At 36.8% G+C, this 72,089-nt stretch overlaps 3 protein-coding genes across 4 annotated transcripts; all 3 read left to right on the top strand.

Annotated features, from left to right (window-relative positions):
• The first annotated feature begins 30,633 nt into the window (after nucleotides 1-30,633).
• LOC138891481 (uncharacterized) lies at nucleotides 30,634-35,761 on the top strand. Of its 2 annotated transcripts, XM_070174785.1 has the most exons (9): nucleotides 30,634-30,880; nucleotides 31,822-31,944; nucleotides 32,697-32,944; nucleotides 33,065-33,274; nucleotides 33,732-33,824; nucleotides 34,665-34,772; nucleotides 34,853-35,223; nucleotides 35,308-35,341; nucleotides 35,533-35,761. In XM_070174785.1, the coding sequence occupies exons 2-8, from the start codon at nucleotides 31,836-31,838 to the stop codon at nucleotides 35,315-35,317; spliced, it is 1,149 nt and encodes a 382-aa protein (XP_070030886.1). In that variant the 5' UTR covers nucleotides 30,634-30,880; nucleotides 31,822-31,835; the 3' UTR covers nucleotides 35,318-35,341; nucleotides 35,533-35,761. The 2 variants fall into 2 exon arrangements, with proteins under 2 accessions (XP_070030886.1, XP_070030885.1); XM_070174784.1 differs by lacking the exon at nucleotides 35,308-35,341.
• Nucleotides 35,762-44,168: 8,407 nt separating this feature from the next.
• On the top strand, nucleotides 44,169-46,579 carry LOC104116459 (ABC transporter G family member 5). The gene has a single exon (XM_009627318.4). It carries the CDS (start codon nucleotides 44,356-44,358, stop codon nucleotides 46,261-46,263), a length of 1,908 nt encoding a protein of 635 aa, XP_009625613.1. The 5' UTR covers nucleotides 44,169-44,355; the 3' UTR covers nucleotides 46,264-46,579.
• Nucleotides 46,580-66,910: 20,331 nt separating this feature from the next.
• LOC104116460 (uncharacterized protein At1g10890) lies at nucleotides 66,911-71,065 on the top strand. The gene is made up of 4 exons (XM_009627319.4): nucleotides 66,911-67,181; nucleotides 68,501-68,713; nucleotides 69,464-69,683; nucleotides 70,189-71,065. Exons 1-4 carry the CDS (start codon nucleotides 67,054-67,056, stop codon nucleotides 70,426-70,428), a joined length of 801 nt encoding a protein of 266 aa, XP_009625614.1. The 5' UTR covers nucleotides 66,911-67,053; the 3' UTR covers nucleotides 70,429-71,065.
• The last annotated feature ends 1,024 nt before the right edge of the window (nucleotides 71,066-72,089 follow it).

Raw genomic sequence — 72,089 nt, 5'->3', positions numbered from 1 at the left:
TAGAAATTATGTTTAGGCTATATGTTTACTTTGTTGAGACCCACCGAGGTCATTTCTACTGTTGAATTATTTGCTTACATTGCAATTACACTCTCTGTCATATTCATTCATTTGCATATCATATCTCACTCTCTGTTATCAATTGTTGTCACATCATGTTATCATTGTTTGAGCTGAGTGGCATGAGATTTGTGAGCCCGAGAGACTGAGTGAGGCCGAGGGCCTGATTGTGAGTGATGAATATGGGATCGGGTTGCATGCCGCAGCAGGTTTTATTGATTCATGATGGGATCGGGCTGCACGCCGCAGCATGCCATGTTGGCTTATATTAGCGCTTGGGCAGGATTCGCCCCTCAAGAGTCTGACATACCAGCAGTGACCGCATGTACGATGAGTACGAGTGTTGAGTGATTGGGGGGTGCTGAGTGATTGAGAGTGTTGAGTGATTGGGAGGTGTTAAGTGATTGAGCGTGCTGAGTGAGGTTGAATACTCTAAGAGCATGAGCACGTGAGTTTATCACGGTGGTGCATTACATTTGACATGCATACATGGCATGTAGGCATAGAGATGCATTTCCTCATGCTATACAATATTTTGACATTTATGACTTCTCATACACATTGACATGTAGGCATAGAGATGTACTTTCCTCATGCTATCTGATAATGGAGCATCTTATCTGTTGTTGAAAGTTTTTGGGAAAATCACATTTTTTCTGACATACTCACATTTTGGTGACTTCGGTGAAAGAATTGGGTTTTACTATTATACCTGAAAAGTATGTCTATTTTTCGTAACTATGAACGAGCTGAGCATCAAATCTTTTAGTATTACTTGTACTGTTTCATTATATTGTTACGAGTTATTCCAAGCTGTTAGTGTTGGACTCTGACCGTTATCCAAGCTCGTCACTGCTTACAACCTAAGGTTAAGTTTACTTATTGAGTATATGGGGTTGGTTGTACTCATACTACACTTCTACACCTTACGTGCAGGTTTTGGAGTTGATGTTGATGTGTATGCCGGGAGCTGGCATTGAAGATGTACCTACGTTCCGGTTTTAGCTGCCTCTTATTCATGGTATCTTTAGATTTATAAAAATTTGTTTATGTACATTTCAAGAAGATGATGTATTTATTTTATACCAGTTTTGTAAACTCTAAATCTTAGAAGCTTATGATTTATACTATCAATCCTTGGGATTTTTCTATATAAAAGTTCATATATTTCATCATTTATTTTCTCAGTAGATTTCCTTGAGTTGTATTATTGATAAATTAGATTACCTAGCAGGTTGGGTTAGGTGTCATCACGACTAGTTGGATTTTGGGTGGTGATAAGTTGATATCAGAGCTCTAGGTTCATAGGTTCTACGAGTCATGAGCAAATGTCTAGTAGAGTCTTGTGGATCGATATGATGACGTCCATACCTATCTTCGAGAGGCTATAGGGCATTTAGGATAAACTTCTCTTCTTTCTTTCCTTATCGTGCGACATTGATTCAGCTTGAAGCATATCCCCTTGAATTTCTTTCACTCACTCGTATGTTATGTGAGCGTTCGGTATTAGTAGTGCATCGACGGCTTGGGATTCTATGGATAAGGTGAGAGATGCATCTTCAATATTTTGGTGATGGGCCAGTCTAGAGGACTTGAGGCCAGGTTTAGACCGCAGCTTAGGCTCGATAGTTTCAATTGTGTGAGCATGTGCTTTTGGACTTATATGTCCGGTAGTGTCCCTATGAGTGGAATTTATGGCTCGGTGAGTGGTTGGATGGCTATATGAAGAGTATGATGTGACTGTTGGGATTGTTCAGATGGTTTAACGAGAAGAGTGCTTGTGATGTGAAAAAGACTATTGGGTGCTTGATTTCTATCTTGATGTGTTGTACAGTCTCGAGTTATGATCGTGTTGAGGGATCTTTCATGTCGTTTATTTGTGGAGAAAAGTAGATTTATATGTGTAATGACCCGACCGGTCATTTTGCTTTCTAGATCCTCGTTCTCCAAATTAAGACTCCACGTATGTACTTTTACTGTTTTATGACTTGCGGGGATAGTTGGTTTGAGTTTGGAAGGGTTCGGGTTGAAATCGGAACACTTAGCTCTTTGATAGTGGCCTAAGGTGGCCAAGTTTGACTTGAGTCAACATTTTGAGTAAACGACCTCAGAATCAGGATTTGAAGGTTCCAAAAAGTTTGTATGATAATTTTGGACTTGGGCGTGTATTTGGATCGGGTGTCGGGTGATCCGGGAGCGTTTCGGCGATTAATGTGGAAAGTTGGTTCATTGAAGGTTTTTTAGTTCTTTAAATTTGGCTTGGAGTAGACTTTGGTGTTATCGAGGCCCGTTTGGGATTCCGAGCCTGAGAATAGTTCTGTATGGTGATTTATGACTTATACGCAAAATTTGGCGTCATTCCGAATTGATTTGATAGGAACCGGACACACGGAAGTGTTTTTTTAGAAGTTCTTGAGTTTCATGTTGAATTCATGCATTTTGGCATTTGATTTGTGATTCTAAATATTATTTTGGTATTTTGATCGTGTGAGCGAGTTTGTATGATATTTTTAGACTTGTGTGAATATTTGGTGTGGAGCCCCGAGATTTCGGGTGAGTTTCGAACACGGTTCAGAGTGTTTAGAAGAACTTCTGTTTTGTTGGTTTTGGTCTGGTGCTTCAGGTCTCACAAATGCAAGATTTTGTTCGCATTTGCGGACCTCGCATTTGAGGAAGGCTGCGCATTTGCGAGGTTGGGATGGCACTGGTGGGTTCGCATTTGCGAAGGAATTTATTGCATTTGCGATGTCACCTGGGCATAGCATTTTCCGCATTTGCGATTCTTTTTTTCGCTTTTGCGAGGTGCCCAGCTTCACATTTGCGAGCTTTTGTGTCATATTTGGGACTTAGGAAGAGTTGGTCAGGCTTTGCTTTTGCGATACCATTGTCGCATTTGCGACCATCATATTTGCGAACCTGATGTCGCAAATGCGACATCTGTGACTGGTGCAAGGGCTTTTATTACGGGACTTAGCCTCTTTTCCCTCATTTTCCACTTGGTCTTGGGCGATTTTGAGAGCATTTTGTGGGGGAGTTTCATCAACATCAAGAGGTAAGTGATCCCTATCAAATATTAAGTTAAACACACGGATTATGGGTATATTTAACATGAAATTAAGGGGAAAATTGTGATATTTTATTAGAACCTAGTGTTTGGTGAAAATAAGATTTGACCAAAAAATTGATTATGTAATTGGGAATAAATTATATATTTGAGTTCATGAGTTCATGGGTAACAATTATATTCGAAAATTTCCGGAATCAGGGCACGTGGGCCCGGGGTGAATTTTAGGAATCTTTCAAATTGGGTTGGGTAATTACTCTAATAGTTAAATTATGAACTTTTGAGCATATATTATTAGTTTATACGCCTTTTGGTTAGTTTCGGAGTCCTCGACATTGTTTGAGGAGTTTATATGAGGTTGAAGAGCAGGATTGAGAACTTGGAATCGGGGTAAGTCTCTTGCCTAACCTTGTAAAAGGGACTTATCCCCTTAGGTGTACTAATTGTTGTGTGCTACTTGTTGTGGGGAGCTACGTACGCTCGAGGTGACGAGAGTCCGTACGTAGCTATATTCATGATATGTCCGGGTAGACTTAGATTCATAGCATGCCTTTAATTGTGCTATTTATGCCTATCTTGCGTATTACTTTTCTTGAGTTTGATTGAGATCGAGGTCATTTTTAATAAAGATATCGGTTTAGCCTCTACTTTAGTAAAGTGGGGAAATATTTGATAAACTATAGATCCGTGTCTTCTCGTCTCGCACGTGCTTCTGTGTCGGCAGTGAAATAGATTACTCTTATGGGATCAGGACATTGCCTCGGTAGTGAAATAAAGTACTCTTATGGTATCGGGCCGTTCGCCTAGGCAATATGGTAACACTACTCTTATGGGATCGGGTTATTCGCCTCGGTTGGTTGGTAACACTATTCCTATGGGATCGGGTTATTCGCCTCGGCAGTACTAAGTACCACTATTCCTATGGGATTAGGTCGTTCGCCTCGACAACTTCGTGATTAATAATCGGAACTGGATTTGGTTTGGTAATAATTGAGTTAGCTCCTTCACAGTCGGTTATGATATGTTTAGTGATTTGATATAGACTCATGTGTGGATTTACTGTAGTTACTTTTATTTTCTTTGTTGCTACTTGTTGTACACTCACCATGTCTACTTTATATATTATTATTATTATTTAACCTCTAGTAAGTGTCAAGTCGACCCTCGTCACTACTTCTTCGAGGTTAGACTAGATACTTACTGGGTATGCATTATTTTCCGTACTCACGCTACCGCTGAATGTGCAGGTACTGAGACAGGTACTACCGATGGTCATGCGGGCGCGTAGCCGATCATCTACAAAGACTTAGTAGTGAGTTGCTTGCCTTGCTACGATCTGCAGCACCAGATATCCCTCTATCTCGTTTATTATTTCTGTCTATCACTTTCAGATAGTAGTTGTATTAGTTTCGTATATTCTCTAGATTGCTCATATACTTGTGGCGCCGGATTTTGGGATTTTTTAGCATTTATGTACTGTTGTACTTACCATTTCTATCACTACAGTGGATGTACTTATTATGCTGGTATTTTGTTAAGAAAAAAGTATGTAGAGTTGCATGAGATCTTACTTTTTTTTTCTTTTAAAAGGAAAACTTTTACTTTAAATGTTAAAAAGGGGTAAATAAATTGTAGTTTCACTTGTGGGCTTACCTAACGACGGCGTAAGGTGCCATCGCGACCTATTATGGGTTTTGGGTCATGACAACATGTCTTGTGGATGAGTACAGACTTAGGAAAATTAAGTGATTACGTAGTAATGGTGGCTGTGAAACGGTATAGAGAGATGTCAGTTTGACAAAAAGTAGGTGGGTTATCGCCTGCGGGGTAATCTACGGATATGTGATCCTTATGATGATTGTGTGGAGAGTTTCTTTCTACCAGTAGATTATATGTGTTACGATTTGAGTATGGAACGGTTGTGAAAGTTGACTTAACTCTTATGAGGATGAATGCGAGCTTCACAAATAATTTGAGGTATTTTATGATTTGTGTTACATGAGCTTATAAAGGATTTAGTTGGATTTCAGTACGAGATTATGGCAGTAATAGAGTATAGGTGTTGTGCGTTACCGGATGTTTTGTTCTGTGTATTTGAGCCAAGTAGGGGAGTCTACCATCGACAATTTGATTTCATGGTTGTGTGTTGTAATGGTTTCGGTGTGAGGCATACTTGTGAATCAGTTATGACTTGCAAAGGTTGAGATCGAGGATGACTCGAGTGAGGAGATTTTTGGATACTGGATATATTACACTTTATAGGTATATGGAAATCACGGGATGATTTTAGTTTGTTATTCGTCACGGATGTAGTGTGCATGGAGTAGGAATTCACTCGGTTGCTTAGAGGTGTGGATTACTTCTTTGGGTGTTGGTGTGCTAATGGAGCACTTGTCGTTCGTCTCGTTTGGGCGGCGCATTTGAGATTGGATAGGGTGGAGAACCCTCATAGAGGTTCTAATCGGTTCAAGATTCATATGTGGCATTTGAGAATTTTCCGGATTTATATATGGCTAAGATCTGAGATTTGCATTGGATAGTGCCAGGACTTGCAATACTTCTGTATCATTATGGATCCTACATTTCAGTATTAGAAAGGTAAAGGAAACAATTTTAGATTCACATAAAGTCTCTTCATAGTGGGTATATCGAATGCGATACTTTGAGTGTTTAAATGGGAATACGGTAGCTTATGGGCTTTAGGACGACGTGGTTTTATGCTAGGGTCTCGTGTGGTGAATTTTGGTTGAGGATCGTGGTATTATGGCTAGGAGAAGTGTCAACTTGAAGTCAATTCAGAAGTGACTCGGAGGAAATAAGACACCTTGTTAGTAGGTTAGATCAGTATGGTAATGGTATGCTCGGTTCTTTTGGTTTATATGATGAGGTGAGGCTTTACGAGTGTTTTTTGGCAATACTCTTGGATTTGGCTACATGCAAGTTTTGGTTGAGTTAGAAGGATTCAGTTCTGATAGCTTGGTTATGTGCAAATGGATTTTAAAGTATTCTCGATGGTTTCTACCACGGTTTGAGATAGATATTTCCTACCGACGTGAGGAGCATGTTGTGTATTGTAATTTTCTACTTCATGGGATCATGTGAAAGGTTCCTGGCTAATTGAGTATGTAGTTTGCTTGTGATTCAGAGTTGATAATGAGGTTCTCGTGTTTTCATATGATGGCCTAATAGAGGCGGTGCGTGGTGTGAGATTTGGATTTACATGTGCAAGTATACGATTCAGTTTCAAAAGGGAAGGTCATGAGTTTATGCAGCACAGGCAATTTTAGATGGTGAGAAAACAATTTTGGCACTATTTGGTATTACCTGAGAAGAGTGTACATTCAGAAGGCGCACTGAGTTTTGACTTACGGATGCTTCATTGGTATTGCGGTACTCGCCTAGTTGATCGGCTGCTAATATTCAATTTTTTGCTATGTGGCGCGAAAGAATTATAGAAGTATTCCTCGTGGGATGATCGTGCATGAGAAATGTATTATAAATTCGAGTGGTGGAGTTGGGATCAACTATGGTGATTCGTGTGTTCTATGGATTTGGAGACTGGAATTCTCAAAAGGAGATTGTTTCGTGGTTGTGGACTGTGAAGATGTGGCCAAAGTTAGCCAGATGGTAGTATGTGCTATGGTTAGGTCATTGTGGACTTTCGGAGGGTTATTTATCTATTTGTGGATGACCAGGGTTGATTTGGGGGCTCAATGGTAGGCCTAATGAGGATGTGTATTCTACATCGTGTCAGATTGGTTGACTCGGTACTGCTATTGTTGAGTGATGTGCGATTCGGTTAGAATTGATCTTATTTGTATCTGATATGTTCTATGTGTTACTCTTCTACGCTACAATGGGTTGTGATCTGTTAATTACTTGCACATTAGACGCGTTTATATTTAGGTCGTGCGGTGAAATTCCAGCGAGATGGTTATTGGGGTGTTCAATGGCTGATTGTCCCTTGGTTATGGTCTTTCCTATTGGTGGAATATTGTGCTATCCATTTCTCCATGGTTATGATCATGCACTTTGTGTATTTGATATCGAATTGCATGTGGTTATTGATTTAGAGCATTATGTCTTGAGGTATTTCATATGGATCGGTGTTTAGGTGGGGCCACGCATTGCAGTGGGGTTATGTTGGGATATGATCATTGTGATAGATTCGTGTATCTTGGTTCTACTTTGTGTGATGGGTTCGTAGCATTACGTTTGTGGTGGTACTTGTTGAGTTTGCCGAACGGTTCTCTCATTTGAGTTATTTTCCATATTTGGGTACATTTGAATTGTTGCTTGTTGGTGCACAGATTGCACGTTTTTGACATTAGGTAGTATTGGTATTGCATGTCAATAGAATAGTTGTGTTTGATGAGATAAGGTCATTGGACCTAGAATGGATACTATTGGATTTGATTACGGTATGTTTGGAAGAATAATATCGGAAGTCGGCTAAGAATTTGGTTTGGTTCTTGTCGGACGAATGAGAGAGCTTCATGACTTGTTGATCTGATGAGAAGTTGTGAGTTTCTGCGTGTTTCTTTCATCATCGGCAGTGTACGAAAGTTTTGAACAGGTTTTATTTGATATGAGGTTTATTATCGGTATTGAATTTGTTTTGAGCAGCTATTGTGATCGGAAATTATTGCTACTAGTATGCAAGTTATGTGGTATATCATGTGATTACATCTTGGGTTATGGATATAACCTGATACATCTTGTTCAAACTTATACAGTGTGTAGGTGCGAGATTCGGGTCTTGTAAGAAATTTCGGATGTTGGAAATTGGGTTCTAAGGCTTACGGACTAAGGTTAAAGTAATGATCTTCAGTGATATTGTGTTGTCAGGCATACATGGATTAGGGTGACGTGGGATCCCCCCCCCCCCGGGGGTATGTGCATGGTTAGGTTACACGGCTATTTGATGCCTTTGGAATGACTCTAGGTACGTTCGAGGACGAATGTAGTCGGGGAGAATGTAACGACCCGACCAGTCGTTTTGAGCATTTGCATTTTATTCAGCCGTTTGAAGTCTTGAATAGCTTCATATGATGTATTATGACTTGTGTGAATCGTCGGTTTTGGTTTGCAGATTAATCGGAATTGATTTGGGAGAAAGATTCTCAACTAGGAAGCTTTAAGTTGGAAGAGTTGACCAAGTTTGACTTTTGAGCGTTTGATATCGGATCATAGTTTTTATGGTTCCGTTAGGCCCGGATGGCGATTTTGGACTTGGGGGTATGCCTGAATTTGCATTTGGATGTTCCTTGAAGGTTTCGGCACTATTTGGCTAGTGTTGGCAATTTGAAGGTTTGGAATGTTTATAAGTTTGACCGGGAGTTGACTTTGATAATATCGGGTTCGGATTGTGGTTTCGGGAATTGGAATAGCTTCGTTATGTCATTTGGTACTTGTGTACAAAATTTGAGTTCATTCCGAGTTGATTTGATAAGGTTAGGCGCGAGTTTTGGAAGTTGAAAGATTCAAAGTTCATTAAGTTCGATTTGAGGCGCGACTCATGATTTTGATGTTAATATGTGTGATTTGAGGCATCGAGTAGGTCTGTAATATGTTTTGAGACTTGTTGGTATGTTCGGACGGGGTCCCGAGGGACTCGGGTGAGTTTCGGGGTAGTTTCAGATAATTTCTAAGCTATTTTTAGCTGCTGTTTTTTTGCTACAGCAGTGTGCATCGCGACCGCGGACTTTGGGTCATGTTCGCGAAGAGCAAAATGGGAAAAAGGGGCCTGTGAACGCGTTCGCAGAGAGATCTTCGCATTCGCGAAGAAGAAATTATGTTGTCACTAGGCCAACTTTGGAAGTTTATATCTTGCAATCTATAAGAAATTTGGAGATGATCCAAAAACAAATGTTGTAGCCCTTGGTGTATAGTTTTTAGAAAATCAAATTGTTTATCATTTGGAGTTATGTAGAAACATTATGGCTATTATACTAGAGGCTATCTGGAAGAGTTGGGCAAGCTTGCTGGAGTTTGTTCATCGCGATCGCGAGGGAATGGTTGTGATCGCGAAGTGTAAAAATTGAGCTGCAATTTTTTTTGATGCGATCGCGATGTTGGGGACCACGATCGCGAAGAGGGACCCCTGGTAGTGCATTAAAGCATCAAATTTCGGGATTTTAAGTTCATTTTACCGTATTTTGAGATATGGAGCTCGGATTTAGACGATTTGTGAGGCAATTTTCACCACATGGAATGGGGAAAGTATTTTCTACTCGGTATTGATTTTAGTTCATAATTCCATCTTCATTTTTTGCATTTGGTTGATGATTTTAAAAGAGAAATTGGGGATTTTTGTCTAAAATTTCATAAAGTGAAATTTTGAGTTTTGAATATCGATTCAGAGTCGGATTTGAGTAAAATTTATATGGTTGGACTCGTAATTTAATGAGTTGTCAGATTTTATGAGTTTTGCTGGGTTCCGAGATGCGGGACCGGGTTTGACTTTTTGGTTGAATTTGGTCTTTTGGTTAAAGATTCGACCTTTATCGATTGGGTTTGTTTCCTTAGCATTATTTGATGTATTTGAGTTTCTTTGGCTAGTTTTAAGTCGTTCAGAGGTTGATGCGCACAGGAAGGCATTTCTAGAGTATTGTTCGGCTTGCTCGATATTGGATTTGGTTTGTTCGAGGTAAGTAACATATCTAAACTTGGATTTGAGGGTATTTAACTCTGGGAACTATGTTATAAGAGATGTATTAAGGTGACGCATATGCTAGGTGACGAGCGTGTGGGCGTGCACCGAGGAAATCATGATTTTAGTCAACTATTAGACTATGACCGAACTTGTTTTGATTTTATATCCTGTTACCTCTATGTTCTCCATACTTATTTGATTATATATATGAGTTGTGAATCATGTTAAAAATCATGTTTAGGCTATATTCTTACTCTATTGAGACCCACCGAGGTCATTTCTACTGTTGAGTTATTTGTTTACATTACAATCACGCACTCATTCATATTCATCATCTGCATATCATATCTAAGTCTCTGTTATTAATTGTTGTCCCATCATGTTATCATTGTTTGGGATGAGTGGCATGAAATTTGTGAGCCCGAAAGACTAGAGATATTGGTGATTGAGAGAGGCCGAGGGCCTGATTGTGAGTGATGATTATGGGATCGGGCTGCATTTTGCAGCAGACTTTATTGATTCATGATGGGATCGGGCTGCATGCCGCAACATGTCATATTGGCTTATAGTAGCGCTTGGGCAGGATCCGCCCCTGCGGAGTCTGACATACCAGTAGTGAACGCAGGTACCGATGAGTGCGAGTGCCGAGTGATTGGGAGGTGCCGAGTGATTGAGAGTGTTGAGTGATTGGGATGTGCTGAGTGATTGAGCGTGCTGAGTGAGGTTGAATACTCTGAGAGTATGAGCACATGAGTTTATCACTGTGGTGCATTACATTTGATATGCATATCTGGCATGTAGGCATAGAGATGCATTTCCTCATGCTATACGGTATTGTGACATTTATTACTTCTCATATACATTGACATGTAGGCATAGAGATGTACTTTCCTCGTGCTATTTGATAATGGAGCATCTTATCTGTTGTTGAAAGTTTTTGGGAAAAATCACATTTTTCTGACATACTCACATTTTGGTGACTTCGGTGAAAGATTTGGGTTTTACTGCTATACCTATAACGACCCGATCGGTCATTTTACTTGCTAAAACCCTGTTCCCCTAAATAAGACTTTTCGTACTTTCTTTTACTGATTTATGACTTGCGGGGATGGTTGGTTTGGGATTTAGAAGAGCTTGAGTTGAAATCAGAACACTTGATTCCTTAAGGTTGGCTTGAAAGGACAAGTTTGACTTCGGTCAATATTTTGAGTAAACGACATCGGAATCGAGATTTGACGGTTCCAATAGGTTCGTATGGTGATTTAGGACTTGAGCGTATGTTCGGATTTGATTTTGGATGAACCGGGGGCGTTTTGACGCCTAATAGTGAAAGTTGGTTCTTGAAGGTTTTAGAAGTTCTTTAAATTTTGTTTGGAGTGTATTTTAGTGATATCGAGGTCCAAATGAAATTCCGAGATCGGGAATAGCTCCTTAATGTAATTTAAGACCTGCAAGCAAAGTTTGGTGTCAATCCGAGTAGTCTAAGTACGTTTCGGCGCATTTTGAGTGAATAGAAGAACTTGAAGTTCATAAGTTTGATTCAATTGGTTTTGAGGTGTGATTCTTAGTTTTAATGTTGTTTCGGGCATTCCGAGAGTTTGAGCGAGTCCGTTTTATGATTCTAAAAGTGTTGATATGTTCGGGCGGGGCCCCGGGGTCCCCGAATGTCAATCGGACGAGGCTCAGACCAAGTTGAGAGCTTGGGGCAATAGCTGAAGCTCCCAGATCTGTCATAATCGCACCTGCGCTTGGTCAGCCGCAGGTGCGAGCCACTAGCCGCAGAAGCGAGAAATGGAGGGCAGCCCACAATCCGCAGATGCGGAAGATTGGGCGCACCTGCGTGAGCGCAGGTGCGAGAGGCATGGTCGCAGGTGCGGCTACGCTCGCAGAAGCAGCCCTTCTTGTACGCAGATACGGAGCCTGACCAGATGAGGGAAAGGCACACCTGCAAGGCATTTGCCGTAGGTGCGGCCCAAAGCACCGCAGGTACGAAAGTCGCTGGGCAGTGAGGGCTCATTTAATACGGACTTAGGCCATTATTATCACATTTTCTCTCACTCTTGGGCGATTTGAGAGCTTTGAAGGAGGGGATTTAGACCTAGCTTTGTGAGATAAGTAATTTCTACTTAATGTGAGTTAAATACATAGTTTATGGGTAGATTATAACATGTAAATTAGTGAAAATCATGGGTTTAGGTGAAAACCTAGGTTTTTGATAAAAATGAGATTTAACCACGAAATATGTTATGGAATTCAGTAAAAATCATATATTCATGTTCCTAAGGTTATGGATAACAACCTTCTTTAACAAATTTTGGAATCCGAGCATGTGGGCCCGGGGGTGAATTTTAGGAATCTTGCAATTTTGGTTGGGTAATCACTTTAATAGTGGAGATATGAACTTTTGAGAAATAGATTGAACGATTTATATTATGTTTGGCTAGTTCCAAGTCGTTTGGCATCAAATTTGGAGGTTTGAGCGCATTCTTAAATTGGGAAGTAAGCTTTGAGACGAGGTAAATCTCTTTTCTAACCTTGTAAGAGGGAACTTACCCCATAGGTGAACTTAATTAATATGTGTTGTTATTTGTGGGGGCTACGTACACACGAAGTTATGAGAGTCCGTACGTAGCTACTATTCTTGTTTATGTCCGGGTAGTTTTAGGTTTACCACATGCTTGTTGACACCGTTATTTGATCATAATTGTTAATTGTATCAAATGGAACTGAGTTGAGGATTTTTATGGATTTAAAACCTACAAGTAGAATTGTTTTTATTTTGAAAAGAATCAAGGAAGAGCTATGATTTATTGATAAATTTATATTTGACCGCGTCGCATGTATGATTCGAGAGCGGGGTAATAGATGCATCTATGGTTCGCGCTGTTCGACCCTCGGCAGTGCACAGTTTATATTTATGTTGGACTTTGATCAGTGTTGGCTTGCCTAACAATGGTGTTGGGCACCATCACGGCCTAAGATGGAATTGGGTCGTGACAATATGGTACCAGAGCACTAGGTTTAGTAGGTCTCACAAGTTATGGGCAGACCTAGTAGAGTCTTGTGGATCGGTGCGAAAATGTCTGTACGTATCTGCGAGAGGCTATAGGGTGTTAGGAAATTACTCTTCATTCATCTCCTATCGTGTAGTTGGTGGTATACTAAAACCTTTTCTCTCATTCTCTCACATATGGCGAGGACGCGTACGGCGGACATTCCATACCCGGGAGGAGCTGCTCCCCCCGTTGCTAGAGGCCGAGGCATTAGCCGGGGGAGGGCACCGGCCCAAGGTAGGGGACGAGGGAGTCCCAGAGCTGCCTCGATAGCACCACCAGTGGATCCAGTAGAGGATCCCATCATTGAGGAGCAGGGCGAGGTTCCTGCCACAGAGCCAGCCCCGGTAGATTTCATGTCAGCACCGGGTTTTTAGGAGGTCATGGGCCGTATGTTGCGGTTCATGGACACTATGACTCAAGCTGGTTTATTTCCAGCAGACCCAGCCACATATCAGGCGGGAGGGGGAGCGCAGACCCCTACTGCCCAGGCTCCGGGGCATGCATTTGCAGTATATCAGACTCCGAGTACACTACCCGTGGGCGGAGCCCAACCAGTTACAGCGGTTGCATCTGAGCCTAGACCAGTTGCGGACGGTGATCCGCAGAAGCTATTGGACAGATGGACTATGCTACACCCTCCTATCTTCGGGGGCGAGCGGCATGAGGATCCCCAGGACTTCATTGATCGGTGCAGGGACAGACTACACAACATGAGGATATTGGAGTCCCAAGGGGTGGATTTCACTACTTTCTAGCTGGAGGGCAGGGCCCATAGATGGTCGCAGTCTTATCTTCTTGGCAGACCAGCAGGTTCTCCTCCCATAACTTGGGACCAGTTTACACAGCTTTTCTTGGATAGGTATATTCCACCCTCTCAGAGGGAATAATTGCGAGGTCAGTTCGAGCAGCTCGAGCAGGGTCAGATGTCAGTGACCGATTATAAGGCGAGGTTCTCTAAGTTGTCTCGCCACGTACTTATGATACTTCCTACCGACGCAGAGAGACTGCGGAGATTTGTTGCGGGGTTGCACCCCGGTATTCGGGCTAGTATGGCCCGGGAGGTTGAGATGGGTACTGATTATCAACTAGTAATGGAGATTGCTCGGAGGATTGAGGGCTACCGCTAGAGGGGTAGAGAGCAGATGCAGCAGGACAAGAGGACCCGTTTCTCTGGAGAGTTTAGAGGTGCCCTGGCCAGGGGTAGAGGTCAGTTTGGGAGGGGTCAGCCTAGCAGGCCCACATATCCAGCACCATTACCTCCTCAGGGTGCTCCAGCACGACCCTATTTTAGTGCTATGTAAGAGAGCTCTTATCGCCCACCAGCTCATCAGGGTTCTTCCAATGCCTATTTAGTGCCATGACGGAGAGTTCATACCGCCCACCAGCCATCCAGGGTTCTTCTAGTGGGTATTCAGGCCATTAGGGCCAGACTTCGGGGCAGCAGTCTATAGTACCAAGAGGTTGTTACGAGTGTGAAGATCCGGGTCACATGAAGAGAACCTGTCCCAGACTACGGGGCAAGGCAGTACAGCAGGGTAATCAACCCATGATTGCAGCACCAGCCGTCCGACCGCCCAGAGGTGGGGAACATGCGGGTAGGGGCCATCCTAGAGGTGGAGGCCAGGTAGGGGGAGGTCAGCCAGTTATTGTTTAGCCAGGTGGAGGCCAGTCAGCCGGCGCTCCAGCTAGATTCTATGAATTTTCGGCCAGACCAGATGCAGCGGCCTCAGATTCCGTGATCACAAGTATTATTTCTGTCTGCGGTAGGGATGCTTCAGTATTATTTGATACAGGGTCTACTTATTCATATGTATCATCTCTGTTTGCTCATTTCCTGGATATTCCTTGTGAGTCCTTGGGTACTGCTATTTATGTGTCCACTCCTGTGGGCGATTCTATGGTTGTGGATCGGATCTATCAGTCTTGTGTGGTCGCATTATATGGTTACGAGACTAGATTGGACCTTCTGTTACTTGATATGACCAACTTTGAGGTCATCCTAGGCATGGACTGGTTATCCCTATATCATGCTATCCTTGATTGTCATGCCAAGACTATTACCTTAGCAATGCCAAAGTTGCCTAGATTGGAGTGGAAGGGTTCGTCTGTCAGTACATCTAGTCGGGTTATCTCTTTCCTGAAGGCTCGACATATGGTCGAGAAGGGTTGTTTGGCTTTTCTAGCCTATGTTCGGGATACCACCGCAGAGTCTTCGACGATTGATTCAGTGCCAGTAGTCTGGTAGTTCGCCGATGTGTTTCCTTCTGACCTTCCAAGCATGCCACCAGATCGTGATATTGATTTCTGTATTAACTTGGCTCCAGGAACTCAGCCTATATCCATCCCACCGTATGGTATGGCTCCGAAAGAATTGAAGGAGTTGAAGGAACAACTTGAGGAGTTGCTAGCGAAGGGGTTTGTCAGGCCGAGTGTATCACCTTGGGGAGCACAGTAAATAAGAAGGATGGGACTATGCAGTTGTGCATTGATTACTGCCAGTTGAATAAAGTCACCATTAAGAACAAGTACTCGTTGTCGCGTATTGATGATTTGGTTGACCAGTTGCAGGGTGCTAGGGTGTTTTCTAAGATCGACTTGTGATCGGGATACCATCAGTTGAAGATTCGGGACTCAGATGTTCCGAAGACTACCTTCCGTACTATATATGGCCATTATGAGTTTCTAGTGATGTCCTTCGGCCTGACTAATGCCCCAGCGGCATTTATGGATTTGATGAACAGGGTGTTCAGGCCTTATATCGATTCCTTTGTTATTGTCTTCATTGATGACATCTTGATTTACTCGCGTAGCCTGGGGGAGCACGAGCAGCATTTGAGAGTGGGGCTTCAGACCTTGCGAGAACAGAAGCTACATGCTAAGTTCTCCAAGTATGAGTTTTGGCTAGAGTCTGTGGCATTCTTGGGGAATATTATATCAGGAGAAGGTATTAAGGTGGATCCCAAGAAGATTGAGGCAGTTCAGAGTTGGCCTCATCCTGCTTCAGTGACCGAGATCAGGAGTTTCCTGGGGTTAGCAGGTTATTATTCCCTGTTTGTGCAGAGTTTCTCATCCATTGTAGCACTTCTGACTAGATTGACCCAAAAGGGTGCTCCATTCCGTTGGTCCGATGATTGTGAGGCGAGCTTCCAGAAGCTCAAGACAGCTTTGACTACAGCACCGGTTCAAGTGTTGCCTTACGGCTCGGGGATGTATACGGTATATTACGATGCTTCACGCGTTGGCTTGGGTTGTGTATTGATGCAGGAGGGGCGAGTTATTGCATATGCTTCACGTCAACTGAATATTCATGAGAAGAATTACTCTGTGCACGATCTAGAGTTAGCCGCGATTGTTCATGCTCTTAAGATATGGAGGCATTATCTGTATGGGGTGTCATGTGAGGTTTATACTGATCATCGCAGCTTAAAGCATTTGTTCAATAAAAGGATCTTAAGTTAAGGCAGCGTAGATGGCTCAAGTTACTGAAGGATTATGACATCACCATTCTTTATCATCCGAGCAAGTCAAATGTGGTCGCGGATGCCTTAAGCAGAAAGGCAGAGAGTATGGGTAGCTTAGCATTCATTTCAGCAGGGGAGAGGCCACTAGCTTTGGACATTCAGTCCTTGGCTAACAGACTTGTGAGGTTGGATATTTTAGAGCCCAGTCGGGTTCTTGCATGTGTTGTTTCCCAGTCTTCAATATTGGGGCAGATCATGGCTCGACAGTTTGATGACCCACATTTGGTAGTTCTTAGAGAAACGGTACTGCAGGGTAGTGTTAAGGAGGTTTCTATTGGCGATGATGGTGTTCTGTGACTCCAGGGTCGTCTATATGTTCCTAATGTCGATGGCTTGAGAGAGAGGATTCTAGAGGAGGCACACAGTTCTCGGTATTCTATTCATCCGGGTGATACGAAGATGTATCGTGACCTGAGACAGCATTATTGGTGGTGGCGGATAAAGAAAGACATAGTTGAGTATGTAGCTAGGTGCCTAAATTGCCAGCAGGTTAAGTATGAGCACCAGAGGCCAAGTGGCTTGCTCCAGCAGATGATTATACCAAAGTGGAAATGGGAACGCATTACTATGGACTTCGTAGTTGGGTTGCCGCGGACCTTGCAAAAATTCGATGCAGTTTGGGTCATTGTTGACAGGTTGACCAAGTCAGCACACTTCATTCCAATTGCAACTACTTATACTTCAGAGAGGTTGGCCCAAATTTATATTCGGGAGATAGTTCAGCTGCATGGTATGCCTGTTTCCATCATATCAGACAGAGGCCCTCAGTTCACTTCGCATTTCTGGAGAGCCGTACAGAGTGAGTTGGGGACCCGTGTAGAGCTCAGCACTGCGTTTCATCCACAGACCGACGAGCAGTCAGAGCGGACAGTCCAGATCTTAGAGGACATGCTCAGAGAATGTGTGATTGACTTTGGGAGACATCAGTTCTTGCCTTTGCCGAGTTTGCTTACAACAACAGTTATCAGTCCAGCATCTAGATGGCTCAATTTGAGGCTTTATATGGTCGATAGTGTCGTTCTCCCATCGGGTGGTTTGACCCCGGCGAGGCTAGGTTATATGGTACTGATTTGGTAAAGGATGCCATAGAAAAGGTAAAGTTGATTTAGGAGCGACTTCACATAGCACAGTCCAGACAGAAGAGTTACGCTGATCAGAAGGCGCACGATGTATCATTTATGGTCGTCGAGAAGGTTCTCTTAAAGGTCTCGACGATGAAGGGTATTATGAGATTCGAAAAGAAGGGCAAGTTGAGCTCAAGGTTTATAGGCCCATTTGAGGTATTGAGGCGAGTTGGGGAGGTTGCTTATGAGCTTGCTTTACCTCCCAGCCTATCAGGGGTTCATCCAGTTTTTCACGTGTCTATGCTCCGTAGATATCATGCCGACTTGTCACATGTGTTAGATTTCATCACTATTCAGTTAGATGAGAGCTTGGGTTATGAAGAGGAGCCAGTTGCTATTATTGCTAGACAGGACCGCCAGTTGAGATCCAAGAGGATTTTTGCGGTAAAGGTTCAGTGGAGGGGACAACCAGTCAAGGAGGTGACCTGAGAGTCCGAGGAGGACATGGGGAGCAGATATCCGCACTTATTCAGCACTTCAGGTATGAATCTAAACCCGTTCGAGGACGAACGTTTGTTTAAGAGGTGGAGAATACAATGACCCGACCGGTCATTTTACTTGCTAGAACCTAGTTTCCCTAAATAAGACTTCCCTTACTTGCTTTTACTAATTTATGACTTGCGGGGATGGTTGGTTCGGGATTGAGAAGAGCTTGGGTTGAAATCGGAACACTTGGTTCCTTAAGATTGGCTTGAAAGGCCAAGTTTGACTTTGGTCAACATTTTGTGTAAACGACCTCGGAATCGGGATTTGACGGTTCCAATAAGTTCGTATGGTGATTTCGGACTTGGGCGTATGTTCGGAATGGGTTTTGGATGACCCGGGAGCATTTTGGCGCCTAATAGTGAAAGTTGGTTCTTGAAGATTTTAAAAGTTCTTTAAATTTGGGTTGGAGTATATTTTGGTGATATCGAGGTCCAAACGGAATTCCAAGACCTGGAATAGTTCCGTAATGTAATTTAAGAGTTGCACGCAAAGTTTGGTGTCAATCTGAGTAGTCTAAGTATGTTTCGGCGCATTTTGAGTGAATAGAAGAACTTGAAGTTCATAAGTTTGATTCAATTAGTTTTTGGGTGTGATTCTTAGTTTTAATGTTGTTTCGGGCGTTCCGAGAGTTCGAGCGAGTCTTTTTTATGATTCTAAACTTGTTGGTATGTTCGGGCGGGGGCCCGGGGGCCCCGAGTGTCAATCGGACGAGGCTCGGACCAAGTTGGGAGCTTGGGGCAATGGCTGAAGCTCCCAGATCTGTCATAATCGCACCTGCGCTTGGTCATCCGCAGGTGCGGGCTCGCAGGTGTGAGCCACGAGCCGCAGAAGCGAGAAATGGAAGGCAGCCCAGAATTCGCAGATACGGAAGATTGGGCGCACCTGCATGAGCGCAGGTGCGAGAGACATGGTCGCAGGTGCGGCTAGGCTCGCAGAAGCAGCCCTTCTTGTACGCAGATGCGGAGCCTGACCAGATGAGGGAAAGGCGCACCTGCGAGGCATTTGCCGCAGGTGCGAAAGTCACTAGGCAGTGAGGGTTCATTTAATACGGACTTAGGCCATTTTTATCGTTATTTTCTCTCACTCTTGGGCGATTTGAGAGCTTTGAAGGAGGGGATTTTGACCTAGCTTTGTGAGGTAAGTAATTTCTACTTAATGTGAGTTAAATACATAGTTTATGGATAGATTATAATATGTAAATTAGTAAAAATCATGGGTTTAGGTGAAAATCTATATTTTTGATAAAAATGAGATTTAACTACGAATTTTATTATGGAATTCAGTAAAAATCATATATTCATGTTCCTAAGGTTATGGGTAACAACCTTCTTTAAAAATTTTCGGAATCCGAGCATGTGGGCTTGGGAGTGAATTTTAGGAATGTTGTAATTTTGGTTGGGTAATCACTTTAATAGTGGAGATATGAACTTTTGAGCAATAGATTGATCGATTTATATTATGTTTGGCTAGTTCCGAGTCGTTTGGCATCAAATTTGGAGGTTTGAGCGCATTCTTGAATTGGGAAGTAAGCTTTGAGACGGGGTAAGTCTCTTTTCTAACCTTGTTAGAGGGAACTTACCCCATAGGTGAACTTAATTAATATGTGTTGTTATTTGTGGGGGCTATGTACGCACGAAGTGACGAGAGTCCGTACGTAGCTACTGTTCATATTTATGTCCGAGTAGTTTTAGGTTTACACCATGCTTGTGGACACCGTTATTTGATCATAATTGTTAACTGTATCAAATGGAACTGAGTTGAGGATTTTTATGGATTTAAAAGCTCCAAGTCGAATTGTTTTTATTTTGAAAAGAATCAAGGAAGAGTTATGATTTATTGATAAATTTATATTTGACCGCGTCGCATGTATGATTCGCGAGCGGGGTAATAGATGCATTTATGGTTCGCGTCGTTCGACCCTTGAAGTGCACAATTTACATTTATGTTGGATCGTGTCGAACATCCTCGGTGGTATTCGTGTGTGATAATAAAACTGGAAGTTCCTTTCATAATCGGTATAAATTCATTGTTTGTGTGATCATATGTTTTAAAGGAAGGAAGTGATTCAAGCTCTTAAATATTTCTGAAGACTTGCTCAGTTATTTCTTGTTCCGAGTCTTATTGATGTATATCATGCTTAAATTAGAATTTCATATTATCATGTTATTGGCCCTAGTAAGTGTCGGAGTCGACCCCTCGTCACTACTTCTTCGAGGTTAGGCTAGATACTTACTGGGTACATATTATTTATATACTCAAGCTACACTTATGTACTTAATTGTACAGGATCTGAGGAAGGTGCATCTGGTTACCAGTCTGGTGCGCAGATTTGATCCCCATCTCGAGATTTCACAGTGAGCTATCTTCCTAGCCGTTCTGAGTTGCTGGAGTCTCCCTTATGTTTTATTTTGTTTCTGTCTATTTTATTTCAGACAGTAGGCTAGTGTTCTTTTATATATTCTACTAGATTGCCCACATACTTGTGACACCAGGTCTTGGCACATATACTAATAAACTTATAATTTTGGTTATACTTACATGATTTCGACTTGTACTCGTTTGCTTCCGTTTAATTATGTCACATTGGCAAATTTCTAAATCTCTTTAAAAATAAGGAAATGATATCTACTTAGTATTTTATTTAAACGGGAAACCATTACTTTGATCAGTGTTGGCTTGCTTAACAATGGTGTTGGGCGCCATCGCGGTCTAAGATAAAATTGGGTCGTGACAATACCTGAAAAGCATGCCTATTTTCCGTAACTATGAATGAGCTCAGCATCATATTTTTGAGTATTACTTGTAATGTTTCATTATATTATTACGAGTTGTTCTTAGGTGTTGGTGTTGGACTCTGACAGTTGTCCAAGCTTGTCTCAGCTTTCAACCAAAGGTTAGGTTTGTTACTTATTGAGTACATGGGGTCGGTTGTACGCATACTATACTTCTGCACCTTGCGTGCAGATTTTGGAGATGATATTGATGTGTATGGCGGGAGCTGGCATTGAAGATTTACCTGCGTTTCGGTTGTAGCTGCCTCTTGTTCATGGTAGATTTAGATTTACAAAAAATTATTTACGTGCATTTCAAACATATGATGTATTTATTTCGTACTAATTTTGTAAACTCTAAATCTTAGAAGCTCATGATTTGTACTACCAATTCTTGGAATTTTTGTATAAAAGTTCAGTTATTCATTATTTATTTTCTCAGTAGATCTCCTTGAGTTAGATTATTGATAAATTGGCTTACCTAGCAGGTTGGGTTAGGTGCCATCACGACTAGTTGAATTTTGGGTCATGACAAGAACCCAGTAACTTAAGGTAATTAAAATCCCGAACTCATAAGTCTAAAATCCTAACTCCGCCTCTGAGTGTGATATTCACTTTGGAACAAGGCCGTAAGTTTTCGCCAAAGTCCTAGTCACACTATTAAGAGTAGAGGAATTTTAATAAAACACTATAGTTTAAAGCCTAATTACCATATATGTAACTATAGTTTGCCTAATTACTATTCTTAGCTATTGTTCAATTGTTACCAGCTTGTATCACTTATATTCAGACGCGCAACGAATACAACATGTGTCAACTGTATCCCTTCGCGCATGGAATACAACTCGTATCAATTGTATTTGTTCGCGCAACGAATACAATAAATGTGAAATATATGAATGTATACAAAGGATACAACCTGTATGGATTGTATTCATTCGCGCAACGAATACACCCAAGGCGAAATAGAGAAATACAAAAAAAAATAGAATGCCCTCGTTGAGAGTCAAACTCAAGACCTTCGCTTACTAAGTGGTGGTCTAACCAACTGAGCTACGAGAGCTTGTTGCTCTCTTGTTTCAGTTCAAAATAATTGATCTCTTATTTCAATACTTTCAGACGTGGATTTTCTATAAAATTTACATATAGCTACAAATAGTAATTTTTTGAAAGTACAACTAGGGCTGTGCATTTGGTAAATACCGAATACCATACCGAAACCAAAAATTTTAGTATTCGGTATTTTGGTATTTGATTTGAGTTTTTAAAAATAATTGGTATTAGGTACGGTATTTGGTATTTTAAAATAAAATACCTAAATACGGATACCGTACTAAAATATATATTATATTACACAATACACATATTATTAAATATAACATAAATATAAAAATTCTAAAATTTTACTTTTCTTTATTGTCTAAGTTTATCAATTAACTCTAAGCAAGAAACAAGACATTTTCAATGATCAAATTTATTCATTTATGTATAATTTTCTCTCTATGGGTTGATACTTGATGGTTTTGGACAAAACTTTTATCAACAAACGTTTTTATTTTTGTACTTTTGAGTACTTTAATTAAGAATATTACAGTCTATGGCTTTATGCACTAGTTAGTATTCAAATCGAATAAACCGAAATTACCGAACCGAATAAACTGAAATTGAAAGGAGAAAAATCAAAACATACCGAATTTAATTAGGTATAATATTGGTATAGCATTTTAAGAAACCGAATAGCGAAAATACTGAACCAAAATGTCTAAGTACCGTACCGTACCAACCGACAAATACTCCTAAATACATCTACGAATAGTAAATACAGTGTATATGTTTGTTGTGTCGCGTAATTTTTCCTTATCCTACACCTTATATGTAACATATTTTTCTTATAAACTAAGAATGTGAAACTTTGTTTGTAAACTCAATAATCTCTCTCGAACTAAATTCCACATGGTCCATCACCAAGCCCCTTGAACTAAGTTTTGCATAGCCCATCACCATGAGTCATGGGCTTATCTAGAGATTAACCGTGTGCCACCTACAACATCCTGAGTATTTATGATCTCCAAAGCTCACAAGCTAGCTACTTCTTTGTGTGTGTTTATCTCCTAGCTCCGGGTAAAGGCAGTAAACTGAGCCCCGTGCCATCACACTGCCATCTCCTTACTCATCTCGTTGAACCATTAGCTCTTAGTCAATTGTTGGCCTAAGCTAGTCATAGACATTCTTAATAGGGGCAGAGCTATAGCAGTGGGTGCGGGTTCGGGCGAACCTAGTGACTTTTTTCGAAACCCTATATTTATATTGAAATATTTACTAAATCTATATAAATATATACTGCTGAACCTAGTAACAAAAGGGGTCTTGGTTCAACGGTAAGGGATGTGGGTTCGCTGGGAAAGATAGGGGTTCAATTCCTGCTGAAAGAAGTGTTTTAATTTAAAATTTAGAACTCACACACTTCGAATCCTAGCTCCGCCTCTGATTCTTAACTTGGTTTGATATCGTTAACTTTGGATCGAGACCGCGTAATTTTTCTAAAGGATCTTACACCATTAAGAGTAATTTGCACCTTACATATAGCTTAGCTTCTTTTTCTTATTAACTATAGGCACCCGCACACCTAACTCATATAACAACCTATTACACAGATCTCACTGCTTGGAGAAAAATGTGAAGTGTTATATAAGGCAGATTGCAGGTTCATATACCCTTTTTTGTTTTTTTGTTCTATACATCATCCCCCTACGTAAACTTCTTGCATTGTGTGACATGCATATTATCAGCATGAAATCACTCACATCACTATCACACTTTACCATGCCTTCCTCCAACATATATTATTTGAGAGTACATCTTTACCAACCAACATAGGATTTATGGCTTTGCTTTCTCTTCCACCTATGCATATATGTCTTGTTCTGATTAAAGCTTATTTAGTGATTGAAGATTAAAGTTTGATGTGTATGTATGTTCTCAAAAGAGTACTTACTAAAGGAAGAAAAGTTGCTTCCTTCAGACAGCAAAGCATGCAGCTGTTAGGTTGAATGAGCCAAAGTTAAAAGTTGAGTTACTGTAATTTCTCATCCAAAAAAAGGACAGTTTTGCTTGTCTTTCAACAAGCAAATCAGTATTTTTAAATTTAAAAAAAAAAATGTTTTGCAAAAGATAGATGTAAATTGCTAACCTATAAATGCCACTTGTCAATATTTAGGAAAAGCCAAATTCAAACAAATTAACTAGTGCGGTTTACTTTAGTGGTTGTTCATATTGACCATCAACTAATTAATACATATTGATCTAGATTTGAATCGTGTTAAATAAATGAAAAGGGGGATTAATCCTATGAAGATGGGGCAAAATCAAGAGAAACTATTAATCATAATGAGTTTTTGTAGAACCATTCATGATACCTCGATTCCCAAATATATGTTTTGATCTGAATTTTAAACATGGATTAATTGAACTTGTTTGACTTAGTTAATTTGAGTCGTTAAGCTTGGTTTTTCGGTCCACTTTAATTTATTTATTTATTTTTTTTTATGGTCCACAATATTTGATTTTTTCAGATATCAAGAACAAATTAATTTCTTTTTTTCAAAGTTGCCCTTGAAATAAATAGTCTAGGAGTGCTTGTTATATTTCCAATGAACAAATTAAGGTTAATACGGTCAATTTTATTTTTAATTAAATTTAAAAAGTGGACTACTTAATGTGTAAAAATAACCAAAAGAAACAATTAAAATAGACAAGAGAGAGTATCAAATTGTAGTTTTTTTTTGTTTGGTGAAGTGAGTCCACTATATATGCCGGTCACAGTCCCTAATTGGAATCATATCGTGCATCTATGTCAAGTCAAAACATAACAGCCTTAACAACTCAAGTGGATGAGAGTAAGAAGTTTAACTCATTCTTTGACTTTGACCAAGTGGGAATTAATGGGAGAATTAAGGACAAAGAGAAACAAAATCTGATTATATGTATATTTGACACAATCTATATACTTTTCTTAAATGCAGATGAAACTTGACTTATAAATAGCATCATTTTTGCCATTTTTTTTAATAGTCAAATCAAAAGTAATACCTTTAGTTTATAAAGCAGAATAGAAAAAGGAAAAAGAAAATACAACCATGAATCTCAAAAGGGTGTTTGTATTTGCAATCTTTTTCATGTATATGACAGTAGCAAATGTTGAAGCTAATGTAGATGAAAGTAAAATATGTTGTAAAGCACTATGCAGACTTACATGTCTAACTTCTGTTGAACCTGTTTTCTGTTCTCACCCTTGCTTGAAAAGATGCAAAATTCCTAGCATTTATGAAGCTATGATTCACAACACTAGTTGTTATGAGCAGTGCTCCAACATTACCGCAGGTATCTCTCTCATTTTCTTCGCAAAATTATGTTATTTCAAAGACGGATTCAAAATTTCAATTTATTGTTTGAGACTTTATTAGAATACTTCGCCAAGTTTTGTATTAAAAAAAAGGAGGAAGAAGAACGCTCATCTTTCATTTGGAACGCTAATCTTCAAGGCTTGTGTTACTAAAACCATTAAAAAAAAATTGAACCCATAAATCAAAAAGTAATTAATATTTATGTTATTTAATAACTTTTTACATATATATATATATATATATATATATATATATATATATGGTGTAAGAAAATTTATTCGAACTCATTCTCAAGACTATAGGTCTAATATTCGTGTGTTTTCATACCTCGTGCCATAATACTATTGTAGCTTTACTCCTTGAATACTTAATTGTAATTGGTTTTTATTATGAACAACGTATCGTCTCTAATTGTGATGGAAATTAATTAATTGAATTCCTGTCACAGGCTATAGCCTTAGTTTAAGCCACACTTTTGGCTAGCTTGTTTATTTTACTTAATTATCTATACATAATTATAAAACTAATTATCACTACTCATTTAATTGCTTAGCATAACTATATTTATCAATTGTATAGGATTAGGCTCCAATCTTTCCCATTTTTTCCACTCCTCTCAAAGAATTTATAGACCTTGTCTTTGTCTCCTGTTAGAACACGATAACTCATGTTATATTCATTTGCTTGAATGCTGCAATTTCAAGTTTGTGTACGCAATTAAAAATTTGTTGTTTTACAACATCAATAACTGAAGCTCAAGCTCATAGACTCCAGGGAACAAATTCAAGAAATTGCACTTTAGATATTGTAGAGAAGACCTCAATCACTTCATTGAAAATAATAAACCTAATCAAAATCCTTTAAATCTTCATTAACAACTATCAAAAAATTTCGAAACTTTGAATTTGAAAATCGGATTTTTGAAAATTATTATTGTGTGAATTGGGTGTTGTTTCAAATGATTGGGATATCCTTTGGAGTTTATATATTAATTTGAGGGAGTTTGCTGAATATTAGAGTTGGTTTTAATTAAAATTTTAGATTGAAACTCGAAAAGGAATACAAGATACATACATGATACAACAACACAGTTGTATGCAGGTTGTATTAAAGTGTATGTAAGTTGTATATCTTAACCGAATTTGTATATAACAAATTTTATATGCAAGTTATATGTAAGTTGTATGTTGTCATTGGATTCTATAAATTAAAAATTTATATGTAAATTGTATGTATATTGTATATCTTGATTGAAATTGTGTATATTTTATTTTTTTAAAGCTTTAGCTACGCTAAATAGATAAACATTGTTCTAATTCTGTACCTATAGGAAAAATCCGTTTTAAGTATATGCATTAAAGTCATGCTAACTCCTGTACTGCAATGATGAAATGTATGGCTTTAGTGCATGTACTACACGAATTAGCATAAGGGATTTTTTCTTATATGCACAAAATTAGAACTATATTTATATAAATGAATGTACTAACAAATCCTTTAATTTGATTGCAGATGAAAAGAAAATGGAAGACTGCTTCGACGCTTGCACAACAAAATATTACAAGTCGAAAAAACTTGGAAATTAATGTTATTTGCATCATCCGGCCAACTTCAAGACTATATGTTATCGTGAAGAACTATATTTCCTTCTAATTAGTGAAATGATTTTACGTTTTAATACTCTAATTATGACCATATGTAATATAAGTATTGTTGGATGTGATTATCGTTTTAAATCACTGCGACATTAATTAATGAAAGTTAATAGATGATATGTTTAAGAAAAATAGTTTAAGCGGGAAAGTATAAATTTAGCATGGCACACGGATAGATAAATGATTTACTGGTAAAAGTTCGTTAATTTAATTACTATTCTTCACTAGATACCGTAAGGTTCAAGACAGATCTGTTCATAATCGAGAAGCTAAAAATAAATACATTTTGCATCTCTACTATTCAAAAAGGCTCACATCTTTTTCTCTATTAACTATCGGGACAAAAAAACCCTCGATGTTACCTAACAGTCCTGAAATACTGATCCCAAACTAATAGCAGAAGAAAAAAGCTTTGACACTACTTTTATGAGGATGGCATAACACGTGGAATTTTTTGTCTAACTCAATTATCTTCTCCCCTTATTTGGATCATAATACTCTTTAATATTAAGGATATACAATAAGGAGAGAGGATAATTGAGTTAGAGACAATTTTGTTCAATTAGAAAGACATACCATCCGTCCTTTAATTCTCTGACTAAGTTGGAATTGCAGGGAGAGCTATAGCTTCGGACGAAGATTAACGATTTGACATTATCAATTAAAGAAAAGATCTTGAAGCTCGACTGATTAGAAAGTAGGTCTTTGTAAGAATAGTGTAAACATCACAGATCCTGGTCCTCGGGAACAAGAGTCTGAGTTCAACAACAAAATCCACGTGGAGAAAATGTCAGGGGTTTTTTCACGTTGAGGACATTAGTGGAGAGGGGTATTTTGAACCTTTAAAGTAAAGACGCAGTTTGTAGAGTAGTAATTTGATCCCAAACTCATTTAATTCGCCTAACCCGTCCAAGGTTGGGCTGGTTATTCACTAGGGACGACTTAAGGATAAGACAAATGAAGCCATTGCCTTAGGCCCTCAAAATATTAAGGGCCCCAATTTTAAGTACTACTATGTATCACATATATTTTATGTAATTATTATTAATAAAATATTTTTAAAGTTTTAATTAAATTTATATAGTTGAGTGATAAATAACGATAAATTTCTCTCATTTAATTAAATGATGTATTTACCTTCGTTATCAAATCGAATTATTTCTCCTAAAAGGAAACTCATGTATTGGCTATTTCCACTACAACAAATGTGATATTTAGCTACAAAACTTTTAGCCACGACATAAAATTCGTCACTAATTATTCACTTTTCGTGACGAAAATTATGTTTCGTGTTTAGATACATAATCCGCATACTTTTAGTGACGAAACATATAATTTCGTAGTAAAAGTTTTTGTCCGCTAAAGTTTCCCACCAAAAATAACTTGGCGCCATTATTTAATAACATTAGCCACGAATTTTATATTATTGGTGACATATTATTTTGTCACTAATGATGCACCCAATTTGTGACAAATCATAATTTGTCTTAAAATTAGTAACACTTTGGACACGAAAACAATTCGTCACAAAAAATGCGTTATTACAATAGTGACAAAATAAAATTTGTAGATAAACATGGTAAAGTTTAGCTACAAAAGTTTATAATTTATTATGACATTAGTTTTTGTCGCTAATAGTGCGAACAAATAGTGACAATTATTTAATTGTCTCTATTTAACCTACAATTTAGTCACAACAAAATTTTTGTCACGAAAAATATAATTTTTAAATGGCTACAACTTGAATTTTGTAGTTGAATAGTGCAATTATTGGCGACAAAAAAAAATTATAGTTAAAAACTAAAAGATATAGTTTTGTTCACGTATGATACATAAAATTACTTTATGGCTAATTAACCTTATGACTGAAGCACCCACCTTGAAAAATTATCAAGTTGGAGAAACTTGAATCTCATTTTATAAAGTTTTATTATGAAGTCTATATGACCTGCAAAATTGAAAGAACTCAAATCAAAACTATATGCATTTTGATTCAATTGCCATGTCTAACTTTAGAAAATAGAAAACCAAAAACCCAAATTAAAATTTAATAGAACCCAAGGAACACTTGCTGCTACAAAAATTTAGCTTCCACTTCAAAATTTCTTGAGATTAGAAGGTTAGTACCCTAAATGACCCTCCTTTATTTACCAATTTAATCTTATATCTTGCTCATCATTTTATTATAAATAAAAGTAAATAGCACACTTCTTTAGCTCACTAATCACAATTAATAAGTCTATCCTTGCATGAATGCTTGTTAGGCTAACTAACCTTGAGACGCCAAAACACAAATATCAAAACACAACAAAAATTAGAACTATATCCGTCAATAAACATGCATAACACAAACTCAATTTACTCTGAACTATTATTATTAGACTATATTGTTGACATATCATGTGATAAAATAAATAAAATGCCTGAAAACATCACGATACTCTGAATAAAAAAAGTTACAAATTAAGTTGTCAAAACCATCAAGAGTCTCAACAAATCTGCAAATACTTTATCATACACATGACTAACAAAAGGCATCTCAACATAAGGAGTTTACAAGACTATTACAACAGTTAGAGCTAACAAGAGTCATATGCCTACTGCTAAGCTGTATTCTAACAAAATAAGATAGAGAACAAGAATTTCAATAATGTTGTCTCATTTGGCAGAGAAGCCTCTTCCATCTATGGATCTATGGATCGTGTCGCACGTCCCTCGGCAGTGTACACGACACTCTAGATCGGGCCATACGACCTCAGCATAAATCGTGCTTAATAATAATTTCACGATACTTGGCAGTTTATTGCAGCTTGTAAAGCTATTTGATAAATTAAAAATTTATTGAAATTGAATTGCAGTTTGTAAAGCTATTTGATAAATTGGAAAATTTATTGAAATTGAATGATTTAATTAATATATTGGAAATTGTTGCATTTGAAGGATTTTTATTATTTCTGCTACTTAAATAAAACTATTGTTAACTTTGTGAATTATGCTGATTTGAATAATTATAATTTATTTTATTAATTATTGTTGACCCTTAGTGAGTGTCAAAGTCGGCCATCTCGTCTCTCCCACTTTGAGATTTGGCTTGATACTTACTGGGTACACGTTGTTTACGTACTCATACTACACTTGCTGTACTTTTTTGTGCAGGATCTAAGACAGATACTAGGGTAAATTTTATTTGGTGTCTTATTATTTTTCTTGAATTTAAATTTTATCGATGTATGTTTAATTTATTAATTTAACATGGAATAAATTCTACAAACCAAAATAGAATATAAACTATACTATAAGTGCAAAAATTAAGCTACGAACCAAGAGCGCAAAAATCAATGTGTAATGTAAATTTTTATGTAGTTATAATTTTTAAATAGGTATTTATATAATTAATCTGGTTTGACCTTTTCGATTAAGTTTTTATTAAAATCAAATAATTAAATTTTATATGTTCTTAAAACTAAAAAATTAAAATCGAATAAAGAATGTAGATTGTTTTCTCCGATTTGATCCGTTTTCTGTTTAGTTCAATTTCTCGTGAACACCCTTTGTTTAACTTTTTATTTTATGCCAAGATAGTTAAATCAATTTTTGAAATAATTATTTTGAATATTGTATTATTGTAGTATATATTTCATATAATTTGTTTATAACATAAAGTCATCCAAAATTGGGATAAGTTCTAAAATAAAGTTTCATTTTAGTATTATTTTCACAAGTTAAAGTTTCTTTTTACTATTGTTTCCCATAAGTTGGTTGTAGACAGTATTATATCCGCTGGAGAGAGAGATAAAGGTGAGGGTTATAAGAAAGTTTGGGTAAAGCCACTTCTCCACTTCCTAATTTTTTGGATAATCTTCTTCCTTGGCATGATAACTCTCCAACCTCGTCCATACCCACCAAACTCGTCGATACCCACCAAATAGAATTCCACAAGACTGTAAAATGGAGAAAGAAACCGTCTTTTGGCGCTGGATTTTGGGATTTTTGGCTCCAAACGAATTTCAGGATAACCACTATATATATATGAGAAAAATTACTGGAAAAAATACATTGCAAAGTAAAGCAAAATTTCTGAACAGGTATGTATCATTCCACCTACTCTATGTTTGAATAAGATTCAATAGATTGTAATTTGCCACAATCATATAATGAATTAATAATTCATTAATTATTTGTGGCATAGACATTGATATGCCTTTATTTTATCTCATATGATCAATCTAGACGAGAATAAATCAATTGGAAGATTTTGAAACAGAAACTCTCTAATTTACTGTGTATATTTATAATTTTTAATTTACTGTGTATATTTAGAGTTTTGCAAGGTGTGTATTTTTACAGTTGGTGTGTGGTATACAACTAGTGAAGCATGTCTCTACTGAAGGGGAAATATTAGGGATTATCAGAGTAGGCATCTATTTTGTGTATATATATATATATATATATTGAATTTTGCTGTCTGGTTTTTAGGGAAGAGTGGAGAGTGGATGGATTGTGGAAATATGGTATTAAAGCTTCTGTTTGAGTCAAATCATGCTTCTTGGTGGCCCTTAGGAATTTGTTTGATCGGATAATGGCACTTTAAATTTAGATGAACTGAACCAAAGTGTTTTAATGTGAACATTATGTAGGGTAATTTATATTTTTTGTTGAAATCAGTAAACATTTCTTCACTAGGCTCAATCTTTGTTAGACACACAACTTCTTTTAACTTTGCTGCATATATAAGTTTTTGAAAACATAGTTTATGTGCCTTCAAATTTAAAAATTTCCTGCATAAATAGATCTTTGGTATGTTATACTAATTACTTAAGTTGGCTAGTGATGCTTCAATAGTTCAATAAGTATTAGGAGAAGAAGACAGTAAACTCTTATTAGGAAATGATAGGCATCAGGCTTTCCAGATTGATGATTTATGTTCTTTTTGAATTTTCCTTTAGTTATTTCTAACTTTTGGTTTGTTAAACTAATATATTTTACATCTAATGAATATACTAAAATTATATAGTATGTTTGGTAGAATTCTACAAATCAATGGCACCGGGCGGACGTGTCTCTAGACAAACCACAATTATAGGTGCTTCCACTCAAGCAAGCCTATCATCTGATCCATCAAATAGTAATAATCTTATTCCTAATACAGGTAATACGTACCTTTTATTATATTGACTAGGAGTATATCTATTAGTTATTGTTTGTTCTCCTTTTTTCTGATGCTTATTGCTCATTGTTGTCAGAATACTCCTATTTTTTGTTGTTTACTCTTATGGATCCTTTTTTTTTTGGCTTGTGCAGTGCATTCCATATTGTTTTTCTATATGCATCAACTATATCCTGCATTTTCTAATTCAGACTTTTGGTAGTATTATTTTTACTGAAACCTTTGCTGTAAAATTGAAGTAATTTCTTATGGTTGGGTCAATTCCATTGCAATTCGAAGGTATATTGGGGATTTTCATTTCTGTGGAAGTCATTATCTGATAAATTACATTGCACCCATTCTTTCTTACTGGTTTTAGTAGATACTAAGGGTAGCCAAGAACTACACACCTACTGCAATATTATTCTTGAGTTTAACTTTATAAAACAAACGGATTGTCTTTAAAACAGGGGATACAAACAAAGTTTCTGATTGTCGCCCAATAAGAAGTTGCAACAAATTCTTACTTTCCTCGACTGGAAAGAAATAGCTATCTTTATATTCCAGCATCTAGGATTCTTTTGTGTTCAAGTTGGAACCAAATATATTAACATTTGAAACATTCATTTATGTTAAACTTGTAACAATAGAGTTTTCATTTGTAGCATAGCAATTAATTACTAATATATATACATGGTTACCATTTCTGAATTTTTAGCAAGTATTTTAAACTAACTTTAACATTTTAAAATCAGATGATTCAACTAGAATCAAGAAAGGTCGTGGAAGGACAATGGGAAAAGGTCTTGAGAAAATGAAGAAGTCTATAGGAAGAAAGATGGTTATAGACATCCCAGTTGGTAAAGGAAGGCCAGTTGAGGCAATTCCATCAGCAAAGCTATCAAATGAGTTAGGAATTATTGCTCGCAACTTTCTTTCGCTTCCAAACAGGTGGAAGGAACTCACAAGAGAGGATAAGGATGCAGCATTAATTAGATGCCATGTAAGGATTCTATATTTTGGTACATTTTATTACATTTTAAATATGTTAGTTTTCAATCTTTTACAAGCAAAGGGAATTTTGATTGTTTTGTGAGTGTCTTCAAAACTTCTCATTTTGCAGGAGAAGTTTGAAATTAACTTGGACGAGCATTACACCAAAGATAGCTGTGAGGATATTCTGAAAAATAGAAGTCGACAATGGCGCTACAAATTAAAAAAGCTATTTGAATGTGCAAGCTCTGAGGAAGAGGCTCGTAAAATTGAAGTGCCAGAGTTGACCCCGGAAAATTGGAATAGGCTCTGTGACATGTGGGCGAATCCAGAGCATAAGGTAATTTCTATTCATATTTATCTCGTCGTAATTTTTTCTAGCAAACAACATTCACGATTTCTCAAAGAAAAATATAATTTAAGTAATTAAGTATACAAACGAACAAAATGTACAGAAGATATTTTCAGTAACATATTTTTTTCTTCTTTGTAGCTGCAACATTCAGTCATGGATGATATGGCTTACATTGATATGAGTAGTCCCTTCAAAAATTTGCATTTACAGAAGATACAAATAAGAGAGAGAAAATAAACTGGAAGTAAAAAAAGAGAAAAAAGGATCCTTTAAATGCCTCTGTAAAATGCAACCTTTGAGAAGAGCTTGATGTGGTTCTTTAGTTTCTGTCCACTCTTTTCTGCTAACATCCGAGAACTTATAGTGCGAAATGATAATAAGCTTTAGCATCATATTTGTGTCATTATAATTTTATTTACTTATATTTATATATTCTTTGTAGAGACGATGCGGGATAAACAAGGTCAATCGAACAAAGTTAAAATCTAATCATTTCATGGGGTCAAGAGCTTTTGTAGCTGCTCGTGCTGAAATTGTAAGTTATACTATTTTTACTTTTTGTAACTTTTCCAATCCCTTTGCTTGGTAGGCGAAGAGTGAATTCTCAAGGGACATTTTTAATATTCAAAATGGTGAAAAGAAAAGAAAAAAAGGCCAATGAGTTTGGTATACTTCTAATTCTACTTGACAGATACTTTTAAGTATTGTCATTTTTCATTCATAATTCAAATCATAACTTCAATTCTTTGTCTTCTTAAAAGAGAAAGAAAAGGACACTATTTAGTTTATGTTTAATATAAAAGTTAGTATTGTTATTTGTCTCCTTTCTATCATTTTTCCTACTGATTTTTTGCCATTTGTTCTTCAAATATATACGTGTTAATAGATGAATAGATGAGTGTTAGTCACTGGTTTTTAATTAACTTTTAGTACCTCAGGGAGATATAAATTTGTATAGCCTTAATAAAACTTCATGGAGGGTATAACTGTAAGTTTTCCCTGCTTGTGAAAGCTTATGAAATTACAAGTCACATACATATACTTTTATATCTCTGTTTAAGGGAACAAGAGTCTTTTTCAACTTTTGATTAAGCATAACACTACTTTTATATTTCTGTTTAAGGGAACAAGAGTCTATATCTCTACTAACTTACGTATGACTTCTGTTAACTCACAAAACTAGTTTTCAATTTTCCATTATACAATGGATAGTTGCATAATATAAAGAACCACGATCCTATTAGACAATACATTCCTTACCTTTTGTTGAACCTGTAATCTAATCATGTTAATGTGGTTGTGGTTCAATCACCCTCCACATTCATTACTAAGATGATATTTTAGTAATATTTCATATTATTTTCATATTGTGTAGGGTGTGAATGAACATGGAGGAGTAGAGCCAAATAGGATTGAGTTCTACAAAAGCACCCATTACTCGAGTGAAAAAGGATGGTCATCTCCAGAGGCTGAGACTAACTATGTAAGTAATATTTTAGTAACATGTCACATGTATTCATTCTATCTTATCATTAATTTAATTGATGTAATATTTTTATGTAGAACAAAATGAGAGACTTGAGAGCTCGGTCTGTTTCTGAACAGAATCCAATGACTATTGATGAAATTGCTGATAATGTACTTGGTACAAGGTCGGGATATATTAAAGGCCTTGGCTATGGTCCAAAGCCTAATACAACTACATCAACAAAAAGAAGGACAGCAGAATTAGAGGACTCTCTTAGGAGGGCAAAAGAGGATGCTGCTACTGCCCAACATGGTTTACAAGAACGTTTGAATGCAGCTGAAACTGAGGTAGCAAATCAGCAGATACAGATACAAACATTAACTTCTGAGTTGGGTACTGTACGGGCACGCCAAGAGGAGATATTAAACCAAATGCAGCGTCATTTTATTGGCTCATCACCATCAAGGTTAGAAGTACTACATCTTTAAATGATAAATTCAATTATAATTCTTTTAGCATCTAAGTTCGAATGCTTTTTTTTATGATACAGCGAAGATTAAGCTCCACAAGATTATCAACTTTGGGTACACTAAACTTCACACTATTTATTTTTTGCTCATTTTTATTTTTTTGTATCACAATTCAGTTATTTGTTTCACCAATTAAACTCTACGTTTAACAAGAAGTCGTAGTTTATACCAATTATATTTTATTTATACCATGATACCATAAAGTATTAAATTAAATCTTAATTTTGTCTCTATCTTTTATACAGGTATATGAAGGTAAATATTGGATCAAGACTAATTGCAAGTGAAGTGTCATTCCATTCCTCCACTTCTCAGTTCTAGCTTAGGAGTAATATTTAGTATATCTCAATTCTCAGTTAGACTTTTATGTTGGACAGATTTACTTTAATTATGTTTCTTTTAATTTATGGAGCTTTTATCTCAATATAGTTTTAATCGTAGTTGTATGATCAATGGTGAATATTTTTGTTATTACCTTTGATTGTTTTTAGTTTTCTGTTATTACCTTGATTGTTTTATTATGTTATTTCAAATTCGTATAACGCCAATCTAAAGCAAATACGAATATAAACATCATCAAACATTTGTTATTAGTGACAAAAAAGTTCACTTATGTATAGTTTTTAGGAATATCACATTTTCGTCATGAAACAAATTAAGTTCGTCATAAATTCACTATATTTAGTGACAAAAATAATGTCCCAAAATCATCTTTTTATTGACTACGAATCAACTTTGTATTTTTCGACGATTTTAATTGTCACTAATCATGACAATTTATAGTGACAAATTTTTTTTGTCGATAAATTTTTTTTTTTAGTGACGAAATGATAGTTTTAACTACAAAATTATAATTGTCACTAATTATATATTTAGGGACAAAATATTTTTTTGTGGATAAAAGGTAGTCTTTAGTGACAAAATTACGGTTTTTCAACTACGAAACACACATAGCTTTAGAGACATTTGACGTCGTCACCAATTAAACTAAATATTTAGCGACGAGCCACTTTCGTCGACATTAATGCATTTTTAGTGACGAAATCATACTATTAAGTACAATTTTTTGTACTTTTTATGACAAATAAATCCGTCATAAATATTACGTATTTGGGGACGAAAAAAGATTTCGTCTTTAATATATCATTATTTGGCGACGAAACATAAAGTTGCCTTTGTATATTATTAGTGACGGTGTTTTAGAGACGAAATATTGACAAAAAATTTTTTGTCACAAAAAATCTTTAGTGACGAAAAGTGAATCATAGGTGACAAAATAATTCATCACTGATAATCAAATTTGTTGTAGTGTTCTTTTCACCATATTTTATTGATCCATCTATTAGAAAGTTCCAGCATAATATACTAGAGATTGGAGCATCTGTGTATGAATTTCCAACATATTATGCTGGACCAGTATATTATGCTGGAATATTTTTCGAATTTTGAACAGTGTTTTCGTTCAGATTATCTTTACATGAAAAGTAGCTAAATTTCGATTACTTTTGAAACTGTGGCTATTTTTCAATTATCACTTGTAAATCTGGCTATTTTTGAATTTTACCCTCATTTATTGACTCGGCCTATTTTGACCCGCTTAAAATCAATCCAACCCGTCCATTTGATACCGCTAGGCGGAGGCTATTTTGTCATAATAGTATAACAGAGCCAAAATTAAATATTTTCAAATAGTAGATTGGCAAAATTGAAACAATATAAATCAACTATACAAGCTATGCTAAAAAAAGAGAAAACCTTTTTAAAATCTTTAGCAGAAATCATCAGAAGCACCTGAAGTATATATATCCTACTATGAATAAGGGGCAGTTGAGGAGCTTGGGGTCGCAGGGTTATTTTGGGAAATTGCAGTTATTTTATGCTTTACTATGTTGTACTAAGTGCTACATTGTCTGTATATTTTTCTTGTGGTCCCTACCTGAACTATTTTTGCTGAACAAGCGGCAACTTTAAATGGTCATTTGCTAATCACGTGGATCCCTCAATAGTTCATAGCATCTTTTTAATTTTTTCCTGCCACGTTTACCGCTTATACCCCCAACCCTCTTTTTCCTTGTATTCTTCCGTCTAAAACAATTTCAGTATCATTTTCACTGCAAAAATTTATATTATTTGTAGTTATAAACAATGTATTGTTAAGTCTCAGAATCCAAATTCATTTCTATGTTCTTTGAAAAGCTTTTCATAATGCCTTCGATTTTCTTTTTTGAATTTAATATTTTAAATTAATATTTTTACTATCCGAACCTATTTCTCACGTAAAAAAGATCACCTTGTTAACTTTTAAATTTCAAAGTATTATCCATTCAAATTTAAGGTCAATTTTGTTTGAGTAAAGAAAATAACAGTATACGAATCTAATATAGTGGAGATAATATAAAATATTTATACAGTAAAAAAAATAGTTTTTTCTTAACAATAGATTAATATAAAAAAATACAACTGCATACAAACCTAATATTGTAAAAGTAATACAAGATGTTCATTTCCAAAGAAGCAAATATTTTTTATTCAATAATTTTTAAGAAAAGTAAAATGAATTAGGTAAACACAATGATATGAAGATTAAATTTTGAAATAAACAATAAGTAGCCAATGATATTACTGTAATATTATTGGAAGTATAAGCTATTTTACAATGATGTTAACGATAGATTCTCTAACAAAGTAGAAGAAGATCATATACATTATGCTAATATCATAAAAAAGGAGCAAGGGCTTACTGAATTTTGCAGAAGAATAAAAGAGAGAAAGAAGGAATTAATTGGGATCTAGAGGGAAAAAAAGATAAAAGGATGAAATACTACTTAGGTACCTATCTATAATTATAAGAATATAATTGAATTGAATTATGATATTAATGAAAGGAAATTATTACCATACTGAAAATATAAAATAAAATTAGATATTATGATCATTATATCATGTCATTGTCGTTCTTTGACAAAGAGAATAATACAACTAAATCTCAATATATATTTTAGCCGCATTTTATTAAATATCCTTTTCCCCTTGAAATAAAGTGTCTAACACAAGTTAGTTTATGCATAATCTTGTAGGGTTTGAATTCAATTTTTTTGTAAGCGTTCAATAATATTCGATTAAGATTTAAAAAAATATTCGAAATTGAAATTAAAGAGAGTGTGCATTATGTTTGTACATGAACTTGACTTCAACACTGAAAATTTGTGATTGAAAATCATATTAATTTCGTAACAAAAATTAAAGTAAAATTATTGATTAATTAAAACTATATTAGTTTCTTCATTTGAGCTTGGGCCCATGCACAACACGGACTATCCCTCGCTAGTATCATAGAGAGGAGAATCTTTCATTCTTTTTCTCCTTTGCTTTGCTTTTCATTTGTTCATCGATCTCCACTTTTTAGCTTCATTCCTAACAACAATAAATTAAATTCACTCTAACAAGCTTAATTCATGACTAATATCTATATTAAAATATATTTTAAATTTTGTTGTTCGATCTCTTCAAACTCCAAAAGTAATACTATATTCTTGAAGGATTCGGCATAAAAATAACAATATTTTTTAGGAGTTCGAACAACATAAAATTTTAGAAATTAAAGCATTACAGTACAAATTTTTGATAATTTAATGTTCTAACATCTTCAAGATCCTAAGCTAGCGTTTGACTATATATTCCCAAATTTATTTAAAAAAATCTGATTTGGGTGAAGTTTGGTTTGAAGATGAAAATATGTTTGGACATAATTTTTCAAAACATCTTTCACTTTTTAAAAAAAAACATAAAATGTGACTTATAACCATAAGTTCTAAAAACTATCAAAAATACCCAACAATACCAAACAAACAAAATTGCTAATGATGTATATGCAAAACCTTCATCGATACCATTCAATATCATTATCACAAACCATAGTCTTGAACATAGATAAGTTTGGCACAAAATTATCATTTTTATAATGAACTACATAATACATCATCCTAAAACCATAACCTGATATTTTAATATCAACTGCTAATAACACAAATACTACTCACTATAATTCGTCAAGTTGCAATAATATTACAAGATCCATCAGTCCAAAAGAAAATGATAGTAATTAGCTGGTGGATTAGTTGAGTCATAATAGATGGTGAGCTTTTTTATAAAATACAAAAAAATCGGGGTAATTTTTATAATTGTTAAAAAATCAAACAGTAATATTTTGGACCAAAAACATGTTTAGAGCTAATTTTGGGGTTTAAAAATTTTGTTTTCAAAATCTGCCAAAACATGGGTAAAATCTATAAACAAACATGTTTTGCCAAAAAAAATTAGAAAACAAATTGACAAAATCTATGGCCAAACAACGACTAAGACTTCAACTGATCGAAAAGGAAAAGATCACAGAGTTACATATATGGAGGGACGAGGGTTTAGGGTTTAGGGTCCAGAGGCACTAAGTATTCAACAAATATAACATGTGAAGTTATATAAATTGAGCAACCTCAATTTTCCAAAATACCCCTACGATCCCAAGCTCCGATCTCCTTAGCCGCTTATATTTAGGCAGTAAAGCAAAGTAAAGTAATGCATTAGAAACAGGAGATTTGAAAATTTGTCAAATATTACTTGCCTCAAGTTTTTGTTGAGTACTTTGTCCTACACGCCCCCCCCCCCCCCCCCCCCAAAAAAAAACCCCCCAAAAACACACATCCGTATTATCCTCTAGGTCTGCGGTTGGTCAACTTTGTAATAATCTTAGCTTAATTCAAATAAAAAGTAATCATTTTCTTCTTTTCTTTTCCAATTTCCTTTGAAGGGTGCAATTGACTTATACAATAGGAAGAATCACGGGTTATACATACCAAGTTAAGATTAATAAATGCTACTCCTACCTAAGTCATAGAAGTGTTTCAAATGGGTAACTGTTTCATCTAAATAAATAAATTATTAGAAAAACCATATTTTATGTATTTATTTCAATATGTCTTCTCATATACCAGTTTGATTATTTTTTATTTACTGTGTACGGGGACATTTGTTTTTTAATGAGTAGCGAGAGACTTATATTATAGGACCTCACTACTAAAAAATTGTCAAAAAGCGTCCAACATAACCGACTCGATCGGAATCGAACAAAAACCGACCGATTACTGACCGTTTTCCATTCTTCGAAAAAGGCATGGTCATAATAGGGGAGTGACCGCAGTCGATCGATATTACCGGCCGAAGTCGGTCGGTATTTGTGAATGCATTTTGACCAAGTTATCTACACAGAATAATCATACCGACGAAGTCGGTCGGAATTTTTAAAAATAATTTTTAATTATTTTTAAAATAGCAACTGACGTCAGTCGGAATTTTAATTATTAATTTTTTTAAAATTGTTCATTAAAATATAAAATCAAACATATCGATCGCAGTCGGTCGGAATTATTAAAATATTTAATATTTAAAATCAAAAATTCCGACCGAAGTCAGTTTTTTGGGTATTTTTTTGACAGAATATAACTATTTTATAGCTGCACCACCTGCCAACAATCAATCACCTATAATGGCAGCATTACATTGCTTCCATTCAACCACCACCACCACCACCACCACCAACAACAACAACAATAACAATAACAACTATCAAAACTATATTATTAACAAAACATCATCTCCATCTCCACTAAACTATATTAACAAAACATCATACCCAGCAACAAAATGTTTCATAAGCTAAAAGTTCAAACATCATTCAATGAGTATTTTGTATTGCATTACCTCCATTTTCACTACTAGAAGCTTCATTGTCGGCATGGTTCGAAGGATCACGACAAGAAGGACTAGCATCTGGGGAAGGCTCAAGAGATCGGGGAATGGGGAAAGCACCACTAGCAAGAAGATTGGCCAACTGATCTTGAAAGAGATTAAATTGTTGGTCCCTCTTTTCTAGCTGAACTTGAAGGGTATCAAATTGTCTATCTCTGTTTTGTTCTCTAGCCTTTGTCTCTTCAAGCTCTGTTGTCAACTTTGCGATCTTCTTCTCCATAGACAAGATAGTCGACTTATCAATTGCCTCGCCTTGGGCGGAAGTCCTTATACCTTGCAATCCAGCCTTGTAGCGCCGAAATGATCTCTCTGGAAGATCGTATGCTATCCCTTTTTTAGGACCACCGACAACATCCAACCATATCTTCTGGGCTTCTTCATCTGAAACGGATGGTCGCTCGCCTTGCTCATTCGGTGGCAAGCTCTGAGTGTACTCCTCCACATTAATCTTGTAGCAACCCTTTATTTAGAAGATAGAAAATTATTAACTATATAATATTATAAACATTAATTTCAAGTTATAGTATTTATGAAACTTACATATGTAGTCTCCGACCGGTCCTCGACCCATCTAGTTGGATCTGTCGGTGTCTTCTTCTTCCGGATGTGAGTCTCCATGAAGAACTCATCATGAGTCATCTTCCTCCCATATTTTTTTCCTACAAATATAATAAAATATGTTAACTAAATTAAAATATTTAAATATAATTTGATATATATAGAATTAAATATTTTAAGGAATTACCAAAAGTCTTCTCGCAGTCCCTATGCACCTTGCACCCACACAGTGCAAGGAGCCACCCTTCTCAGATGCTCGAACCTTCTATCCCCGTTCATTCTTCTTCTTGAACTTCTCAGTGGTCCACTGCCTCAGCAGATCCTCCCATATATGCGGTAGAACCCATGAAGGCTTCTTGTTCTTCTTCTGAGCACAATAGAAGGAATCAGATAGTCTCTTACGGTATTTGAACTCAAAATTTCAAGAATGGCACTATTATGCCGGTCCTCCCAGGCACACTTAGTCTGCAAATGAAGTGTGTAATGTTAGATGAAAATATTGATAATATAATACTTAAATAGATAAGAATTGTATTAAAATCTTAAATTGGTTAAAAAATTTCTCCACAAGCTCTGGTGGAAAGTCACTCCAAGTCTCATAGGGTGCATCATACAACCGGCCAAGAGCTTCAGTGATTATCTTTGTAGTCCGATGATTAGGTATGAACCTGCAACATAGCAATTACATTAAATAAACAAGACTAGCTATTACAATTCAGCAAAAATAAAGAAGTAATAAATAAATCTTACCCATTGCCCTCAGGCCTGATGATCATCCTATGATAACGATCATACCGCACTTTTTCTGGATCATCTTCCTCCGATGAATCTAAAGTTTGCGCAGAAGGGGAGGCATCTGGCTCAGTGCTACTATCCCGAAGGCGAAGTCTAGAAATGCTAGGAGACGAATTCCGTGGAGAGGGAGACGGAGTCGCTGATGAAGATGGCTGAAATCTAGAACCCTGCTGCGATCCAGACCCCTGCTGCGATCCGGCTGGCTGAAATCTAAATGGATGTGATCCAGTTGGTGATGAAGCAAATGGAGCAGATGACGGGCGTATCACCACATGGCCCTGTGACTGGTGACTCGATGGACTAATGTAACTATATGCAAGATCATGTGGAGGAAGCGGGGTATAGCCCTGTGGTGGAGAATGGTAAGAATACTGCTGGAAGGGCGAATGGTAAGTATTAACATAACACTACATGTTATAGAACTATACATATTAATGCTATATTAACATATGCAATATTAATATAGGTATACATATATTGTTGTTGTTAAAACTTAAGTATTAACATACTACATCTTATATAACTATACTTTATTTTTAAATGTGTTATAGTAAGTTTTAATAGAATATAATTGAATTTTCAATTGTCCACTGATAAAGTATCCGAGCAAAGTACTAATAAGGTGACCGAGAATAAAACATTCAAGATTATGTATGTGTGTGTATGTATATATATATATATATATATATATATATATATATATATATATATATATATATATATATATATATATATATATATATTTTGTTATATTAAAAAACCAAGCGGGAAAAAAATACTTTCAACTTTTCGACCGATTTCGGTCGGTATAATTAAAATTTTTTAATTAAAACTTATTTTGGTAGATAATATGCAAGTATGACCAGGGTTTGGTCAAAGATTGATCAATTTCCATCCGACATCGGTCGAAATTTTTATTTTTTTATTGTGGGACCACTATTTCCGACCGACGGTGGTCGGTATCTTTGTGAGAAATATTTTCGACGACATTTACGACCAATTTACCTCCTTTCCAACCGCAATCGATCGGTATATTTTTTGACCGATTTCAATCGGTATGCGATGGACGAGTTTTGAGAGTTTTCTAGTAGTGACTCTACCTGCTCATATTACTATGTTAAAGTGTGAAAGATAATAAAAGTTTGTTTTGTCTTAAAATTTAACTTTTAAATGAGACTATCATATTGAAGAAAGTAGGCCAAAACGGCACCACAAAAAGTGATTACAAGGAGACATGTCTTGCCCCAAGTGGTATCTCGCTTGTCATTATAGAAATTTATTCATTTGTTCACCAATTCAAATGTTGATACCGCAAATAAAAAAATTTGCATACATCATACTGCGATGAGACTAACACTATGTTGACAAAATAAAATATCCAAAGCTTCAATCTTGATTATCAATTACTTATCTCTCTAATCTGTACAAAAAATCACTGCAAGTACAACAAGAATCTTTCTCTTTCAATCTCATAAAAAAAACATATTTTTCAATACACTGAATTAAATGTACATATTTTTCGAAGGTGGTGAAGAACGACCTACAAAGGCTATGTAATTGAAGCATCAATAATACACTACTACTATACACCCTATTGAATTGGAGTTCTAGGTTGTCATGCATGCTGACACGTGAACTAATTGCAAAGAACAAGTTCACGTGAAACTATCAAACAAAATTCCTTTGAAACTAGAGGTCATTATATTTTGATAACTTCCAGCCACTAACTGCCAATAGTTCTTGAATCTCATGAGCAAATAGCTGCTTTTCGATTAAAAATATTCAAATACAGAAACTAAGAAGAGCTTATTGAGCACAAAACAAAACTTTAGAAACTTAGAAAAAGAGAGGTAAAAAGGTACACAAAGAACAAAGCAAATCTGTGAGTGGAGGTAGCTAGCTTAACTTCTTCAATGAAGAAACAAGGTTGTGAAATTGAAGCAATAGGAATCAACTACACAATCTATACACAAAAGAGAGAAAACCCTTTTAAAATCTTTAGTAGAAACCATCATCAGAAGTGTTCTAGAGGAGTTCAAGATTTGCATGAAGTGAAGGAATTGGAAAAGGGAAGTACTCCTAAAGTTAGGCATGTGCTTAAGGATGTGAATTGCAGAGCAAAAGCAGGGGAAATTCTAGCCATTGTTGGTCCAAGTGGTGCTGGAAAATCTTCATTTCTAGAGATTTTAGCAGGCAAGATTGAACCACAAAATGGATCTATTTTTGTGAACCAAAAGCCAGTAGATAAAGCTAGGTTCAAGAAAATTTCAGGCTATGTTACTCAAAAGGACACTCTTTTTCCCCTACTAGCTGTTGAAGAAACCTTGAGTTTTAGTGCAAAGCTAAGGCTAAGACTTCCTGCAACAGAATTGAGGTCAAGGGTCAAGTCTTTGATTCAAGAACTTGGCTTAGAACATGTTGCTGAATCCAGGATTGGTGATGATCGAATTCGAGGGATTTCGGGTGGTGAAAGGAGGAGAGTTTCCATTGGAGTTGAATTAATCCATGACCCTGGAGTCCTTATTCTTGATGAGCCAACTTCAGGACTTGATAGTACTTCAGCTTTGCAAATCATTGACATGCTTAAAACCATGGCTGTAACTCGTAGTCGAACGATAATTCTTAGTATTCATCAGCCATGTTACAGGATCATGAAGTTGTTCAATTCAATCCTTCTTTTGGCTAATGGTACAATCTTGCATCATGGAACCATTGAACAGCTTAGTTTAAGGCTGATATTAATGGGGTTGCAGCTTCCCCTTCATGTTAATATCCTGGAATTCGCTATCGAATCGATTGATACAATTCAAAAACAAAACCACACCACTCCTCAATCAGCACTCATGATCAAGAATTCAGGTAAGTTTACTCTCGAGCAACTTTTCCAACAATCTAAACTGATTGATGATGACTTGTCTATGTCTATCCAAGTTGGTAATGATTTCCCAAGTGGTTTTGCCAATTCAAGATTGCAAGAGATTGTGATTCTCACTGTTAGGTTTTGGAAAATCATATACAGATCAAAGGAGCTTTTTGGTTGTAAGACACTCCAAATGTTGGTTTCAGGTCTTGTTTTAGGATCAGTTTTTTACAATCTTGAAGATAATTTAGTTGGAGCACAAGCAAGGGTAGGTCTATTTGCTTTCATCTTGACATATCTGTTGTCAAGCACTACAGAAGCCTTGCCAATATTCTTGCAAGAAAGGGAGATACTAATGAAGGAGACTTCTTGTGGGAGCTATAGAGTTTCCTCCTATGCAATAGCAAATGGCATTGTTTACCTGCCATTTCTGCTAATTCTTGCATTGCTATTCTCAGTTCCATTATACTGGTTGGTTGGTCTAAATAAACAGTTTATGGCATTCATGCACTTTTTGCTCCTCATTTGGCTCATTCTCTACACAGCAAACTCAGTTGTTGTTTGCTGTAGTGCCTTAGTCCCAAACTTCATAATTGGAAACTCATTGGTTTGTGGTATGATGGGATCATGTGCATTGTTCTCTGGATACTTTGTTTCAAAGAATGAGATTCCAAATTATTGGATTGTAATGCACTATATATCATTGTTTAAGTATCCTTTTGAAGGATTCTTGATTAATGAGTTCTCTGGATCTGGAAAGTGCCTACAATACATGTTTGGAATGTGCTTGGCTAGAGGTGATCAAGTGCTTAAAGAGGAAGGATATGGTGGGGAAGAAAGTAGAAGAAAGAATTTGCTTATTATTGTATGTTTCATCTTGCTTTACAGGTTCATTTCTTATGTTATTCTCAGAATTAGATGCTCTCAAGGAGGACTCAAGAACATCCTCATTTCAAGATGACCAAAGCAGGAAATGAAGTCAAGTGTATATACAAGTCACTTTGTGCAAAATATACAAGTTTGTAATATTGACTGTGTATTTTGTCAAAGGGACTTGCACTTTGATTGTTCGTAAGGGTGAGAGATGTTAGATCAAGAAAGTAACAAGAAATCAAAAGGAAATAAACTAGTAGTATCCATTTCTTGAAATGTTTTCATGAGGGGAACCTGCATGAGAACATTATACTAACAAATTACTTGCATTTGCTCTTTTTTGGTTAATTCCTTGGACTGTTCTTTTATCTTTGCAGTTATAATACTTTCAGTAATTTCTATCATTTCTTTTTTTCTTTATTTTTTCGTATAGCGTGGGGCAACGGAGCCATGTTGCCGAAATGTACTGTATATATAAGTGAAAACTTGTTTTTATATGTATATAAATAAATTATTTATTCAAGACAGAAGAGAGCATTCTTTTTTAATTCCCTTGATGAAATAGACTCCACCGCTAAGGTGAAGTGTCTCGAGTAGACCTGTTAAATGGGTCGATCCAACCCGGATCCGAACTCGTTGACCCTTGGCCCGTGGATCCTTAACCGGTCCGAGCCGGTTTACTTTCTTACAGGGGTTGGGCTGAATTTGACCCATTAATCAAAATATGTTAACCTGATCCGGACCAGTAACCCCTTAACCCGGGCCCTAATGGGCTGAGTCCAATTTAATAAATAAATAAAAGTTAAAAACTAATAAATGATAAAAATTTCAAACTTTATATAAATATATGAACTTGAAATTACTACATGTCGTTAAAGCCAATTAGAATACAAATGAAAGAAAAATCATACTTTATTAACATTAAAACTTGAGAAACATATTGAATTTGACTATTTCCGTAACTAATAGTCTAAAACATATGGAATTCGACTATTTCGACAAAACGCCTCATAATATCTGGTACTATATTCTTTCTTTAATGTTTGGATTCAAGTCTTTACCACTTGTCTGAATATATATATGTGAGCTGGTCCGGGCCGGGTGACCCGTGGATCAGCTACCGGTTCAGGTTTGGTCCGGTTCGGTGGGTTAAAATATTATAGCTCAGCCCAGGCCCCTTAAATTAATGGGTTGGTCCGGTTAGTGTTTCGTGGGTCATGGGCCGGTTGAAGGGTCAATTTTAATGGGTTATGTAGGTCGGTTCGTGGGTCGACCCGACCCATTTGACAGGTCTAGTCTCGAGAACTAAAAATAAATAATAATGAAAATATAGTTACAAGATCATTCATCAAAATGTTTAATGTTTGACAAAATAAGTGAAGGATAAACTTTTTTATCTTATGAGTATTTCTTTGTTTTCCCTTCCTTACTTTCCAAACAGATATTTTTTTGTTCATTCTCTTTTATTTTTGCGTAAAGACAAAGGAGCATCACGGGCTCGCTTTGACAGTTTGGCTCATTGCAATTTGTATATTCCGTACACACGTTTGTTCATAGCCACACATATATATACATCAAAACTAACTTTAATAGTAAGTCATTTTCTCTACTGTTTTATTGTCTTTCCTATCCGTGACTTCTGCTCCTCTCTCACACACAGCCAACTAATATTAAATCCAATCTATTTTTACTTGCGACAGTATTCTTTCCGCATATCAATACTAATATATTAGTTCTATTTAATCTTTTCCTTCAATAACTGAAAGAGAAAAACATATAATCATGCCAAAAGGTCGAAGAGCGCAAAATTGCATTTGGCATTTCTTTAGTTTTTTGTTTCCATCCAAAAATCATATTTTTTTATTTTTGTTGTAAATAGTATGTGGATGAATGTTCATGTGTGAATAATTTGTGGATAGATTTTCACGCTTTGCACTATTTTATTATAGTGTTCTTCACCTTTTTATGCCTATAAATTGGCATGTAATCAGATTGTAAAGGAAACACAATTGAAGAAGAAAAACTCCTACTTCTTTCTATCTCTATTTATTATTTATATTTTACTAAATTACTTTTATTTCATAACATGTTATGAACACGAATATCTAATTTCATTTTTATCCCCGCTAAATTGAGTCATATTTTATTAAGGTATGTATCATTATATTAATTTTGTTTATGACAGTACATATCATATGTAGATTACTTATGCTCTTGGGCATATTAAATAATTTAAGTACGTTGCGGTAATAAAATAATTATTTCCTCCAGTGCTCAACTCTTAGATGACCTCAAAGTCACCAAACTAGCTACCCACTAATGACACTACTTATAATATTCGTGGACTTCCTGGATCAAAACATACCTTTAAGGCATTTTGAAGAACCGTGACAAATGAAGTGACAAATAATAACTTTACATTAGTTTAATTACTTTATATTTATTGTATTATGTTTACCCATAAAACGATACAGTTGAATTCGTTAGTAATTTTTAGAAAAGTGAATTAATTTGATCCAAAAGATAATAAAATAACTGATGAAATATAAAATACTTAGCCTTAGAATGTAGATGGAACGACAGACCTGATGAGTCCGGGAACAGGGTTTCCGGGCACAACAATGATGAGATCAAAAGCGAGAAAATAAAATTATATTAAAATATTGTATAGAATGTAGTATAAGTTAGCCAGAAAATTCGTGTCATCTACAATGATAACTGGACTCTCTATTTATAGTTATATCTAGGGAAGAAAGCCCTAGGATCATGCCTTTCTTTAATGTCAATTATGAGGGTCATTGATGAAATGTAACGTTAGACATAAATGCCAAATTTCTTGTAACGGGCCATCATCCTTAATGCTGCAAAATATTCTGTATTAAATGTTACCGGACGCAAAGCATTTAATACTCTTTTTATGATTGTTATTCCTTCCGGTGACAAGCGGAATAGCTATGTTCGGTGGCCATCCCCATCTTGTGTTCCACGTGTCCTTCCTTTAAATGGCCACGTGTCATGTTATATTTTTTCCTATACAGATAGTCTCCTTGCTTTCTGGTGACACAATCATGAGTTACCGGAAAGTTGGTAGAAAGCACCTTATTGGCAGGAATTACTATATCTCCCTTTGAAGTTTTCTGACAGTTGATTAGACGCACATCTCTCCGCATTTAATGCCCCGAATATGCACCATCCCACGATTCAGCATAGCTTTTACCAATTATCGAGGTAATCATGGCCATGAATTTAGCCGCCAAAAATTTACTTATACGAATCATCATCCTCTTATGTACTTCATAATTTCTCAAACTTCTAACTCGCATCTCTATTTCCCAACCTTTCTCTGATCTTCTTTGAACCAGGAATTTTTCTTCCTTCTATTCCAATGGCTTCCTCTTCAAAACGTGCTAGTTCTTCAAAGGGCAAGAACAAAACTGAGGATTCCGTTCCTCCAATAGTGGGTTCCATCATCCCAAGAAGGCTTAGTACTTCGAAAGATTTTGAAGAGGAATTTCCTACTGCTAACCCTCGCACATGGGCTGTTAGTAGGTACCCTTCTTCTATTCGTCCTTCCAGTATTCCTGATGTGAAGGAGGAATGTCGCTGCCCTGAGTTAGATATTATTGCTCCTGATTTATCGGAGCGAGTGACTCTTCCCAAGGAAGGTTTTACATATTTTTTCACGTATTCCTTTACTTTGGGTGCATTTTATTTGAGCGGAGAGCTCAATCCCGTGATTACGGAATTTTGCCTCCGCTACCAAGTGTGCTTGGCACAGGTGAGCCCTTCAGTATGGAGAACGGTTGCCTGCCTTCGACGCCTGTGTCAGAAAACTGGGGAAGAGCTATCATTAGCTCGTATGATGAACCTTTATTCCCTCAAGATTTTCCGGGGAGGTATGATAAATCTCTATAAACGTGGCCACCATGCTTTGTTGACTAGCATGGATGATGACAACGATAGTGGGTGGATGGAATGGTTCATTTCACTTGCCACCAGTGACATTATTCCAATAACGGCTTCATCCTTTTCGGTTGCTTGGAACCGTTCTCGTAAGTTCCCTTTAATACACTTTCTCTTACTAAATATTCTTTCATGCCTGTATTGATCCTTCAACCTTCATATGTTATAGCGACTCGATGGACCCCACCAGTGGTAGAAGGCTTGGACCGGTGGGTTCAGAAGATCTTGGGCATCACAACGCCCGAAACTCATTTGTGAAAAGAGTTGTCCCTTAAATACGGGTGGAAGGCCAAAAATTATGGTAGCTTTATTTTACCTTGTTTCCACTTTTTCTATATGAAGAACTTGGTTGAACCCTTCTAACTTGTTCACAAAATTAGGTTTACCTGCGGGCTTAGTTGATGTCCCCGAGGAGGATGTTTTGGCTGACCCTGCTGATGCGGCGAGGCTGCTTCAGGAGGCACTTACTCAAACAGGCATCTCCAGGCCTGCTTCGGGCACAAATATTTCTTCACAGAGTCTCCGGCCAGAGAACAAGCAACCAAAGAGAAGACGTTCCTCTACGACCGGGGAAAAGAATAAGAGGGCAAAGGTTTATGCCCCCCAGTCATCTCCAGTGACGATCACTGATCCTCATTCCGGGCTAGTCATAGACACTGTAATGATCGATGATGATGAAGAAGCTAGTGATGAGGGAGCTTCTTTACATAGAAGGATACGATCCTCATCATCTCAACTGGATGCTCGACCTATTGAGATAATTGCACCAACTAACGATGACGTCTCAGCACTTTGGGGAGAATCTAATATAGTTGAATATGCTAACTCTCGCTTCCGGACCCCAATTGTTGTAACCGGTACCGCGGGGCTGAGTACCGAGTCCATGCTGTCTTTGATTGGCGAGCATCAAACAACCATCACTGCATTTGATACAACTGCTTCCCACTCGTCAACTCCTTCAGCTTCATCTCCACCTTCATCACCACTAGCAATGGCTACATCATTTACATCTTCATCCACTCTTCCAACAACGATTGCTACATCATCTCCATCGGCCGCACCTGACCATGAAGAAGGTATCCCTCCTCCACAGTCCCCAGTTCATGGGAATTTGGGGCAAAATTATGCTGTCCCTTCTGAAGATCTACAAAGGAGGAGGAACATTACTTTTTCAGTCTCTACTGGGTGCAACCTGCTATCCCGGCCGGTGGAGCTTGCTAATTACCTGAAGCCTTTGGCTTCAGAAAAAGACTGGGAAAAGATTCAGGCACTCTCGGGGGAGTGTTTGTTGAACAATGCTATGCACAACGCCGCAGTGGTACGTTCCTTTCTTCTTCTATTATTTCTTATACTTTTGAACAAATATACTATAAGTTTTTCCTCCTTTTGTATTGTAGGCCAACTTTCTTGATTTTGAGGGCCTTCAAAGGCTGATTCGTGAGAAGGAAGAACTTACTCTTGAACGGGATCAGCTTTTGGCGGAACGGGACCAAACTGTTCTCCGCCTCTCAGAACTGGAAACCAAGGCTACCGAGGTCGTTGTTTTGGAGGCCCGTTTGCAGCAAAGCGAGCAATAAGTGGTAACCCTTAGCCAATAAATTGGGTCGCTGAGGGTTAGATTTGATGAAGCCAAAGCTAAATGGGCAGAAGTCCAGAATGTCATTCTTGCTGCAACCGATCGTGAGGCTGCCTCCGCTGAAAGAGTCAATAATTTTGAAGCAGCCTTAAACTCCAAAAGTGAAGAGCTTGTTGTTGTGGTAGCGAAACATGACCAGCTAGAAGCGAAGTACAGGAAAATAATCGAGCATAAAATGTTCTTTAGTTCAACTGTCCGTGAGCTCGATGTCAGTCTCAAATTTGTTAGGTCCGCCCGAGAAAACCTTTCCGCCGAAGTTACTCAACTCAAAGAAGAACTCAAGCATCGAGCGACTTCCCTCATTATTGAAAAAACTTATTCCATGTATAGCATGAAGAGAAAAACCTCGGAAGAGGCCAAGAATGGTATCATTGACATTGGTGCCGAAATTGCTAAGGCCTGAGAGCTTGAGTTGGCTGCAAAAAATGGACTCCCGGCGCAGTCTGATGCTTCAGGTTCTTCTGATTCTGGTTCCGAGTTTTTGGAAATTGAAGAAGGATCGGAAGGCGATGATACCTAAGACCAAGCTGGGGAAAATATTGAGCCATCGGTGGAACCATCTACTACTCCCAGGGATGCGGATACTTCTCTTCCTCCTAATTCCGGAGACGCTGCAGTTTAGCTATTTGTTTCTTTTTCTATTTTGTACCTTTATAATTTTTACGTGTCCTTGTAAATAAAAATATATTTTTTGCTCAAGTATCGTTTGAGTCTTACATTCGTTTGAATATTCATGCAAGTCTTTAACTTTCATACTTGCTCAAGTATTGCGCATGTTGTTCTGTTCGCGCTTTATTATGTGTAATCTCGGATACTTTTTCTTCGAAGTATTTTGGTTCCAAGTATTATCCCTTTTTCGCGAGGGTTTCCATGAGTATTTGTGCAAGTTTGCTTTTTGCGTCTTTTTCGTATGCAGCTTCGGGTGTATTTTTCCCCGATGGTATTCTAGATTCCGGGCATTGATTCTTCCAGAACCAACCCTTTAATGAGAGGGTTTAAGAGAGAGCCCTCTTATGTTTATGATGCTCTTGAAGAGGACGTCTCCTATTCATTACGGCACTAATATTTGAAGTACTTATTTAACTTTCAAATGGCAAAATTAACTCATCGTTCAGACAAGAAACTAGATAAAAATAAAAGGATTTCTTTTAATTTAATTCCTTCTATTTTCAAAAGTACATAAGCATTTTTCTATGCAGAAAAGAAATTGCCATGACTTGTGGCTATCTTGTACAACTTGTTTCTATGGGGCTGGCTGCACAGTCCCCGATCCCGATGATGTATTCTGTTTCCGGATTTTTGTTCCCTAGTTGACGTGGCATTCAGTGTTGCCGTATTCTCATATCATTCCCCCCCTAGTGTTCGAATGCGAAAAATGTGAATTGGAACACTGAAAGTCTTGTATCTTCGAAGATTCCACCAATGAATTGCTAGGTAATCCTTCACTCGGCAACATATCTTGTTTCCCCTTAGGAACCCATGCTATTGAGCGAAAGAATACCTAACAGCCCTCTAGTTCTTTGTGCTCATGAACGATCGGGTAACCTCTGTTCGGTAGCAAACTTAACTTCCCGGTGGAAATTTGCTATAGAACCAAAGATTACCTAATCGCCCCGAGTGAAGACTTGGCATCGGAGATCTTATTGTTGTTGTCTTCGTAGTATGCTTTCCATTGCTGCCTCGTTAAAAACCTTGCCAGAAAAACTCAATTGGGACAAAAACTGAACGAAGGGAAAAATAGTGCAATACATACTTTCCGTTTGGCTGTTATTTGTCAGCAGTAATATCTTTTGAGGTGAGCCACGTTTCGGTTGTTGGGCAACTTGTCTCCGTTCTGGTTCTCCAACTCGTATGATCCTTTCCTAGTGATAGCTGAAACCCGATAAGGGCCTTCCCATGTTGGGCCTAACTTGCCCGTGTTGAGTTTTCGGATGTTTTGAGTTACCTTCCTCAAGACCAAGTCTCCTACTTTGAAATAACGGAGGTTGGCTCTTCGATTATAATATCGCTCCATTCTCTACTTTTGAGCCGCCATTCTGACATGCACCAAATCCCTGCGTTCCTTGAGCAGCTCCAAGTTGATTAGCATTGCTCCGTTGTTCATTTCTTCATTAGCCTAGAAATACCTTAAGGTTGGTTCTCCTACTTCCACCGGTATCAAAGCTTCTGCGCCGTACACAAGAAAAAAAGGGGGTTCTCCCGTGCTTGATTTGGTCATTTTTCGGTAGGCCCATAGAACCTCGGGTAATTCTTCGGGCCAGTTGCCTTTTATTGCTTTTAACCTTTTCTTTAGATTTTGTCTAATCACTTTGTTTGTTGACTCTGCTTGACCATTCGTGCTCGGATGATAAGGTGAAGAGGTAATCCTCTTTATCTTCAAATCCTCAAGGAACTTTGTAACTTTTGCGCCGATAAACTGTAGTCCATTGTCGCATGTAATCTCTTTTGGTATTCCAAACCTGCAAATTATGTTTTCCCACAGGAAGTCGACCACTTCGCGTTCTCTGGTCTTCTGATAAGGACCCGTTTCCACCCATTTAGAAAAATAGTCAGTCAAAATTATAAGAAACCTTATCTTTCCGGGAGCCGGTAGTAGTGATCCGACGATGTCCATCCCCCATTTCATGAATGGCCACGGGGATAGAACCAAATGTAGGGGGTCTGCCGGTTGATGTACTAGTGGTGCGTAGCGTTGGCACTTATCACATTTTTGTACGAAGTCTTTGGCATCTTGTTCCATACGGGGCCAGTAATATCCTGCCCGAACTAATTTCAGCACCAAAGAATCTGCACCTGAGTGGTTGCCGCATATCCCTTCGTGGACTTCTCTCATGACATAGTTAGCTTCTGATGCTCCTAAGCACCGGGACAATGGACCTTGAAAGGATTATTTCTGGCTAACTTATCTCGAGAAAATTGATTATTTCGTTTCTCCAGTCCCAGACCAAACTAGTCGAATTCACCTTATAGTAACCATCTGTGTCCAAGACTGAGTTCATAAGTTGTACTACCGTTCTTGATTCCGATCCCTGGACTTCTTTCGATGAGCCTAAATTTTCCAATGCATCTGCTTCCGCGTTATCTTCCCTCGGGATATGAGTAATTGACCACTCTCGGAATCGTGCCAATAAAGCCTGAACTTTTACCACGTATTACTGCATACGTTCTTTTTTGGTGTCAAAAATTCCGTAGACCTGATTCACCACCAACTGCGAATCATATTTGATTTCGATGATTTCAGAGTCAAGCCCCCGGGCCAATTCGAGCCCTACAATCAAAGCTTCGTACTCTGCTTCATTGTTAGTTAAAGGAATCATTCTGATGGCTTGCCTTAAGGTTTTCTCCGAAGGTGTGATCAAGACTATTCTAAGCCCGAACCATTTTACGTTTGAAGCTCCGTCCGTAAATAAGTTCCAAACTCTCGATGTCAATTCTGACACCATTATTGCCTCCTTGGCCGCCAGAGGCAACAGTCCCGGACTGAAATCGGCCATGAAGTTCGCCAAGACTTGCGACTTAATTGCAGTCCTCGGTTTATATTCTATATCGAACTCACTCATTTCGACGGCCCATTTGGCCAATCTACCCAAGAGCTCGGGTTTATGGAGGATATTCCTCAGAGGGAAAGTAGCCACTACAGTTATTAGGTGGCATTGGAAGTAGGGCCTCAGCTTATGAGCGGCGACTACGAAAGATAAGGCTAGCTTTTCCAGATATGGGTAGCGAGTTTCTGCTCCCATTAAAATTTTACTGACGTAATAAATGGGATATTGCGTACCTTCGTCCTCCCAGACTAAAACTGCACTTACCGCAACTTCTGAAACCGCGAGGTAGACTAGCAACGTTTCACCTTCTTTTGGTTTTGAGAGCAACGAAGGGCTTGACAAATATTTCTTCAAATCCTTCAAGGCTTGCTGACACTCCGGTGTCTATTCGAAATTATTTTTATTTTTGAGTAGTGCGAAGAAGCGATGACATTTTTCTGATGAACGGGAAAAGAACTTGCTCAAAGCTTCCAATCTCCCTGCGAGCCTCTGAACTTCTTTTACGTTAGAAAATTGATTTGGGATGTCCTCTATGGCCTTGATTTTGTTGGGATTTACCTCAATTCCCCTTTGTGAAACTAGGAATCCTAGGAACTTACCCGAACTGACCCCGAACGCACACTTCTCGGGGTTAAGTTTCATATTGTTCTCCCTCAGGATGTCGAATGTTTCTTTCAAATGCTTCAGGTGATCACCTGCATTCAAAAACTTAACGAACATATCGTCTATATATACTTCCATAGTCTTTCCTATTTGTTTTTCGAACATCTTATTCACGAGTCGTTGATAAGTGGCTCCGGCGCTCTTTAACCCGAATGGCATCACATTGTAACAATATATGCCAAAATTCGTTATAAACGAATTTTTTTCCTGATCTTCTAGGTTTATCTTGATTTGATTGTATCCATAATAAGCATCGAGGAAACTCATTAACTCGTTCCCGGCCGTGGCATCAATCATTTGATCGATATTTGGCAATGGGAATGAGTCTTTCGGGCACGCCTTATTAAGATCCTTATAATCTATGCACATGCGAAATTTATTATTTTTCTTAGGAACTGCTACTATATTGGTTAGCCAGTTTGGATATCTTACCTCTCGGATTGAACCAATCTTAAGTAAATGGGTTACCTCTTCTTTGATGAATTTATTCCTTGCTTCGGCAATATGGCGCTTCTTCTACCTTACCGGGGGTATGTTGGGATCTAAGCTTAACTTATGCACGACTATCTCCGTCGGGATTCCTTTCATATCCTCGTGCGACCATGCAAAACAATCAGCGTTAATTTTAAGGAATTCAATAAAAGCCGACCTGAGCTCCGGGTGCAATCTTGTTCCCAAATGGAATTTCCTTTCTAGGAATTCTTCGAACAACACAACTTGCTCCAGTTCTTCTGTCGTGGACTTCGTCACGTTCATCTCTTCTGGTACTTGAAAATACCTTGTACCTGGTATTGTTCTAACTCTTCTGTCCCCGTGCTAACTTCATCTGGTTCGGGGGCAGGTGATGGTTCCGATAATTGCTATGTCGCACGTTCCTTTCCTTTGCTACTGGAGACCAAAATTGCATTCATCTCCCTTGCTGCCGGTTGATCACCCCTTATCAGTTTGATCCCCTCGGGTGTCAGAAACTTTAAAAATTGGTGATATGTTGAAGGCACAACTTTCATCTCGTGCAGCCATGGTCTTCCCAAGATGATGTTATACCCCATATCTCTATCTACCACTTCAAAGAGAGTTGTCTTCATTACTCCCTCAGCATTCGTGAGCAACAAAATTTCTCCCCGGGTTGTCACGCTTGCGAGGTTGAATCCGGCAAGGAGTTTCATTACTGGGATAATGCTTCCAATGAGTTTAGCGTGCTCCAATACTCTCCATTGTACAATATTAGCTGAACTTCCTGGATCCAATAAAACACGTTTAATTTTAAAATCTAACACATTTAAAGAAATTACCAGTGCGTCATTGTGCGGTAGCAATAATTCGTCTGCATCTTCGTCTATAAATGTGATATCATCTTCCCGGATCCTTTTACTACGAGTTATTGATACTTTTGTCTTCTTCGCTGCCTAAAAGGTGACCCCGTTAATTTCATTTCCTCCGAAGATCATGTTGATCGTTTGGCGTGGGGGTTCTTCTCCTGCTTTCGAGGTTTCGTGTCGCACCTGTTCCGACCATAATTATTTTTAGCTCGGTCACTCAAGAATTCTCTGAGGTGACCATTCTTTAACAGTGTTACCACTTCTTCTCGGAGGTGTCGGCAGCCTCCAGTCCGGTGGCCGTTAGTGCCATGGTATTCACATCATAAATTGGGATCCCTCTGGCTGGATTCAGATTTCATAAGTTTTGGGAATCGTGCCTCTTTGATATTTCTTATGGCTAATACCAACTCCTCCACACTGAGGTTTAAGTTATACTCCAACAAATTTGGGTAAGAAGAATCTCGCGACCTCGAGATTTCTCTATCCTGTAGCGATCTGTTGTTCCGGCCATGATCGGTCCTTTTATCAATGGTGAACTTGTCTGTTGTTCGGAAGCTCTTGCCGCGACCTTCTGTCTGCTCGTAGGGCAAAAACTGGCCCCTCAAAGTTTGTCTATCCATGTCAATATCATCTTTCCCCAGTCCTTTGGTCAACAATGGAAAGCCAACTTGATCGTCTTCGATCCTTATTTTCGACTCGTACCGGTTGTGGACATCCACCCAAGTCGTTGCTTGAAACTCGAGCAGACTTTCCTTCAACTTTCGAGAACCGTCCGAACTTCTCGGATTTAAACCTTTGCTGAACGCTTCAACCTCCCATTCATCTGGGACTGCCGGTAGTAACATCCTTTCCTTCTGGAATCGGGTAACGAACTCTCGTAATAATTCAGATTCTCCCTGTGAGATCCTGAATATGTTGGCCATTTGGGCTTGTACCTTTCTGGCACCGGCATGATCTTTGATTAAAGAATCCGCGAGCAACTCAAATGAATCTATGGAATTCTCGGGCAATAATGAATACTACGTTAAAGCTCCCCTCGTGAGAGTCTCACCAAATGTTTTCAGCAACACATACTCAATTTCGTGAGGAGCCAAATCATTTTCTTTCACTGCTGTTGTGTAGGTGGTAATGTGCTCATGTGGATCTGAAGTTCCATCATACTTCGGCACTTCGGGCATTTTGAACCGCTTTGGGATTAATTCTGGGGCCGCACTCGATTTTGTACGATAATTGAATATACTTCTTCGAGTTCAGGCCTTTCAATACTGGTGGCACGCCCGGGATTTGATCCATGCGGGCATTTACTTCCTTCATGAATCGCAAAAGTTCCTCCTTGAACGGATCATTACCGTTGTTGAGGCCGGATATACTCCTCCCGGCCCCGTCGGAGCCAACTTCGTCCCTGGGAGTGTTGTTGTCGATTCTCTGTGTCGTTTGGTTTGCGGGAACATCGGGAGGAATTGGATCTCGCCTGTTCGCATTATTAGAAGCACCCGATAGTGCCTGCTTTAGTTCCGTCATAACCTGATCCTACCACGTGAGATGGCCTAGAATGATTGCATGTTGCTCTTGCAGGACCCTCACTGCATCCGCTACATGCTCCTCATCAGTATCATCAGGAGTCGTCTCCCGAACCTGTCGAGGATACCGTCCGTCATGCACTGGTATGGCGTCATTTCCCTCATTGTGAGTGTCACTGATTGAATCCTCGAAATGAGGCTTCTCCCCTTGAATTTCAGGGTTGCGTGTGCCATTAACAGTGTTATCTGCCATTTCTTTTGTGATTTTTTCTAAGACAAAATAATCAAACACGTTAGTAAAAAAGGCAATAATCAATTTAATCGCACGACTGTCTAGGCCCCACGATGGGTGCCAAACTATTTACCCGTAAAATGGTATAGTTAAATTTGTTTGATTTCTAGACAAGTAAATTAATTTGATCCAAAAGATAATAAAATAACTAATGAAATATGAAATACTTAGCCTTAGAATGTAGATGGAACGACAGAGCTGATGAGTCCGGGAACAGGGTTTACGGGCACAACAATGATGAGATCAAAAGCGAGAAAATAAAATTATATTAAAATATTGTATAGAATGTAGTGTAAGTTAGCCAGAAAATTTATGTCTTCTATAATGATAACTGAACTCTCTATTTATAACTATGTCTAGGGAAGGAAGCCCTATGATCATGCCCTTCTTTAATGTCAATTATGAGGGCCATTGATGAAGATGTAACGTTAAACATAAATGCCAAATTTCTTGTAATGGGTCATCATCCTTAATGCTGCAAAATATTCTGTATTAAATGTTACCGGACGCAAAGCATTTAATACTCCTTTTATGATCGTTATTCCTTCCGGTGACAAGCGGAATAACTATGTTCGGTGGCCATCCCCATCTTGTGTTCCACTTGTCCTTCTTTTAAGCGGCTACGTGTCATGTCGTATTTTTTCCTATATATATTGGAACATATAAATAATGTTAGTCATGTTCAATTCTACTTATCATATATATCACAACTATAAAGTGAAATAAAATAGTGTGTTGTGTTCACTTTATGGCCAGAATGAAATGAAATAGTAGGTTGTTTACATGATATAGCTCTATTTCCGTTTCTTTTTTCCTTAATCATTTTGTTTTATTAATTGTTTAATAACATAATTATTTCTTAACTTATTTATCTTTTATGATAGTTTTCACTATATCAAATTTATCAAAACTTGAATTTGTGGCACTTGACATCACCGGGAAGAACTATTTATCATGGGTCCTTGATGCTAAAATTCACCTTGACGCTAAAGATCTCGGAAAAAATGTTATACAAGAAAATGAAGCATCAAATCAGGATAAAGCGAAAGCCATAATTTTTCTTCGTCATCATCTACATAAAGGGTTTAAAACTGAATATTTAACCGTAAAAGATCCACTTCATTTATAGATTAATTTGAAGGATCGATATGACCACCTAAAACTTACGATATTACCGAAAGCTCGGTATGAGTGGATACATTTAAGGTTGCAAGACTTTAAAATCGTAAGTGAGTATAATTCTGCTATTTTCAAAGTAATTTCTCTATTAAAATTATGTGGAGATACAATCACAGATGAGGACTTATTGGAAAAAATATTTTCCACTTTTCATGCTTCAAATGTATTGCTACAACAATAATACCGTAAGAAGGGTTTTAAGAAATATTCTGAGTTAATCACATGCCTACTCTATTTAATGAAAAATCATGAAGTTCGTCCCACTGGGTCAGCTCTATTCCCAGAAGTGAATGTTGTAGCAGCATATGATAAGTTTGAAAGAAAATAAAATAATTACCGTGGTCGCGGACATGGTCGTAGGCGTGGATGTGGCAGGGGACAAAATAATTATCATCATCATGGTGGAAATAAACAGGAGAACAATAAGGGTTCTCAAATTAATCCTTCAAAAGGTAAAATTAATATGTGCCACCGATATAGTATGAAAGGTCATTGGGTACGTATTTGTCTTATGCCAGATCATTTTGTCAAGTGTGCCTCCACATTGTTTTCTTTCTTTTTGAGGGAGGCACATCTTGTATATAAAGATGATAATTTTGGAGGCCTTGCAAATATTACTCATTTAAAAGTTGGAGACTTCTTTAAGGGTATTGACTGAAGAACTAATCATCTTACTGGGGAATGAAGCTATAATGAAAGTTATTATTTTTCATTTTATGTTTGCAACAAGTTTATTTTTCTTGAGTGTATTTTTCTAATACATCATGTGTTGCTGGTTTCTACATTTTTAATGTATAATATTCTTTTTCTGTTAGACTTTCATATTTCTTATGATATACTTTTTTTTTTTTTTTATATGAAGAATATGAAAATTTCCCGGTCTTCAGTTGGACTCAAGATTAATAAAGATGATATATGTCTTCTGGATAGTGCTACAATACACATTATTTTAAGAGATAAAAGATATTTCTCTTATTTGGTAATAAAAGAAGCCAATGTTAATACAATAGCTGGTAGTACAAGATTAACTGAAGGTTCTGGAAGAGCAAATTTATTACTACCAGGAGGAACAAATTTGGCTATTGATGAAGCACTATATTGTAGTAAATCTCAAAAAAACTTATTAAGTTTCAAAGATATTCGCCAAAATGACTACCATATTGAGACTACAAATGATGAAAAGATTGAATATCTTTATATTACTACAATAAAGTCTGGTAAGAAATATGTACTTGAAATGTTACCTTCTCTTTCCTCTGGCTTATACTACACAAGTATTAGCAGGATTGAAACACATGCCATAGTAAATAAGAAGTTTACTAATCAAGATAATTTTATTATTTGGCATGACCGGTTGGGCCATCCTGGTTCTACTACGATGCGTAAAATAATTGAGAATTCACACGGACATTCAATAAAGAACCAGAAAATTCTTCAATTTAAGGAATTCTCTTGTGCTGCATGTTCTCAAGGCAAATTTATTATTAGACCATCAATGATTAAAGTTAGGATGGAATCCCCTGCATTTTTGGAACGTATATAGGGTGATATATGTGGGCCCATTCACCCTCCATGTGGACCATTCAGATATTATATGATTTTAGTAGATGCATCTACAAGATGGTCACATGTGTGCTTAGTATCAACTCGCAATATGGCATTTATGAGATTGTTGGCTCAAATAATAAAGCTAAGAGCACAATTTCTAGATTATGCAATTAAGATAATTCGTCTTGATAATGCTGGTGAGTTTACATCCCAGGCCTTTAATGATTATTGTATATCAACTGAGATACCAATTGAGCATCCGGTTGCTCATGTTCATACTCAAAATAGTCCGCGAAATCATTGATCAAACGCCTCCAATTAATTGCTAGACCAATGCTTATGAGAACAAAACTTTCCATTTCAGTATGGGGTCATGCTATTTTGCATGCAATAACATTTGTGTGGATAAGGCCCACAAGTTATCATAAAGTCTCCCCATTACAATTAGCTTTTGGTCAGGAGCCAAATATTGCCCATCTTAGAATCTTTGGTTATGTAATATATGTTCCAATTGCTCCACCACAACGCACAAAGATAGGTCCCCAAAGAAGGTTGGGGATATATGTTGGGTATGAATCTCATTCTATTATAAAATATCTGGAGCCTATGACTGGAGATTTATTTACAGCAAGATTTTCTGATTATCATTTTGATGAATCAGTATACCCAACATTGGGGGGAGAAAATAAGCAGCTGAGAAAGGAGATAGATTGGAATGCATTATCACTATCTCATTTAGATACTCGAACAAATTAATGTGAACAAGAGGTTCAAAAGATAATTCATTTGCAAAATATTTCAAATCAACTGTCATATGCATTCACTGACCTACCAAGGGTGACGAAATCACATATTCCAGCTGCTAATGCTCCAATTCGAGTTGATATCCCGGAAGGACAATCAATTAAAGCAAATAAGTCTAAGCCACTCTTGAAGCATGGTAGACCGATCGGTTCTAAAGACAAAAATCCTCGAAGAAGAAAGGGAGCAAATGTTCAAAGTGATCATAATACTGAGGTAGTGGCTCAAGAAGAGCCCCGATACATAATAAATGATAAGACCTCAGGGAAGGTCCAGGTATCTGAAAATAATGAGAATGAAGAGATCTCAATAATTTATGTCTCAACGAAAAAAATATGGAACCGAAATAATTTTGTTATCGATAACGTTTTTGCTTATAGTGTTGCTGTTGAAATAATGCAACAAGATGAGGATCTTGAACCAAAATCTATCAATGAATGTAGACAGAGAAATGATTAGCCAAAATAAAAAGACGTTATCCAGGCAGAATTAACTTCATTTCAAAAACGTAAAGTCTTCGGACCTATAGTTCGAACACTTGAAGGTATAAAGCCAGTAGGGTACAAATGGATTTTTGTGCGAAAATAAAATGATAAAAATGAAGTCGTTAGATATAAAGCACGACTTGTGGCACAACGATTTTCGCAAAGATCTGGCATTGATTATATGGAGACATATTCTCCTGTGGTGGATACTATCACGTTCAGGTATCTTATAAATCTGGCAGTGCATGAAAAACTTGATATGCGTCTAATGGATGTTGTCACAACCTATTTGTACGACTCACTAGACAATGGAATTTTTATGAAAATTCCAGAAGGATTTAATGTGCCTGAAGCACATAAACGTTTTCGAGAAATTTATTCAATAAAGCTTCAAAAATCCTTATATAGATTGAAACAATCAGGGCGCATGTGGTATAATCGCCTTAGTGAGTGTCCGTTGAAAGAAGGGTACAAGAATGATTCAATTTGTCCTTGTGTCTTTATAAAAAGGTATGTATCTAAATTTGTTATAATCGCTGTATATATTGATGATTTAAATAATATTGGAACTCCCGGAGAGCTTCCAAAAGCAGTAGACTGTTTGAAGAAAGAATTTGAAATGAAAGTTCTTGAAAAGACGGAATTTTGTCTTGGTCTACAAATTGAGTATATGAAAGATATAATTTTTGTCCATCAATCAACATACACCGAAAAGATCGTAAAATGATTCTATATGGATAAAGCACATCCATTGAGTAGCCCGATGGTTGTAAGATCACTTGATATAAATAAAGATCCATTTCGACCTCATAAAAATGATGAAGAGCTTTTAGGTGCCGAAATACCATATCTTAGTGCAATTGAGGCATTAATGTATCTTGCCAACAATTCTCGACAAGATATAGCTTTCTCAGTAAGCTTATTAGTAAGATTTAGTTCTTCCCCAACACAAAGACACTGAAATGGTATTAAACATATATTCAGATACTTGTGAGGGACCATAGACATAGGTTTATTCTATTCAAATGAATCCAAGTCAACATTAGTTGGTTATGCAGATAAAGAATATTTATCTGATCCACGTAAAGCTCGATCTCAGATAGGCTACTTGTTTATATGTAGAGATACAACCATATCATGACGTTTAGTGAAACAGACTATGGTTACTGCTTCTTCAAATCATGCAGAGATAATAGTCATTCATGAAGCAAGCCAAGAATGCATTTGGTTGAGATCAATAACTCAACACATTCAGGAAATATGTGGTCTTTCTTTGAAAGGAAATATTCCAACAATATTGTATGGAGACAATATTGCATGTATAGCTCAACTAAAAGGAGGATACATTAAAGGAAACAGAACAAAACATATTTTACCAAAATTCTTCTTCACTCATGATCTTCAAAAGAATGGTGAAATAAATGTTCAACAAGTTCTTTCAAGTGATAATTTGACGGATCTGTTTACTAAAGCATTGCCAACCTCAACATTTAAGAAGTTAATATACAAGATTGGAATGCGGCGTCTGCGAGACCTTAAGTGATATTTTAATCAGGGGGAGTAAAATTACGCTTTGTACTCTTTTTTCCTTAACTAAGGTTTTGTCCCATTGAATTTTCCTAGTAAGGTTTTTAATGAGGCAGCAAGTAATGCGTATTACAAATAACTATGTACTTCCCAGGTTTTTCCTGTTAAGCTCTTAATAATGTATATTTATTTTTACATGGCCATCCAAGGGGGAGTGTTGTAAATAGTATATGGATGAATATCTATGTATGAATAGTTTGTGGATGGATTTTCACACTTTATGTCCATCCTTTGCACTATTTTACTATAGTGTTCTTACCTTTTTATGCCTATAAATTGGCATGTAATCAGATTGTAAAGGACACACAATTGAAGAAGAAAAACTCCTCCTTCTTTCTATCTCTATATCTTATTTATGTTTTACTATATAATGTAATAACAACAACTGACACATTATGTTTCTCTTTTAAATTCATCTCAAGCCAACGTTATACAAAATAAGAATAAAAACGAAAAGTACTAGAAATGCTATATATTTCCTACTTTAAATATCTGTAACAGGGATATAAGACTCCTAGAAAGCATATGACCTAGAGTAATTATTAACATGATTATAATGTATTCTCAGCTAATTAGTATCACTTATATAAGAAAATTTCTTCCAGTATACCCTATTTTTTGCAAAGTTGCGTTAAATTGTCTTAGTATAATCATTTAAAAAAATTAATCGCTCCGTTCCAATTCATATAAACCTATTTGACTAGACGTGGAATTTAAGAACATCTTCGGCTAAGCTACCAAAAACTACTTATTTTGAAAGTACTTTTTAAAAAATATTTTTCAAAAAAAGTATTATTGAAGATTAGCAATTTGTGTTTGTACTTTTGTATAATATTTGATAAGCATGTTGTGGTTGGCCAAATCTTCGAATAAATACTCTTTAGTATTAAATTATGAAAAAAGTAAAGGTTTAATTTGCAATTAGTATTATTTATATAATATAAATAAATTTAAATAATATAAATAAATTTAAATATTTATTATAAAAGAATTCAATTAAAATGTAGAATATAAAGTAAAAATATAAGTTGAAGATTCTAATCAATATAAAATATAGTTATCCAAAATAATAATTTTGGGTATCTGATGTTACTTAATGTTTATATGATGATTTAAATATAAACACATCATTTAGTATAGACTAAAAATCTACTTTATAAATTAATATAATAAAAAGAGATATATTTATTGTAGAAAGACAAAGACAATTCAAAAGAGGAATAAGAGAACGAAAATAAAATTACAATGAAAATAGGGAAATAAAGTTACAAAGGAAATTAAAAAAGAGAAGAAATGATAGTAGGGACAAGAAGGAAAAGAAAAAGATTAAATTAATGAGGAATAATTTTAAAATATAAATTTATACTAAGAATATTTTTATCTTGAATAAATTAATTTTTTTGCTTCTACTTCTGATTCTTGAAAGAAGCTAGAATTTATAATTTTTCTAAAAAAAAGCAGTAAAACTGCTTATGCTGGCATGCTGCTACTCAGAAGAATTTTTTTATCTTGGCCAAACAACTCAAAATTTTCAAACAATGTTTTTTGTAAAAAAAAAAAAAGTACTTTTGGCCAAGCTAAACGAAGACTATCAAAATTTGTGATTTTAAACAAGCCATAGTATTTGTGTGACTGATTTTTTTAAAATTTGTGGTGTTAACATATTAGAGCATTCGTTGTCGCTATAAAAACATAGAGGATGAAATTAAAGTTTAAGTTAAATTATTTTCAAATATAGAATATGATCATTTTGGAACAAACCTAACGAAATAGGTTTACATTGACCGAAATGTAACGAGTAATAGAAAATAACCGCATTAGGACTTCTCTCTTTTCTTACCTAGATAGATTGCTTCTGCTTTTTTTTGGTCTGATTTTCTTATCCAATACTCACCAAAAAAATAAGAGACTAAGAACAAAAAATAACACAAAAGAAAAATCTCTTGTCCAAACGCAATATTTTTTTAAACTACTTCATGGTCCGCTAAAAGTAAAATAGAGATTTCAAATAATTTTTGGGGGAAGTGCAAAAATAGCCATTTTCAGGATCGCTATTTAAAAATATAGCCGAATTTACAAAGTTTTAAAGTTTAAACGCTTCATAATTAAAAGTCAAAAATTAAAGACCACCCCTTAGATATCCTATTTATGTCATTTTCTAATGTTTAATATGATGCCCTTAAAAGGGGCTACGTATGCCATTTCTATACTTCTTTTGGGCCGCGAAGGGTCATTTTGATGGGCCAAGCAGCAAATCAATCGGGTCTAATCTTTTTTTCCCCAACCCGTTAATTAGCTCACGATTGAGCAAATATTCAGATTTTCCTACTGTATGTAATCATGGGTCGGAGTATATCCCGGTCGCCGTCGTATTCTCGGCGGTACTCTCGGTCTCGATCTCCGGTGAATCACCGCCGCAGCAGCCACCGGAGCCGCCGTGACCGAAGCCGCTCACCGTATTCCAGCAGGTAAACTCTTTGCGGAATTTCCAGCTCTTATACATATATGAATTTACATTAAATCTTTATTGAAAAATGATTTTTTATGCTCTAGAGCTAACCTATATGAATTTGAATCTCTGTCTGGTTGAAAAGGTGCAATTTTTACTTTAATTTTTTTTTCAACAAGATTGGTTTTATTTCTACTCAAATGTTTAGAAACTTAACTAAAAATAGTTTAAATTGAAATTTAAATTAAATGTATCTTTTCTTGTTGAATTTATGTGACCATATTAATCAGTTGGAACTTTTCTCCATCATTAAAACAACCCAATCCAGCATTCTAGAGCCAATTCCATGAGCATATAATTCAAATTTCAGCATTGCAAATTTAACAATAAATTGCTACAATTTTTTTTTAACCTGCTTGCTTATCACTAATAAAAAATAACAAGGGATCATCTTTAGTAGATATTTTAATAATAGAACAATCTCAGCTCTGAAAATTGAATTTCCATACAATAAAAGAAACAAGATAAAGAATCAGAGAAGACTTCCACAAATCTTCCAAATACTCGGTTGAGACTATACACTTTTTAGCAGCTTTCAGTATTCCTTAATATGGGTTGCAACAATTCAGTGTATCCATCCTCACTAAATGACTTCTTCACCGGTCAGTTTGAGGTTAAAGGGAAGATTCTTTAAAGATGAGTCTGAACTGTTGGCATTAGTATGCTTTATTTTGTAAAGAGTGCAAGGACGGACTTTTTTCCCGATATATGTACATGCGCGCAGCTTGTGTGTGATTAGGTAGCACAGAGATTTTCTAACTTCCATGTGATATAAAGCTGTAAATGCCTCCTCTCTTTTTTTTAAATAATGCTGGTGTCAGGGCAAGCTTGCATGCACCTCGACTATTCCACCAGGTACCTGTTACCTTCCACTACCAGTACAGTACTGGGTAACTTTGACCACCAATATTTAGGCAGATTGAAAAAATCATCGAGTATTTTTGTCTCTACTGGGATTTAAACCTAGATCTCCAAGGTTTGCGCCCACTAGGCCACACCCTTGGGTTAAAGTTGTAAATGTCCTGGATGTATCCACTTTCACATTGTAAGGCTGTGTTTTCTTTCTGTATTTCAATTCTCCTCTTCAGAGGATTGCTTGTCATATTACCTTGTGATCTTTTAATGCATCAATAAAATTTTATGTTTCTGCAAGAAGAAGGTTGGGACAGTGAACCACATGGGATAGCTTATATTTAGTGGCGGATCTCTTTGAAGTTGACTTGGACCTTCTCATTATCACTTATATACATTTCAAGTTATTGTTGCTTTGTTTCACAGGAGAAGAAGTCGCTCTGGGACTCGCCGTCGGAGCCGTTCACCAGATGCAAGACGCAAAAGAAGCCGGTCCCCGACAACGAGGCGTCACAGGAGACGACGAAGTCATAGTTCCTTAGAGTCTCCTGTGCCCAAGTCTCTAAGTCCCAGTCTTACGTCCACTGAGCGTAAAAGTGCTGCAGAAAAATTGAAAAAAGAGGAAGAGGAAAAGAAAAGGTTTGTTAGATGTGATGCCTTCAAGATTTTCCTGTGGCTATGAGCCTATATTCTTAAGTTGCTTTCTTGGAGGTTATATTTAGCCTTTAAGTTAAAGAAGTCAATAGTAAGTGATAAACAAATAATATATATATATATATATATATATATATATATATATATATATATATATATATATATATATAGATAGATAGATAGATAGATAGATAGATAGATAGACATAGAGAGAGAGAGCTATATGGGTTCGGATTTGGAATTTTGCCACATTCCATCGAATTTACTGGGTTCGAAATATGTTATTTGTATTTATTTAGTGGGGTTTTAAAATATATGTTCCAGAGTATAAGCCAAAGCTACTGGTTCAAATGAACCCGTAAAATCATGAAAGGTATCTATTTTGGTACTTATATAGTTATATGTCATTGTGGAGTTATTCATTGTGTGCTTTTATGAAATTACTGCTCATGTTAACATATTTGTACAAAAGGTCTTAGCATTGTGTTCAACCATTGTCGACTTTTGGCCTGTTGGGTTATTAGTAGAGAAGTTAATGACCTGATTGTCTTTGGGTCTGAATGTGCCTCACATCTTCGTCTTGTATCTTGATCTGGTTATATATCAAAATATGTAGATGTAACATGTATCTCGCTTGACGTGCTTGTTTTTTCTTTTCAAACTTGGGAATTGCTGAAGGGTTGAGCTTTTATTTCATGTGCCCACTGTATTTTGAATTGATTGAATAATTTTCAGGCTACAGCTAGAAGCAGAACTCAAGCAATTAGAAGAGGAAACTGCAAGGAGATTGGAGGAAGAAATAAGGAAAAGGGTCGACGAGAAGTTATGTTCAGAGGAAGTTAGGCTGGAAATTGAGAGACGAATAGCAGAAGGTCACAGAAAACTGTTTGAAGATGTTGTAATTCAACTTGAAAGAGAAAAGCAAGCTGCTCTTACCGAGGCAAGGCTAAAAGAAGTAAGTTTCTCTTGCCGGTTATTGACTCTTGACCTTTTGTTGATATTTTACTAATCATTATATTCTCTGCTTTTTTACTTTTCTTTTTTGTCATCTTATTTTTATGAGATGAGATTTTATAGAAAGATATTACGTTTTTTACTAAAAACTAAAACTTATCAATACTTAATTTGGATGTGGAAGGAAGCAAGGAAGGTTTAGTTCTTCTTTGTTCTACTTGTACTTTCGTAGCAGCTTTTCTTGGAAGAGGTTTAGGCATGGGGTTCACTGATTTACTCCACAGACCTCCTGATTACTTTGAAAATCTACTTGTTAGTTCAACCTTAGAGAGCACATCTGCTAGATTTCTTCCTTTTTATGAATCTTATTCCCCTTTCTAACAACTCCAACGCAGTTTCTTATCATTCCATTTCATGAAGATTGAACTTTCATGCTCTTTGTCTAAATATACAGATCTTTGAACCTTTCAATAGCATTGTTTCTAACATAACACTGGATTAAACAGGAAAAAGCACGAAAAGAAAGAGAGGAGCTGGACAAAATGCTTGAGGAGAACCGGAGGAGGGTACAAGAGGCTCAAAGGAGAGAGGCTCTGGAGCAGCAGCGAAAAGAGGAAGAACGACTTCGGGAGTTAGAGCTCATTCAAAGACAAAAGGAGGAGGCTGCTCTAAGGAAAAAACTTGAAGAGGAAGAAAATCTGATGAAACTATTGAGCAAAAATAAATCTAGGCCCATTGGTTTATAAGCACAATCTAAAGAGAGATTCTTGCTCAGGTGTTATGAATAAAGATATTCAACATTGTGTGCCTTTCATGGAGAGTTGTAGAGCCACAATTTTGCTATATTTTAGAAGTCCACTCAACCAGAATGATATTGCCATGGCTCAACCCAAAGTCTTCATCGCTGGTTTCTACATTTGCTAAGCTCGACTTCCAAGAGTTTCTACATCAGCAATTCATGGCTAATGCTGTTAATCACTGTATTTTGTAAATCTAGAGGGGACAAACAGAGCCATAACCGATTGGTGAAAGTTTCGTCATGACTTCTGAAGTTAGTCCAATATGTATTTGTTGAACTGCTAGGGGATATTTACTCCCTTTATTAGTACTAGATAGGCAAAAATGAAAAAGCTAAACTTTGATCTTATGGAGATTAGTTTGATGTGGTCAATGCAAGATGCTGTGCTTGGCTGCCTCGTCTCGGAGTTACCAGGTCAGAGTTGCTCTCTCCCTCTATCTGGTGCGTCTGTGTTGAACTTTTTGTTTATGGCATCACCGGAACTACTTCGATATCATTTTCTCTTCTTTTACTTTTTAGTCAGAGTCTGTGTGAACCCATACAACTTTTGCTCTTCTAATTTTTTGTTCGAACTGCTAGTTCAATTGTTTCTTGATTTCATCTATTTATTCATTCAGTTCAGTCACAGGGGCCAGAAATACTTTTAGTTTTACTGTTATTCGATTCAGGTGACACATAAAACTTACGAAGTATTTCACAGTATCACTTTCACCCATGATACTGTTAGATTCCGTTGATTCAAAAGTTATTTTCATTTGCCTTGGTTGTTTGGCAATTCCAATCACACTGATGGTGTAGGGCGGGGCAGGGCAACCCGCTAACATTTTAACCCGCCCTACCCTGCCATGTTTAGCATTTTTTCAAAATTTTGCCCTGTCCCGCCCTACCATGCCCCGACCCGGTTATGTATTCTTTTAATTCTTTATTTTGTTTTTCACTTTGCAAGATGCTTCTTTTTTTCTTTTATAAAAAAAATAATATTTCAACTCTATTGAGACATTACAATTGACATGTCAATAGGAGTTATTTATGTATATCAGTTGAATAAAATGTGACTTTTATCAATGTTATATACTAGTAGTTTATTAAAGAGTAAATTCCCTTATATTAATGCTTTAGCCCAAGTAAATGGGTAAGCTGTTTAATACACTTTCGAAGCAGTCATAACATTTCTAGCACTGGAGTATTGCAATATTCTATTCAGTTAACAGTAGCATAATGGGCAATTAACCATATCCAATCGCATGGCATTAGATAATTACTGCACAAATTGAAAAGAAATATTAAGATTGTCCTTTCAGCTTTTGTAATAGCCATCTAATATTTTTCTAACCAAAGCTGAAGCTTTTACCTGTAATTAACTATTAGGCCTAAAAGAAAATTATAGAAATTGAAATAAAACAAAGTACGTTCAACCTCAATAGACCTGTAGGCTTGTAGCAATATATTTTCTCAATCAATGAAGCTTTAGAGTACTTAGCAAAATAAAATGGTAAATCATCATGACCAAATTAACCCAATAAGCATAAGATGTACCATGACGCATGGGTTTTGTAACAGAAAAGACGTAAATTTTCACTAGTGTTGCCCATCAAACATTAAACCAGA

Source organism: Nicotiana tomentosiformis, chromosome 5 (assembly GCF_000390325.3).
Source record: "Nicotiana tomentosiformis chromosome 5, ASM39032v3, whole genome shotgun sequence".
NCBI lineage: Eukaryota > Viridiplantae > Streptophyta > Magnoliopsida > Solanales > Solanaceae > Nicotiana > Nicotiana tomentosiformis.
This window is presented reverse-complemented; position numbering and strand designations above follow the sequence as displayed.

Bases quoted from the DNA above. Each gene is read 5' to 3' on its own strand.
- LOC138891481 (XM_070174784.1), top strand. From the start codon at position 31,836: ATGGCACCGGGCGGACGTGTCTCTAGACAAACCACAATTATAGGTGCT. The intron at 33,275-33,731 runs GTAATTTCTATT...TATTCTTTGTAG, and splicing joins GGGCGAATCCAGAGCATAAG to AGACGATGCGGGATAAACAA. The intron at 34,773-34,852 runs GTAAGTAATATT...ATTTTTATGTAG, and splicing joins CAGAGGCTGAGACTAACTAT to AACAAAATGAGAGACTTGAG.
- LOC104116460 (XM_009627319.4), top strand. From the start codon at position 67,054: ATGGGTCGGAGTATATCCCGGTCGCCGTCGTATTCTCGGCGGTACTCT. The intron at 67,182-68,500 runs GTAAACTCTTTG...TTTGTTTCACAG, and splicing joins CGCTCACCGTATTCCAGCAG to GAGAAGAAGTCGCTCTGGGA. The intron at 69,684-70,188 runs GTAAGTTTCTCT...TGGATTAAACAG, and splicing joins CCGAGGCAAGGCTAAAAGAA to GAAAAAGCACGAAAAGAAAG.
- LOC104116459 (XM_009627318.4), top strand. From the start codon at position 44,356: ATGAAGAAACAAGGTTGTGAAATTGAAGCAATAGGAATCAACTACACA.